The sequence below is a fragment of the Oncorhynchus gorbuscha genome, linkage group LG06, assembly GCF_021184085.1.
Source record: "Oncorhynchus gorbuscha isolate QuinsamMale2020 ecotype Even-year linkage group LG06, OgorEven_v1.0, whole genome shotgun sequence".
NCBI classification, from domain to species: Eukaryota; Metazoa; Chordata; class Actinopteri; order Salmoniformes; family Salmonidae; genus Oncorhynchus; species Oncorhynchus gorbuscha.
In genome coordinates, this window is record NC_060178.1 from 29,425,896 (window position 1) to 29,496,377 (window position 70,482).

A 70,482-nucleotide genomic window follows, 5' to 3' on the forward strand; every position below is an offset into this window, starting at 1 on the left:
TTGAGGGAGCTGCTCATCAGGTCTATGTTGATCAGCCTGAGGAGTTCAACAGAGTTGTGTAGACCATCTGTGATAATGTAGACTGAGAATGAGTGATTGTGTGTGTGTGACTAATTTAACAATGCTGCTTAATTTTATTTATATAATACAGCCTACTGTGTGAGTTTTGTTGGCAGAGGCTGATTAGCTCAGTGCCAACCACTATAGGCTTTAAAAAAAGTGTTCCTTTTCAAGAGGCTTGACATGTCATGACATGTCATGACTGACAATAAGGTACCATTATAGTATCTTGACTTAAGGGGTTGACTTATGACTGCCAATATCACGTGTTGTAATGAACTATTGAATAGGAAAATGGCCAAATAAATGTAGAAAGATGTGATTTGTACATTACAGTTTATGTATGTGCATGAGGGAGTGTGTTCATAATTGTGCATGATGTCAAACTGAACACTTACATCATTAAAATATAAACTCTTTCATAACATGTACTTGGGTAAACCTGTTGCTGTCACTACCAATTCTCTCTCTCTCTCTCTCTCTCTCTCTCTCTCTCTCTCTCTCTCTCTCTCTCTCTCTCTCTCACACACACATAATAATAAGGACAAAGTATTTAAGTGGAATTAATTTACTCACATAGTATAAAAATGTAAATAGCACACAAATACAATACACTATTAAAACAGTTACAGATTAAATGCTGTTTGTGAAAAAAATAAACGCGTGTAGCTGCCATTTCAGCGTTTCTGTCATAAACCTCTACCTTGGGTGCTTCATTTAGTTCAGAGCTAATTGTGTACTTAATATGGAGTTGATAAGTGCAAAATAACAGCACATCTGATGTTAATACAAAACCTGGATCTAAAAAGCATGGGATGGAGCAGATGTAACTTGACTTCCTAATACTGATTTGTTCATCCAGTTCAAGTGGAAAGACTTTTAGACATTCACACTACATGTAGTGCATTTTTACATTTTTTAATTTTACCTTTATTTAACTAGGCAAGTCAGTTAAGTACAAATTCTTATTTTCAATGACGGCCTAGAAACAGTGGGTTAACTGCCTTGTTCAGGGGCAGAACAACAGATTTGTACCTTTTCAGCTCGGGGATTCAATCTTGCAACCTTGCGGTTACTGGCCCAACGCTCTACCCACTAGGCGCCCTGCCGCATAAGCATGGACATGTGTTTGAAAGAACCGATCTCTTAAAATCCATAACAACGTTTAGAAGTTAATAATAACACCAAAGTATTAGATAATTGCACAGTGTAAGTAAACACAAAGCCCTTCTATTAAGTGATAAATAATAGCTGAGATAAATCTGATGGTGTCATAGATAATGCATAACGTTCTGTCAACAGAACATGCCACACATTCTGTATACAGTATTATTGTAAGGGCTGCAATCATTCGTTTAGCCACTTCAAGGCACATTATACAGGTCCAATCTGATATTGAGAGGGAGGAATGGAAAAATATGTGACAACATGACTATAGAAAATGTTTGTCTTGCATGGTGTATGGTTTTCCTGTCTCACAACCTGTACTTTCGAACATCATAATTGACTCAACAGCAACACCAGTGCTCTGGTAGGGGGAAGTGGAAGGGAGATGATTTCTTCTGACCTCCATAGTGATTATGCCTCAATAGCCAAGCAGACCAAGAGAGGTCTATGGTGTCTGAAGACTTATTTCTCCTTCACGTTGATGTCAGCAACACCATGGACCTGTGTGAGCTGTTTGCAGTCCAGTGAAGCCAACAGTTTCCTGGGTCCAGGCAGGGTGGGGACAAAGACCTCCGTCTGAACCACAGTGGAGCGACTGGCCACGTCACTGAGAGATATGATAGAGATACTCAGTACTGCGCTTGTTCATAACATGAAGGAAGATTGACTACATGCACCACAGATTGACAGAGAGTATAGTGTCATACAGAAATACAAAAAATTCCAATTTGAATTCAATTCCTTCAGGCTTCAGACAGTCTAGCTATACTGGAAATATAGGAGTACAGCTTGAAATGATTCAAAACAAATCCTACAGTATATTTGTTGAAACTACGTCCATTAATGTAAATGTAAATATATAGAATTCCAATTCAATTACATTCCAAATATTAAATGGTTTACAATGCCAATTAAATTCCAATTAAAAAAGTTAAACAGTATAATTCCAATTCAATTCCTATTCCACAATTTCAAGTTTTAATCAGTGTAAATTCTCCACTTCACGAGTGAATTCAAGAATTGAATTCAAATTTCAAATGACATTGGATTTGACCCCAACCCTGGTTACAGGATATTTATGTATGTCCATGTGATGAATGGAGTGACAAAGAGATAGGGCAAGCAGAATGTATGCGAACATAGTTTCTCACCCAACAGTGATCTGTCGAACACTCTGCAGGCCCAGCCCCTCTACACGGAACACCACTCCCTTCAGCGTGCATGGCAGAGGGTTGGTGAAGGAGATCTCAGCCGCCATCTTTTTCCCCACCACAGCCTCCCCTACTGGCTAGGAGGGAAAAGTATATGGAAACCTTATCATTACAGAACATCTCTGGATTATGTTGTCAACAGACAATTTTCAGATGGATATTTATGGAGATATTAATTCATTCTGTTTCTGCTTACCTTAATGATGAGGTCAGGGGTGCGGAGGCGGAAGCTGAACTGAGTTGCCAGAACCTGCTGTGTCTCATTGACCCTGCCCGACAGGGTCAGCATCAGAGCAGCCTGGTCCACAAGCTGGTCCTGGTAGTTCTGGTACTGAAGGATCCACTCCAGGTTCTTCACTGTTAGGAGAGGGAGGCAGGACTAGGGTGAGAAAAACCTGGACATGCAATGAATAACACTGTCTGACTGAACATCCCCGATATACGTAACAGAAGACATTTCCCAGTGGCTCACCTTCATTGGGTAGCAGCTCCACAGGAATTTGGTCCTTCTTGACAGTAGCCTTGACCACACCAGTGTAGTACATGACTGCCACCTGGCTGTGGAGGTTGATGGTGCGTGGTAGAGAACTAGCGTTGCGCATGACAATGGTCAGTTCTGCATCTCCCCCCATGCGTGGCCCCTCCCCATCCATGGTCACCTCTATGGATACATCCCGAGCGATGGGAGAGGAGTAGGCATCTGGTTTGGAGCCATAGCGACTTGCAGTCTCCACAGCGATGCGTTCCTCCTCTGTGCCTGGAAAGAATAACAATAAGAAAAAATAAAATAGATATTAACCTCTGGGTTCTTATACAGGAGTCTGCTTGTATAGGTATGGCAATGAAACTATGATGTACAATGCTACCCAGTGTTTGTTAATGTTTGCACTGCTATGTGAAGCTACCTTCTGGGTGCTTGTAAAGGTCTGTGATGTCATTGCGTTCATCGGAGCCGACAGCCTTGGTGCTGATACAGTGGCCCACTGCGTTTTTCTCACTGTGGATCTGGGTGAAGGTGCCATCCAGGTTCCTCTGCCAGTAGATCTTATCACTGTTCACCTACAGTACAGGTACAGCAGAGAGAGAGAGGTAGAGATGGTTGAGATGGAGGACATCTGAGACTAGGGGCAAGTGAGGTCATCACTGCATCTGAGAGAAAGGAAGGGAGAAGACACACTAGAGACCCACCTCGGCAAAGACGAATGGTGAGTCATGTTTCAGGAACACTTGTCCGTTACGGATGGCATTGATGGAGGCGGGGCCACAGCGGTATGTACCCTGACTGGTCTCCTGGGGGGTGGAGTCTACTACCTGCCAGCCGCCATAGCCGGGTGGCAAGTCTGGACGAGCCATCCAACAGTCGTTCCACACATGGAAGTTCCTAAAGCGGGAATGGGTTATAACTTAGATGTAATCTAGTAAATCTACATTGTATTTACATAAGTGGTGTGTGATGACATGACTAAGATGATGTAGTACTGAATGATACCATGAGTCAGAGAGTATGATTATATTCTACTCACCAGATGGAGTCAGAGTTGAGGTGATCTATAGACTCCAACTTCTCATCGAAATACACGTCTGTTGTCAAGGAGACATCTGTGTCGTGGGCGGAGTTGAAGTTGGACACACTACGGGAGGGAATGCCCAAACACCTCAAGACTGGAAGAGATTGGAGGGTGAGAGGTTAGGGGTTGTTGCATAGCAACATGGCAATCAAGTTTCCCTCAGATAAGTCATTTGATTTATCCAAAGACGTACAAACACACCTGTGGTGGTGACCCCAGAGAAGACCCAGCACTGGCCATATCTGACCGGTGCGCCTCCGTCCTTATGGTACTTATTCAGGATGTCCACACTGCCACTCCAGGATGTAGGGGAAGTCCCGCCCGCATAGTTCCCTGACCAGTTCCCCTCCAGGATCCCACAGTCATCTGGGGAGTTGATCTGGGATAAAGGAGAGTACGAGTTCACTTTGGATTCAGTTTAGAGTTGGAATAATGAGGTGCCAGTTTGGTTGGACATTGGTTGGACTTAGAGGGGAGGTTAGAGGTGATATTGTGAAGTTTTAAAATGTAGGCCCTGTGTTTGCGAGGAGGACTCACCATGGCTGAAATGACTCGTACCACGTTGACAGAGTCTCCCCAACCTGAGGGGGGGGTCGCACTCTTCTCCAAAGCATAAAGACAGGCATCCAGGATCCCCTTGTCAAACTGAGAAATAGAGAGGGAGAGATGGAAGGAGAGAGAGAGAAGCAGGGGCAATGATAGAAAGATGTTAGTTAGGTCTGTCCTACTCAGAACATTTTATCATCAACTGACTTACAATCTTCATGTTCCTTCACCTGTCCATAGTTCCACGTTCTTGAACCAATCTGGTTCTCTGTGCCGTAGTAGAGCCTTCCAACATCATTCAGGATATACTCGTTCTTCTCATCGCCATCTTCCATGTACACTGTGTCATCTGACGGAGAGTGAGAGAGAGGTTGTATCCAGTTGTTCAAAAGGAAAACAATTAAATTGTGTGATGTCATCAGCCTGAAATGAGGGTGAAAACTATGGAGAGTCTCTGAGCCTACACTGTTAGAAAATAAACAGTGCCATCTAGAATTTTTATTTTATTTTATTTCACCTTTATTTAACCAGGTAGGCTAGTTGAGAACAAGTTCTCATTTGCAACTGCGACCTGGCCAAGATAAAGTATAGCAGTGTGAACAGACAACACAGAGTTACACATGGAGTAAACAATTAACACGGTTATTCGGTTGTCCCCATAGGAGAACCCTTTGAAGAAACCTTTTTGGTTCCAGGTAGAACCCCTTTTAGGTCCATGTAGAATAATTTCGACAGAGGGTTCTACCCTTTTGGAACCCTTTTTTCTAAGAGTGAAGGGTTGGCTGAGGACAGGGACAAGCTCTCTTTGTATTAACTAATTGACTTCTTCCTTGTTTGTCTCCTTCTCCCTCTCTCTCTCCTTCTCCCTCTCTCTCTCCTTCTCCCTCTCTCTCTCTCTCTCACACACAAAGGCAAGCTGCCTAAATGACTACAGACCCGTAGCACTCACGTCCGTAGCCATTAAGTGCTTTGAAAGGTTGGTAATGGCTCACATCAACACCATTATCCCAGAAAGCCTAGACCCAATCCAATTTGCATACAGCCCAAACAGATCCACAGATGATGCCATCTCTATTGCACTCCACACTGCCCTTTCCCACCTGGACAAAAGGAACACTTATGTGAGAATGCTATTCATTGACTACAGCTCAGCGTTCAACACCATAGTACCCTCAAAGCTCATCACTAAGCTAAGGATCCTGGGACTAAACACCTCTCTCTGCAACTGGATCCTGTACTTCCTGACGGACCACCCCCAGGTGGTGAGGGTAGGTAGCAACCCATCTGCCACGCTGATCCTCAACACTGGAGCTCCCCAGGGGTGCGTGCTCAGTTCCCTCCTGTACTCCCTGTTCACCCATGACTGCATGGCCAGGCACGACTCCAACACCATCATTACGTTTGCAGACGAAACAACAGTGGTAGGCCTGATCACCGCCAACAACGAGACAGTCTATAGGGAGGAGGTCAGAGACCTGGCCGGGTGGTGCCAGAATAACAACCTATCCCTCAACGTAACCAAGACTAAGGAGATGATTGTGGACTACAGGAAAAGGAGGACCGAGCACGCCCCCATTCTCATCAACCGGGCTGTAGTGGAGCAGGTTGTGAGCTTCAAGTTCCTTGGTGTCCACATCACCAACAAACTAGAATGGTCCAAATACACCAAGACAGTCGTGAAGAGGACACGACAAAGCCTATTCCCCCTCAGGAAACTAAAAGGATTTTGCATGGGTCCTGAGATCCTCAAAAGGTTCTACAGCAGCACCATTGAGAGCATCCTGACTGGTTGCATTGCTGCCTGGTACGGAAATTGCTCTGTCTCTGACTGCAAGGCACTACAGAGGGTAGTGCGTACGGCCTAGTACATCACTGGGGCTCAGCTGCCTGCCATCCAGGACCTTTACACCAGGCGGTGTCAGAGGAAGGCCCTAAAAATGGTCAAAGACCCCAGCCACCCCAGTCATAGACGGTTCTCTCTATTACCACATAGCAAGCAAGCGGTACCGGAGTGCCAAGTTCAGGACAAAAAGGCTTCTCAACAGTTTTACCCCCAATCCATAAGACTCCTGAACAGGTAATCAAATGGCTACCCGGACTATTCGCATTGTGTGCCCCCCCAACACCCCAACCCCTATTTTACGCTGCTGCTACTCTCTGTTTATCATATATGCATAGTCACTTTAACTATACATTCATGTACATACTACCTCAATTGGGCCGACCAACCAGTGCTCCCGCACATTGGCTAACCTGGCTATCTGCACTGACCCACCACCCGCCAATGCCTCTTTTACGCTACTTCTACTCTCTGATGCATAGTCACTTTAACCATATCTACATGTACATACTACCTCAATCAGCCTGACTAACCGGTGTCTGTATGTAGCCTCACTACTTTTATAGCCTCGCTACTGTATATAGCCTGTCTTTTTACTGTTGTTTTATTTCTTTACTTACCTATTGTTCACCTAATACATTTTTTGCACTATTAGTTAGAGCCTGTAAGTAAGCATTTCACTGTATTGATTTGATCAATTCAATTCAATTCAATGGGCTTTATTGGCAGGGGAAACATATGCTAACATTGCCAAAGCAAGTGAGGTAGATTATATACAAAAGTGAAATAAACAATAAAAATGAACAGTAAACATTACACTCACCAAAGTTCCAAAAGAATATAGACATTACAAATGTCATATATATATATATATATATATATATATATATATATATATATATATATATATATATATATATAGTGTTGTAACGATGTACAAATGGTTAAAGTAGAAAAGGGAAAATAAATAAGCATAAATATGGGTTGTATTTACAATGGTGTTTGTTCTTCACTGGTTGACCTTTTCTTGTGGCAACAGGGTCACAAATCTTGCTGCTGTGATGGCACACTGTGGTATTTCACCCAGTAGATATGGGAGTTTATAAAAATCTGGTTTGTTTTCCAATTCTTTGTGGATCTGTGTAATCTGAGGGAAATATGTTTCTCTAATATGGTCATACATTGGGCAGGAGGTTAGGAGGTGCAGCTCAGTTTCCACCTCATTTTGTGGGCAGTGTGCACATTTTTGTATTTTTTTCTCCCTCCCTCCCTCCCTCCCTCCCTCCCTCCCTCCCCCTCCCCCTCCCTCCCTCCCTCCCTCCCTCCCTCCCTCCCTCCCTCCCTCCCTCCCTCCCTCCCTCCCTCCCTCCCTCCCTCCCTCCCTCTCTCTCTCTCTCTCTCTCTCTCTCTCTCTCTCTCTCTCTCTCTCTCTCTCTCTCTCTCTCTCTCTCTCTCTCTCTCTCTCTCTCTCTCTCTCTCTCTCTCTCTCACCTTTACACCAGGGGTTAAACAGCATGCAGATGTCATTCCCAGGGTCATGTGTAGATGTGGCCTCCCCCTTTGGGCTTTGCGTTGCCACGGTGAGCTGGTATCGGCCAATCACAGCTGTGGGCGGGGAGTTGATGGACAGCTTGAGCCTCTTGCCGTCCCGTTGCACAATCTTGGCCTCCCAACGGTCATCCTCCAGCTCCTCAACCAATGGGATGATGACATGGGTGCCCTTTGCCACTGTAGGCAAGGGTCCTATCCCAGACAGACACAAACAAATATTATTCAGTATCATAGAATTAAATATGTTGAAATTCTGTCGTGCAATTTCTCTTACTCCTATTTTAGCTGAATTTTTTATTTATTGCTGTCATGAAAAAAATAACATGAAGTTGGTTTGTTGGCAAAAACAGGTATTTCATTTGGTAATAAAACACACGTGTTGATTTATAATCTGTAGTTAGTTATTAATGGCATCAAGAAATTGCTTCCTAAAAGAGTTCTATGTCAGATTGGTGACTGCACCCAAGGTGTTAACAGGGTGTGTTTGAGAAAACAAGCAGAGCAACATTCTCTTCCTCAAACACACACACACACACACACACACATACACACACACACACACACACACACACACACACACACACACACACACACACACACACACACACACACACACACACACACACACACACACACACACACACACACACACACACACACACACACACACACACACACACACACACACACACACGCATCTACAATCCACCCGCAGTACACTCATTCTGCAGATCTATACAGCTGCTATATAGCTGCTTGTCTATTAATACACATCTCTCATTCAGTACACACTCATATTCAATTAATCTCTAAGATAAATATTACAATCTAGAAGCTGAAAGTGCATGGTGAAATTAGTTGATGGGTTGGTTGGCGAAGCTGTTTATGGTAGGAATGAATTATCAGTGGAAAGATGGGATTTTGCAGGACTGTGAGAGAGGCAGGCTCCTGTTAAACACTGGAGGCTTGCCACAAACCACATGCATAACTCCAGTTACCATGGTGATAATCACCAAAACATGGTGCAAGCACAGGGCCGTTCCAAGACACAAGCGCACACTGACACACAAGCTCATGCCAATAAAGAAAAACACACAACCAACTAGTTACTCTGTCAGTTCCCATGATTGGTTATAAAGGGCTTACTGTTATCATGTGCACTTGTTAGCCCTATGGCTTCCCATCAGGGGAACTAGGGAGGACATTTTTGTGTCATTGTAACCCTTCATGATTCAGCAGAATGTCTCACTGACCTGTCCTAAGCTCCAGGTGGAGTCTGTCCGTGTTGGAATTGTAAGGTCGCGAGAGGTCAAGCCACATCATGAAGATCTGACCCCTGCGGATGATGAGGCCATCACCGTAGTAACGGTCTGTGTGATGCTCCATGCGGTTCTGACCTTTATTTTTTTTCATCAGGTCAATGGACCGCACAATCAACAACAGCTCTGAGACAACAGGAAGAGAGGGAAGTTCATATTAAAGTCAACCATTCTGTCACAAATGTCACAATGTCTTGCGTAGTAACAATGAAATGCAATGCTCAATTCTTGAAATTAAATCTAAAAAGGGATTAAATTCATTTTTTGTCTTACAGATCAACACAACCTACTCCAATTTCTTTAAGTGAAAGAAAATGATCTAAAATGTTCCAAATGAATAATACATGTAAAAAAATATCAAGTTGTTATGATTGTATATGTTTTCACAGCCCAGAGTTAATACACTGAACAAAAATATAAATGCAACATGCAACTATTTAAAAGATTTTACTGAGTTACAATTCATATAAGGAATGCAGTCAATTGAAATAAATTCATTCGGCCATAACATGTGGATTTCACGACTGGGAATACAGATATGCATCTGACGGTCACAGATAGCTTTAAAAAATGTAGGGGCGTGGATCAGAAAACCAGTCAGTATCTGGTGGGGCCATTTGCCTCAGACAGTGTGGCACATCTCCTTCACATAGAGTTGATCAGGCTGTTGATTGTGGCCTGTGGAATGGTGTCCAACTCCTCTTCAATGGCTGTGCGAAGTTGCTGGGAACTTAGTGGGAACTTGAACACGCTGCTGTGCACGTCAATCCAGAACATCCCAAACATGCTCAATGGGTGACATGTCTGGTGACTCTACAGGTCATGGAAGAACTGAGACATTTTCAGCATCCAGGAATTGTGTACAGATCCTTGCGACATGGGGCCGTGCATTATCATGCTGAAACATGGGGTGATAGTGGAGGATGAATGGGATGACAATGACCTTTATGATCTGGTCATAGTATCTCTATGCATTCAAATTGCCATCGATAAACTGCAATTGTGTTCGTTGTCCGTAGCTTATTCCTGCCCATACCATAACCCCACTGGCACTTTGGGGCACTCTGTTCACAATGTTGACATCAGCAAACCGCTCGCCCACATGATGCCATACAGGCCGTCGGCCATCTGCCCGGTACAATTGAAACCGGAATAAATCCGTAAAGAACACACTTCACCAGCGTGCCACTGGCCATAGAAGGTGGCTGCAGTCAGGTCAAGACCCCGATGAGGACAACGAGCACGCAAATGAGCTTTCCTGAGACAGTTTCTGACAGTTTGTGCAGCAATTCTTCGGTTCTGCAAACCCACAGTTTCATCAGCTGTCCTGGTGGCTCATCTCAGACCATCCCGCAGGTGAAGAAGCCAGATTTGGACCACTCAGGGAAACTCAACAACTCTTGGAAAGTCATTCTGGTGGGTCGTTGGCATTAACATGTGAGTAATTGTACCCCTGAAAAATAAAACTCTATCCCAGGGTTAGGTTTTCAGTAGACTGTGGTTAGTTTTCCTCTAACTTTTTACCTGGGCTTATCTCCTTTCATATTTACTTTTGATCCTGAAAAACCTCCCAGTCCCTGCCGGTGACAAGCATACCCATAACATGATGGTGCCACCACAATACCTGAAAATACAGAGGTTTTTACTTTGTGTCGCGTTGTATTGAATTTGATCCAAACCTGAATTTTTTTATTTAGGCCAAAAGCAAATTTCTTTACCCTGTTGTCTTGCAGTATTACTTAATGGCCTTGTTGCAAATATAATAGAGTTTATTTTTTAACACAGGATTCCTTCTTTCACTTTGTCACACAGGCCAGTCATTTGAATCCTTACAGAAAAAAACCACACGATTTCACACATGGAAAATCACATGACCCCACATGAAATTTCATGTGAATTTCATTTTTGGAACAATTCACATGTGATTACATGTTTTCACATGTGTAGTTTCATGTTATCACATGTTGCTTTACATGTTGTCACATGCTATCATATTAACTAAGATCATAGATCACGTTTTCCATAAGGAGAGTGAATGCAATGTTGTTGATCTTCTGTATTTTTAATTAGTGTGGTGGCAGCATCATGTGATGGGCATGCTTATTAACTCTGGGGTGTGAAGACATACGCAATCAATACATCTTCATTTTTTATCACTTTCACTTTGAAAATGTGGAGTAGCTTGTGTCGATAGGTAGGAAGGAAATCCAATTGAAGATTTAATTTATAAGGCAGCAAAATGAAGACTGCAAGGGGTGTGTATAGACTTTCACTAGCGACTGTATGGTATTTTTAAAAGTGTAAATTACCTTCAAGGTTACTTCCATTAGTGACTGGCTTGTCTCCATTCCCCACAAGCTCGTCTGCATCATCGATCCCTGTGACAACCTTATCTGCGATGTCATCATCTTTGCTCAGTCTTTGACAGCAACAAGGACAGATCTTACGTAACCATTGTCGACACCCCCCTTCTTCTGTGTTCTTCTCTGGCTCCTCATCTTTCTCCCATCCCAGTGTGACTGATGGGAAGCGACCAACTGTAGACGTGTTTCTGACTGATGGTGTTTCCACAGGCATCCTGAGAATCAGAAGAAAACAGAGAGTGGCATGTATTGTTGTCACTTTGCCTTGTGCTTAGAACTCTATCCTCAATCCAGATCCATCCAATAACCTTTTGAACAATTGTCATTATAATTGGCCAATGTGCATCACAAATCAAATGTAGTCCTCTCGCCTAATGAGTGAATTAAAGCTATGGTATACTCATCACTTGTGATCGCATGAATATATTAATACCCCTCCTAACTCTCCTATTATGTGTCCAGTCTCTCCCATAAACTCCTCTTCTTCTTCCACTCTCTTTTATCCAACCCCTTTTTATTTCATTCCCCCCACCACACACACACGCACAATTGTCATACTTGAGTAAAAGTAAAGATACCTTAACAGAAAATTACTCAAGTAAAGTACATTATTTTCTATAGAAATGTAGTGAAGTAAAAGTAAAAGTTGTCAAAAATCTAAATAGTAAAGCACACTTACCCCAAAACACTGTAGTACTTTACAATAGTACTTTAAAGTATTTTTTATTTCTATACTTTACACCACTGTTAATAATTATTTTTAATCATCAGTTTTTATTTACTAACTATATTTTATCAATGTACCAATCAGGTTTCAGGAAGAAGCATAGCACAATTATAGCAGCCATGAAGGTTTTAAATGATAAAACTGAAGCCCTTGACAAAAGACAGCACTGTGTCTCACTTTTCTTGATCTCTCTAAGGCTTTTGATACAGTTGATCATGCTATACTAAGGCAGAGATTGTCAAGTGTAGGTCTTTCAGAGCATGCAGTTGCATGGTTTGCTAACTATCTGTCTGATAGAACTCTGTGCACTCAATTTGATGGGCTTATGTCTGATAAATTGTCTGTCTTTAATGGTGTGCCCCAAGGCTCTGTACTTGGTCATCTCTTATTCACTATTTATATAAATGATTTAGACAAAAATGTCCAAGATGCGCAAAATGCTGATGATACTGTTATTTACTGTTGTGCCCTGCTTTTTATACTATTCATACCTTGTGTCAATTGAAGCTTATCCTCAATACTGACAAAAACTAAACTAATGGTGTTTTCTAAAGCAAGAAATAGACCTCTGAACCTGTTACCTATTACTACCCGTCAGGGCAAAGAGATTGAGGTTGTAACGTCATATAAATATCTTGGAATTTTAATTGATGACGGCCTCTATTTTAAATCGCATATTCAACAACTTACAAAATATTGAAGCTGAAATTGGGATTTTATTTTAGGAATAAGGCCTGTTTTTCTTTTGAAGCCAGAAGGAGGCTAGTATCAGCTACATTTATGCGTTTACTAGACTATGGGGATATTTTATATATGAATGCTTCCGCTCAGTGTTTTATATCAATTGACACCCTTTACCATGGCACTTTGAGATGTATTTTAAACTGCAAAACCCTTACGCACCACTGTACTTTGTATACCAGGGTTGTCTGGCCTTCTCTAGTCACTCGTAGGCTCAGGCACTGGTATACTTTTATTTACAAAGCCATTTTGGGTTTACTATCTTTTTATTTGGGCATTTTTATTGTTCAGAAATGTGGTGGGTACACTCTTTTTTCGCTGGACTTTGTCCTGCTAACTGTTCCAAATGAATTTGAATTTGGTAAAAGGGCTTTTATGTACTCTGCGCCATCGTCTTGGAACGCCTTACAAAATACTTTTAAACTGGAAGATCTTGTCCCAATTAGTATTTTTAAATCACTGATGAATGATTTTGAGACTGATCCCCTGACCTGTCAATGTTTTTAATTTGCTGTTTTTGATTTTGTTATTCTCTTGTGAATTCTATGGTTTTTACTAGATTTACTTGTAGTTTTTCATGTTGTTTGTCTGTAGTTTTTGTAATGACTTGGTGCTGCCTATCTTGGCCAGGACGCTCTTGAAAAAGAGATTTGAAATCTCAATGAGCCCTTGTGTTTTGTGCTGTTTTTCACAAAACACAATTACACAGATGTCTCAAGTTTTGAGGGAGAGTGCAATTGGAATGCTGACTGCAGAAATGTCCACCAGAGCTGTTGCCAGAGAATTGTTGCCTTCAATGTTGTTTTAGAGAATTACGTCCAACCGGCCTCACAACCACAGACTACGTGTAACCTCGCCAGCCCAGGACCTTCACATCCGACTTCTTCACCTGCGGGATCGTCTGAAACCAGCCACCCGGACAGCTGATGAAACTGAGTATTTCTGTCTGTAATTAAGGCCTGGCTCCCCAGTGGGTCTTGCCCAGTCATGTGAAATTCTTAGATTAGGGATGAATTAATTCATTAAAATTGACTGATTTCCTTATATGAACTGTAACTCAGTAAAATCATTGAAATTGTTGCATGTTGCGTTTATATTTGTTGTTCAGTATATTATGACCACTCTATTAAAAGATGGGACTCTTATGAATACGATGGTGTCGGTTTTGCTCTAGGACGGCCACAAGCCTCAAGACTCAACTGAAGGTCCCAGTACCAGTTTTTTTTAAATATGGAAATACATATTGAGGTAGTTTAAAATAAGGGGATAAGTGAATCTGTTATTCAATGTGTTTCTATTGGCTAATAGCAGTAATGCCAAATAGTTTCACCCCCCCCCCCAAAAAATGTGATACCTTAATAAGGGGTCTTAAAAATCTAAATCAAATAGCTAAATGATCCTTGGTATGACCATTTTAAAACATTTCCATATCATAGCTTAGACCCCCCCTCTACTGGCTTAGACACGGCTTAGACTCTAGAGGTAAGTATCTTACTGTGATTGTTTTTACTTAAAGTGGTCAAAAATTAACACAAAAAAAAGAAGCTTATTTCAAAATAAAAGTTTCCAAAGCAAGAATTCTGCTAGGACTGTCTGGTAGAGAAAAACTTAAAACTAGCTGTTATTGTCAGTGAGGTTTTAAACTCTTGATTATTGATCTATTAACTAATGTCACCAGGCAGGCCAAAACTCCATCCCACCAAAACAGGCTGAAATTTCAGGTGGTCTTTTCAAACAGCTCTTACACTAAAGGGAAATATAATAATTTTCACAATTTCACAGTATTATTACAACCTCATAGTGTAGAAATACACATTTTAAAAAGCACAGGGCCTTTAAAGTCGCCCAACCACCTCATTACTTATGTACATGCCAATGAGGAGAATCAAAGAAGGGAGCGGAGAGATTGAGGCTAAATTATAGACAGAGAGAGAAAGGAATGTTTCTTCATCGTCAATGTTAAACCTAACACATGTGACCTCAGACTTAAGAACAACCATGGGAGGGAGAGAGGGTGTAAAAACATTCCACTGACTTTGAGTTCAAGATAGAAATTGCACAACTGCTGAGATATGTGAACAAGTGGAATAGTGGGATATGTGAACAGTCTAACTAAAATTGGAAATGCCTAAATAGTGCAAATATAACTGACACTTGCTGCCTACACATAAATATATGCACATACCGTACATTCACAAACACGATATGCATGCAATATACACACACACACACACACACACACACACACACACACACACACACACACACACACAAACACACACACACACACACACACACACACACACACACACACACACACACACACACACACACACACACACACACACACACACACACACACACACACACACACACACACACACACACACACACACACACACACACACACACACACACACACACACACACACACACACACACACACACACACACACACACACACACACACACACACACACACACATAAACCATCAGACACACGGACACGCACTCATATACAGGTAATTGCCAAAATAAAGGAAACACCAACATAAAGTCTCTTAATAGGTGTTGGGCCACCATGAGCCAGAACAGCTTCAATGTGCCTTGACATGTGTCTGGAACTCTATTGGAGGGATGCGACACCATTCTTCCATGAGACATTTCATCGTTTAGTTGGTGGTGGAAAACGCTGTCTCAGGCGCCACTCCAGAATCTCCCATAAGTGTTCAATTGGGTTGAGATCTGGTGACTTATGCGGCCATGGCATTTGGTTTACAGCATTTTCATGCTCATCCAACCACTCATGAAACATGTTTGCCAACATCTTAAACCAAGTCAGCTTTGAAATAATATGCTCTGCATCTTATCTGCCAGGGTTGAAAGTGCTACAAGTGAATGTGAGCATGTTTCAGTAGCCTGTGGGTTCGGCATGGCTAGACTTTGACTGATACATCATGTACACTGTGGAAGCCTGTTTCTGATACTACTGTGTTAGAGCAGTCTTCCATGACCTGAACACCTTGCCTAGTAGACTTGATTATGTACAGCAGTCACTGTTGATAGGGCTTGCCCTCAGGTTTGAATACAGCTAGTCTGTGGTGGATGTAGTGAAGTAGATGTATGTATTTATATTGTAGACGTATGTATTTAAATGAGATGAGGGTTGAAATAGTCATACTGTATGGGTCAAGTAATGTAGGCCGGTGAGGTGTATCCGTGTGAGTGAACTCATGTCTGTAAGTGCTTGAATGATTTCTTTCTTTGTTATTACTTTTCTGATATAATTACTGCAGAAACGGGCTTAACAAAGGAGGATGTAAATAGGGCAGGTCTCAAAATAACAGACCAATCCATTATAAAGACATGCAGGCACGAAATCATACAATAAGGACACACAAAATAATCTAGTTTATTACCACACCCTATTCTACATTTTTTCTTTGGTCCTTTTCCTTAGTCGCACCCTTTCTGTTCTGTGAACATCTGTCTGTCTATTATTTGAATTACAATGTTTTTCAATGTAGACAAATACATTTCTTATAACATTGCAGGTTTATTTGAACAGTTTAACTGTTTGACAGCAGTTACACTTTTACTGAATTATTGTTATTATTTTACCAGGTAAGTTGACTGAGAACACATTCTCATTTACAGCAACGACCTGGGGAATAGTTACAGGGGAAGGAAGAGGGATGAATGAGCTAATTGGAAGCTGGGGATGATTAGGTGGCCATGATGGTATGAGGGACCACCGAGCGCCAGGACACCGAAAGACAGCACCCTACACATGTCCCCAATCACTGCCCTGTTTCATTGGGATCTCCTTAGACCAGAGGAAAGACTGCCTTCTACAGGCCCTCCAACACCACTTCCAGCAGCATCTGGTCTCCCATCCAGGGACCGACCAGGACCGACCCTGCTTAGCTTCAGCCAGCAGTAAGATGCAGGGTCACTAATTGATTGGCCAAACAAATTAGTTCATTTGTTACTTTGTCAGCGGCCAATTGGCTAATCCTGCCGGTTCACACTGGGTTCTAAAAAAGTGTCCTAACTATCAACAGTAATGACGCCGCTGACGGAAGTGGAGTCACTGCTTAGTTCACGCAGCACTTCTTAATAAACTAAGGAATGTTTGGCGGGAAAGAGGGGCCAAGCACTGAGAGTTATGCCAATTTTCACCATCTATATGGGAAGTGTGAATTGATATATGAATTGCAGATATTATCACGTTCCATGTGCTCAGGTAGAAACCATAGTCTAGTTGATACATCAGGTATTCTTACGTGGGTGAGTCAACTTCTTTGAAGGACATTGTTTTATAGAATTGAATACATGTTATTGTGCTCCATTTCAGGTAAACTTTATTACAAGAAACAAAACATTTAATAATTTTGAGACTACAGGAAACAACGTCAGTCATGGCTTCTTTGGTTGGCAACAGCCTTGGGCTATCGTAGTCTTGACTGTAGAAAAACTGGAATCTCTGAAGTTTTTGGGGGGTATCTGTACTATTTACTACTACTCCTTTACTATTTATATTTTTTGACAACTTCACCACATTCCTAAATAAAATAATGCCGTTTTTACTCCATACATTTCCCCTGACATCCAAAAGCACTCGTTAGATTTTGAATGCTTGGCAGGACAGGAAAATAGTCAAATTCATGCAATTATCAAGAAAACATCCCTGGTCATCCCTACTGCCTCCAATCAGGCGGACTCACAAATGCTTTGTTTGTAAATTACTGTATGTCTGAGTTTTGGAGAGTGCCATCAGTAAATGTACAAAAAACAAGAAAATTGTGCCATTTGATTTGCTTAAAATAAGGTCCTTCTGTAGCTCAGTTGGTAGAGCATGGCGCTTGTAACGCCAGGGTAGTAGGTTCGATCCCCGGGACCACCCATACGTAGAATGTATGCACACATGACTGTAAGTCGCTTTGGATAAAAGCGTCTGCTAAATGGCATATATTATTATTTGAAATTATTTATACTTTTGCTTTGATACTTAAGTAAATTTAAAACCAAATACTTTTATACTTTTTTTAAATGTGCAAAAATTCCTAAAAACTTGTTTCCACTTTGTCATTATGGGGTAATGTGTGTAGATTGTGGAGGAATTGTTATTTATTTAATCCATTTTAGAATAAGGCTGTAACGTAACAAAATGTGGAAAAGGTCAAGGGGTCTGAATACTTTTCAAAGGCACTGTATGCATCTTATTATATTTCAAAATTTAATTCTTATTCGCTAGTCTATACTTGTAATTTTGTAGGCCATATGTACTGCACCAGAATTGTAGGTTCTCCACCAGCTTTATCATGGCATCAGGCTCAGGTAGCATCAGGCTTGAATATTTGATCAAAACTCCAATCAAATCCAAACATAGGCCTATTTATATGCTTTATATGCTTTTGAATGACACTTCCAGGGTTAGCCTGGAGAAAAGTGATTTATTCTCAGGATGGAACATTTGTAAATCAACTGGAAAATATTATTCAATTAATTACATCAATTAATGAATCAACATGTCAATTATAGGCATTTGTAGATATTCACTTACTTTGTAATCTATGTGATGAGTTCTCCGATGGGTTAAAGTGTTTGTTGAATCACCTGGCAGCCCTTGTCTGACTGAACAGTCAGATAAGCAGGTTCAAAATACTATTGCCCTGGTAGCGGTGCGCGTCTTCTTCTCTTCACAGATTATGCGGTCTTCCCGCTGTGAACTACTGTTAGTATATCGTCTTTGAGAGACCTTTTAAACTAAAGATTGTGAGGCAGTAGACACACCCTCCTCCCCACCTCATAAGGGGAGGAAAAGTCATGTATCTTTACACACAGGGGATCCGTCATGAGACTGCTCACATGAATGCAGTAGTTGAACCAGTCAGGCTTCCATGCAGAAACTCCACCACTGTGCTGTCTAAACAAGTCAAGAAAAAGGATTCTAAACCTACAGTACGTACACACACACACACACACACACACACACACACACACACACACACACACACACACACACACACACACACACACACACACACACACACACACACACACACACACACACACACACACACACACACACACACACCTAAGCAAACATATGAGACATCTACTTGTGATGTCACTCTCACTCTCATGTGAGCCCCTTTAAGTGCCATTTCCCATATATCTTGTGACTTCAGAGGGGAAAGTTGCCTCAAACAAACCCCTCCAAACACAGAGCAGTCATTAGGACATGATCTGTAACTACAGTGCAATCTAAAAATATGTAAACACAACGCCTGTCATACGGTATCCACATTTGCTGTATTATACTGTATATGGTAAAACAGTTAGCTCTGCAATCTGAGAGAATTCATGGTGACAAAAACATATCTGAGATTCTCATGTGATGTAAAATCAAATCCACATGGGTCTCTTTAAACAGAAACACAGCCCCTATCACAGGACAGTGCAATATCTTATAACTTGATGCTTCACATTCTCGTAACATTCATTTCACCATTATTTTGTATAAATGTCAGTGAAATTCATTTCTGTTTGTCAACAGTGAGGGTAAGAAGTAGACTATTTATCATTAATAAGTAGATTTAGTAGAAAGGTTCTTAGGAACCAGGCTCACGGTACCATGGGTCAGGAAACGGAAACATGTCATTGCAAGAATTTCCTAACGAGCCAGAACGAATACAGCATGTTGGCAGAATTCAAACCTACATAGAATAATGCCACCACTTTCTTTTTCCACTTAACTTTAACTGCTGTGGATTGTATACGTATATTTACACAAATTGTTCACTTACACACAAAAACGTACAATAATGTCAGCTAAAAGTCTTCCCAGACATATGGAGAGAACATGGACTGGTTCATACACACATATGGGAGTAGTTACACACACACACACACACACACACACACACACATACTGAGGTATTGGTAAGGGTTGCCATATTGCCATGGGCAAGTGATCTAAGCAGTTGCGGAAGTTGAGCCTGTTCTTTGGTTGCCCCATTGGGCAGGTGATTTTGTTTTTACTGATAACAAACAAAATGCAAAGAATTCCAGTAATCTGGTCCTTCTTGTTCCTCCCCTGTGTTTAGGTGAAAAAAAGCTACTTTACATTTTTGGGCATGTGATCATCATCTTTGGCCAACACAAAAATACTCCTGACTTGCCCAATGAGCAAATGCCTTTCAGACCTTAAAGCTGAGATCCCCAAAAGGTGAAACAGTGCCACTGTGGCCGCCCCAGGCACATCTGTTCTTGTTTTTGGAAAGGAGGAGATAAACATCCAGCAACATAATAAAAAGATATCGTAGTACATGCTCTTCTGTTTTATCGCACGTGCAGTGATGTCCAAGGGGAATAAAACAGTGTTAGTTGTTTTAACTGGAGTCTTTGTTTTTGTATTATACAATAGGTGGGACTAATCCTGAATGCTGATTGGTTATTAAAACCTACACTAACTAGAATCCATGGACAGATGGCAGCATTCGCGCAAAACTGAAAGCGAGAACCATCACATTTAACCATGGCAAGGTGACTGGGAATATGGCAGAATACAAACAGAGTAGTCATTCCCTCTGCAAGGCAATCAAACAGGCAAAACGTCAGTATAGCGACAAAGTGGAGTCGCAATTCAACTGCTCAGACAGGAGACGTATGTGGCAGGGTTCACAGACAATCACGAATTACAAAAGGACAGCCAGCCACGTCATAGACGTCTTGCTTCTAGACAAGCTAAACACCTTCTTTGCCCGCTTTGAGCATAACACAGTGCCACCGACGCAGCACGCTACCAAGGACTGTGGGCTCTCTTTCTCCATGGCCGACGTAGGTAAGACATTTAAACGTGTTAACCCTCGCAAGGCTGCCGGCCCAGACGGCATCCCTAGCCGCGTCCTCAGAGCATGCGCAGACCAGCTGGATGGTGTTTTTACAGACATATTCAATCTCTCCTTATCCCAGTCTGCTGTCTCCACTTGCTTCAAGATGGCCACTATTGTTCCTGTACCCAAGAATGCAAAGGTAACTGAACTAAATTACTATCGCCCCGTAGCACTCACTTCTGTCATCATGAAGTGCTTTGAGAGACTAGTCAAGGATCATATCACCTCCACCCTACCTGTCATCCTCCAATTTCTATGTTTGGGATTGAGTATGATTCCCAGTTAGAGGCAGCTGATTATCATTGTGTCTAATTGGGTATCATACTTAAGGTGTCCCTGTTCCCACCTGTTTTTGTGGGATATTGCTTGTGTATGTGCTTGTAGCACCACTGAGGTTACGTTTCGTCGCTTGGTTATTTGTTATTTTTTTAAAGTTTCACTGCAAATAAAGATGTGGAACTCGACACACGCTGTGCCTTGGTCCCGTCCTTATCACGAACATGACACACTCACCCACTCCACACTGAATAGCAGGCTAGTGATTGCTTTGCAATTTTTGCAGGTAGACACGGATTCCTTCCAAACCACTCATTGTTGAATTTGTGATTTCCAACTTGTTGTGTAATGTTCATGTCCAATGGCCGATGAGCACCGATACGTTTTATCTATAATTTCTCTTCATTATTTCTCTTCATATGAGAAGGGTTGAAAAGGATCTGTCAGTAGATTGTCGACTTGATTCATTATGATGATTGCTAGCTTGCTAGCTAAGATTTTGAAAGAATGACATGATCAGTCCAATCAAAGCTATGCTAGCTATAACGTGATTCGAGGTAATTGTATCTGTGGCCAATGACATCGAGCCTTCTTGGATGGGCACTTCTAATGTAACTCTATGGCAGCAACCAAGGGGCTTGAATTTTCGAGCTCTCCCCGTAGATTTTGAGTTGACGTAGTGTCCCCATGAGTAACAGAACACTGAGCCAATTACGCTCCATATTCTCCGCTGGCTGCCCCACCACAGAAAGCAATGCAATGAGCTTTTTGGAGCTGCTTTACTCAAGAAAGCCCATGTTTGTATGCGGCTTTATTAACTACATTTATAACATTTTTTACATTGTTTGCAAACTGATATGTGACACGTATTAATGCCAAAATAACATGCTCTGCCCCACCTGCCCTGAATGACAGATCGCCACTGGTTCTTACACATTACTTACAAACTGTCTCTCATATTGCGCAATCCCAATAACTGTCACACCTTGATCTGGTTCACCTGTCCTTGTGTCTCCACACCCTCCAGGTGTCGCTTATTATCCTCTGTGTTGATATCCCTTTGTTTCCTGTCTCTCTGTGGCAGTTCGAGTTAGTATGTCTTGACTTTTGGAGTGCTGAGGACAACAAGCAAGCTCAGTGGATGTATTGGTTCTGACAGATCACTTCACCAAGTTAGCTCACACCTTTCCATACTCAAATCAAACGGCAAAGTAAGTTGCTAGAAAGATATGCGATAACGTATTTTGTGTTTATGGGTTTGCTGAGCAGATCCACATAGATCAAGGGGCCAATTTGGAGAGTGAGCTAATCGCAGAACTTCTCAAGCTCTCTGGTGTCGCCAAGTCATACATAACTGCTCACCATCCCATGGAGAATGGGGGAACGGAAAGGTTCAATCAAACTCTGGGAAATATGCTTCGCTCAAAGCTAAAGAGAAATTGCCGCAGCACACACAAACTCTAACGTTTGCCTACAATGCTACTGTACACGAAACCACTGGCTATGCTCCATTCCAGCTCATGTATGGTCGCGTTCTGAGACTCCCTGTTGGTGTAATGTTCAAGCAAGTTTTGAGGGATCCTGTGGTTGTTGACTTTAGTAGCTATGTCAAAACACTGATGTCCCATCTCCATGAAGCAGCGAGCATCGCTCAACGGCATACAGTTAAAGAACAACAGAAACAGGCCAAACATTATGACAGAAAAGTCAGAGGCACTCACCTGAACAACGGAGACAGGGTGCTTCTCGCTAACAAAGGGGAAAAATAAAACTTGCCGAAAAGTGGGAAGCTAAGGTGTACACAGTCATTGACAGAAACCTACATACACACATATATAAGCTGGTGGACGATAAAGGAAACACCAAGGTGGTACATCGGAAGCTTCTTCTAGACATCAGCTTTCTGCCAGTAGAAACGCCCAAGGATGATTCATGTGAATCTCAATCGGATGGAGCTGTAGATCCCGAGTGTGAGGGTCAGTAAATGGACCTTTCAGAATTTGATGAAGAGGCCCAGATGTTTGTCTGCCTCTGTCGACATACCTGGAGAAGAGCTCGGGTAACACTTCTCAAGACCAACTCCAGGTATCGTCAACAAGCAGGCCGCTGTCGGACTCCAGCTCCCCGCTACTGCATTGGACAGAGGGTATATGGCTGTCCACACAGGACCTGCCCCTTCTGGTAGAGTCCCGCAAACTGTCCCCCCATTTCATTGGTCCTTTTCTCATCTCTAGAGTCCTTAGTTCCACTGCTGTCTGTCTCTTGTTGCCTCGTACCTTTGGTATTCACCCTACATTCCATGTGTCTAGGATTAAGCCCATGTCTAACAGTCCTTTGTCTTCTGTCCCCAGACTACCAGTCTGCCTATCCCCTTGTACTGTTTTGGACTCGGATCTGATTTCTGACCCCTGCCTGGCCTGACCTCGAGACTGCCTATCGTCTGGTATTGTTTGGACTCTGACTTGTTCGCCTGTGTCATGTTTTGTCATTTATTATCATGTCTTGTCCCTGTGCTTCCCATTCTATTCGTTTCCCTCTGCTGGTCTTATTAGGTTCTTTCCCTCTTTCTATCCCTCTCTCTCCCCCTCCCTCTCTCACTCTCTCGCTCTCTCTTCTCTCTATCGTTCCGTTCCTGCTCCCAGCTGTTCCTATTCCCCTAATCATCATTTAGTCTTCCCACACCTGTTCCCGATCCTTTTCCCTGATTAGAGTCCCTATTTCTCTCCTTGTTTCCCGTACCTGCCCTGTCGGATCCTCATCTATAATTCACCGTGCTGTGTCTATGTTTTGCCCTGTCGTGTCGTGTTTCCCTCAGATGCTGCGTGGTGAGCAGGTGTCTGAGTCTGCTAGGTTCAAGTGCCTTCCCGAGGCAACCTGCAGTTCTCGATCAAGTCTCCAGTCTGTTCTCGTCTTTACGTGTAGTATTATGCTTTTTGTTTTGTAAAGTTTATTCTGGATTAAATACTCTGTTTTCGCCAAGTCGCTTTTGGGTCCTCATTCACCAGCATGACAGAAGGATCCGACCGAGGAATGGACCCAGCGACTACAGACGCTCGTAACACTGCCGTCGAGATCCAAGGAGCCATGCTCGGCAGACACGAGCAGGAATTGTCTGCTGCTCGCCATGCCGTGGAGAACCTGGCCGCTCAGGTTTCCGACCTCTCTGGACAGTTCCAGAGTCTTCGTCTCGTGCCACCTGTTACTTCCTGGCCTGCCGAGCCTCCAGAACCTAGGGTTAATAACCCACCTTGCTACTCCGGGCAGCCCACTGAGTGCCGCTCCTTTCTCACCCAGTGTGAGATTGTGTTCTCTCTCCAACCCAACACATACACTAGAGAGAGAGATCGGGTTGCTTACGTCATTTCACTCCTTACTGGCCGGGCCCGAGAGTGGGGCACAGCTATCTGGGAGGCAAGGGCTGATTGTTCTAACAATTACCAGAACTTTAAAGAGGAGATGATTCGGGTTTTTGACCGTTCAGTTTTTGGTGGGGAGGCTTCTAGGGTCCTGGCTTCCCTATGCCAAGGTGATCGATCCATAACGGATTACTCTATAGAGTTTCGTACTCTTGCTGCCTCTAGTGACTGGAACGAGCCGGCGCTGCTCGCTCGTTTTCTGGAGGGACTCCACACAGTGGTCAAAGATGAGATTCTCTCTCGGGAGGTTCCTTCCAGTGTGGACTCTTTGATTGCTCTCGCCATCCGCATAGAACGACGGGTAGATCTTCGTCACCAGGCTCGTGGAAGAGAGCTCGCATCAACGGTGTTTCCCTGCTCCGCATCGCAACCATCTCCCTCCTCTGGCTCTGAGACTGAGCCCATGCAGCTGGGAGGGATTCGCATCTCGACTAAGGAGAGGGAACGGAGGATCACCAACCGCCTGTGCCTCTATTGCGGATTTGATGGACATTTTGTTAATTCATGTCCAGTAAGAGGCCAGAGCCCATCAGTAAGCGGAGGGCTACTGGTGAGCGCTACTACTCAGGTCTCTTCATCTAGATCCTGTACTACTATGTCGGTCCATCTACGCTGGACCGGTTCGGGTGCTACATGCAGTGCCTTGATTGACTCTGGGGCTGAGGGTTGTTTCATGGACGAAGCATGGGTTCGGAAACATAACATTCCTTTCAGACAGTTAGACAAGCCTACGCCCATGTTTGCCTTAGATGGTAGTCATCTTCCCAGTATCAGATTTGAGACACTACCTTTAACTCTCACAGTATCTGGTAACCACAGTGAGACTATTTCCTTTTTGATTTTTCGTTCACCTTTCACACCTGTTGTTTTGGGTCATCCCTGGCTAGTATGTCATAATCCTTCTATTAATTGGTCTTGTAATTCTATCCTATCCTGGAACGTATCTTGTCATGTGAAGTGCTTAATGTCTGCCATTCCTCCCATTTCTTCTGTCCCCACTTCTCAGGAGGAACCTGGCGATTTGACAGGAGTGCCGGAGGAATATCATGATCTGCGCACGGTCTTCAGTCGGTCCCGAGCCAACTCCCTTCCTCCTCACCGGTCGTATGATTGTAGTATTGATCTCCTTCCGGGGACCACTCCTCCTCGGGGTAGACTATACTCTCTGTCGGCTCCCGAACGTAAGGCTCTCGAGGATTATTTATCTGTGTCTCTTGACGCCGGTACCATAGTGCCTTCTTCCTCTCCGGCCGGGGCGGGGTTCTTTTTGTTAAGAAGAAGGAAGGTACTCTGCGCCCCTGCGTGGATTATCGAGGGCTGAATGACATAACGGTTAAGAATCGTTATCCGCTTCCCCTTATGTCATCAGCCTTCGAGATTCTGCAGGGAGCCAGGTGCTTTACTAAGTTGGACCTTCGTAACGCTTACCATCTCGTGCGCATCAGAGAGGGGGACGAGTGTAAAACGGCGTTTAACACTCCGTTAGGGCATTTTGAGTACCGGGTTCTGCCGTTTGGTCTCGCCAATGCGCCAGCTGTTTTTCAGGCATTAGTTAATGATGTTCTGAGAGACATGCTGAACATCTTTGTTTTTGTCTATCTTGACGATATCCTGATTTTTTCACCGTCACTCGAGATTCATGTTCAGCACGTTCGACGTGTTCTACAGCGCCTTTTAGAGAATTGTCTCTACGTAAAGGCTGAGAAGTGCTCTTTTCATGTCTCCTCCGTTACTTTTCTCGGTTCCGTTATTTCCGCTGAAGGCATTCAGATGGATTCCGCTAAGGTCCAAGCTGTCAGTGATTGGCCCGTTCCAAGGTCACGTGTCGAGTTGCAGCGCTTTTTAGGTTTTGCTAATTTCTATCGGCGTTTCATTCGTAATTTCGGTCAAGTTGCTGCCCCTCTCACAGCTCTTACTTCTGTCAAGACGTGTTTTAAGTGGTCCGGTTCCGCCCAGGGAGCTTTTGATCTTCTAAAAGAACGTTTTACGTCCGCTCCTATCCTCGTTACTCCTGACGTCACTAGACAATTCATTGTCGAGGTTGACGCTTCAGAGGTAGGCGTGGGAGCCATTCTATCCCAGCGCTTCCAGTCTGACGATAAGGTTCATCCTTGCGCTTATTTTTCTCATCGCCTGTCGCCATCTGAGCGCAACTATGATGTGGGTAACCGTGAACTGCTCGCCATCCGCTTAGCCCTAGGCGAATGGCGACAGTGGTTGGAGGGGGCGACCGTTCCTTTTGTCGTTTGGACAGACCATAAGAACCTTGAGTACATCCGTTCTGCCAAACGACTTAATGCCCGTCAAGCTCGTTGGGCGTTGTTTTTCGCTCGTTTCGAGTTTGTGATTTCTTACCGTCCGGGTAGCAAGAACACCAAGCCTGATGCCTTATCCCGTCTGTTTAGTTCTTCTGTGGCTTCTACTGATCCCGAGGGGATTCTTCCTTATGGGCGTGTTGTCGGGTTGACAGTCTGGGGAATTGAAAGACAGGTTAAGCAAGCACTCACGCACACTGCGTCGCCGCGCGCTTGTCCTAGTAACCTCCTTTTCGTTCCTGTTTCCACTCGTCTGGCTGTTCTTCAGTGGGCTCACTCTGCCAAGTTAGCTGGTCATCCCGGTGTTCGAGGCACTCTTGCGTCTATTCGCCAGCGCTTTTGGTGGCCGACTCAGGAGCGTGACACGCGCCGTTTCGTGGCTGCTTGTTCGGACTGCGCGCAGACTAAGTCGGGTAACTCTCCTCCTGCCGGTCGTCTCAGACCGCTCCCCATTCCTTCTCGACCATGGTCTCACATCGCCCTAGACTTCATTACCGGTCTGCCTTTGTCTGCGGGGAAGACTGTGAGAGCCGCCAATAAACGCAGGATTAAGAGTCCTAGGTATTGTTGCGGCCAGAGAGTGTGGCTTTCCACTCGCAACCTTCCTCTTACGACAGCTTCTCGTAAGTTGACTCCGCGGTTCATTGGTCCGTTCCGTGTCTCCCAGGTCGTCAATCCTGTCGCTGTGCGACTGCTTCTTCCGCGACATCTTCGTCGCGTCCATCCTGTCTTCCATGTCTCCTGTGTTAAGCCCTTTCTTCGCACCCCCGTTCGTCTTCCCTCCCCCCCCTCCCGTCCTTGTCGAGAGCGCACCTATTTACAAGGTACATAAGATCATGGACATGCGTTCTCGGGGACGGGGTCACCAATACTTAGTGGATTGGGAGGGTTACGGTCCTGAGGAGAGGAGTTGGGTTCCGTCTCGGGACGTGCTGGACCGTTCACTCATTGATGATTTCCTCCGTTGCCGCCAGGATTCCTCCTCGAGTGCGCCAGGAGGCGCTCGGTGAGTGGGGGGGGTACTGTCATGTTTTGTCATTTATTATCATGTCTTGTCCCTGTGCTTCCCATTCTATTTGTTTCCCTCTGCTGGTCTTATTAGGTTCTTTCCCTCTTTCTATCCCTCTCTCTCCCCCTCCCTCTCTCACTCTCTCGCTCTCTCTTCTCTCTATCGTTCCGTTCCTGCTCCCAGCTGTTCCTATTCCCCTAATCATCATTTAGTCTTCCCACACCTGTTCCCGATCCTTTTCCCTGATTAGAGTCCCTATTTCTCTCCTTGTTTCCCGTACCTGCCCTGTCGGATCCTCATCTATAATTCACCGTGCTGTGTCTATGTTTTGCCCTGTCGTGTCGTGTTTCCCTCAGATGCTGCGTGGTGAGCAGGTGTCTGAGTCTGCTAGGTTCAAGTGCCTTCCCGAGGCAACCTGCAGTTCTCGATCAAGTCTCCAGTCTGTTCTCGTCTTTACGTGTAGTATTATGCTTTTTGTTTTGTAAAGTTTATTCTGGATTAAATACTCTGTTTTCGCCAAGTCGCTTTTGGGTCCTCATTCACCAGCATGACAGCCTGTCCCCGACCTGCCTTTGCCTACTCCCTTTGTTATAATAAATATCGGAACTCTACGATCTACCTCCTGTGTCTGCATTAATTTTTTATTTTATTTTTTACCCTGTTTTCTCCCCAAATAAGGTCCCTTGGCTCATCTCCACAACTCCTCAATGAATCGGGGGAAACACTGTTCGACTGACGACCGGAATCAGCTTGCTGGCGCCCGGCCCAAGGAGTCGCTAGAGCACGATGAGCCACCCAGGACCCCTTACATTAGTTAATAATTTAATGGCCATCATATTAAACATGACATAATACAGAACATTGATAAGAACAGCTCAAGGACAGAGCTGTTCTGGTGGCCCAATGTCTCCCCAATACAGTGGGGAGAACAAGTATTTGATACACTGCCGATTTTGCAGGTTTTCCTACTTAAAAAGCATGTAGAGGTCTGTATTTTTTTTATCATAGGTACACTTCAACCGTGAGAGGCAGAATCAAAAACAAAAATCCAGAAAATAACATTGTATGATGTTTAAGTAATTAATTTGCATTTTATTGCATGAAGTATTTGACCACCTTCCAACCAGTAAGAATTCCAGCTCTCACAGACCTGTTAGTTTTTCTTTAAGAAGCCCTCCTGTTCTCCACTCATTACCTGTATTAGCTGCACCTGTTTTAACTCGTTACTTGTATAAAAGACACCTGTCCACACACTCAATCATACAGACTCCAACCTCTCCACAATGGCCAAGACCAGAGAGCTGTGTAAGGACATCAGGGATAAAATTGTAGCCCTGCACAATGATGGGATGGGCTACAGGACAATAGGCAAACAGCTTGGTGAGAAGGCAACAACTGTTGGCGCAATTATTAGAAAATGGAAGAAGTTCAAGATGACGGTCAATCACACTCAGTCTGGGGCTCCATGCAAAATCTCACCTCGTGGGGCATCAATGATCATGAGGAAGGTGAGAGATCAGCCCAGAACTACACAGCAGGACCTGGTCAATGACCTGAAGAAAGCTGGGACCACAGTCTCAAAGAAAACCATTAGTAACACACTACGTCATCATGGATTAAAATGCTGCAGTGCACGCAAGGTCCCCGTGCTCAAGCCAGCGCATGTCAAGGCCCGTCTGAAGTTTTCCAATGACCATCTGGATGATCCAGAGGAGAAATGGGAGAAGGTCATGTGGTCTGATGAGACAAAAATAAAGCTTTTTGGTCTAAACTCCACTCGCCGTGTTTGGAGGAAGAAGAAGGATGAGTACAACCCCAAGAACACCATCCCAACCGTGAAGCATGGACGTGGAAACATCATTCTTTGGGGATGCTTTTTGCAAAGGGGACAGGTCGACTGCACCGTATTGAGGGGAGATGGATGGGGCCATGTATTGCGAGATCTTGGCCAACATCCTCTTTCCCTCAGTAAGAGCATTGAAGATGGGTCGTGGCTGGGTCTTCCAGCATGACAATGACCCGAAACACACAGCCAGGGCAACTAAGGTGTGGCTCCGTAAGAAGCATCTCAAGGTCCTGGAGTGGCCTAGCCAGTCTCCAGACCTGAACCCAATAGAAAATCTTTGGAGGGAGCTGAAAGTCCGCATTGCCCAGCGACATCCCCGAAACCTGAAGGATCTGGAGAAGATCTGTATGGAGGAGTGGGCCAAAATCCCTGCTGCAGTGTGTGCAAACCTGATCAAGAACTACAGGAAATGTATGATCTCTGTAATTGCAAACAAAGGTTCCTGTACCAAATATTAAGTTCTACTTTTCTGATGTATCAAATACTTATGTCATGCAATAAAATGCAAATGAATTACTTAAAAATCATACAATGTGATTTTCTGGATTTTTGTTTTAGATTTCGTCTCTCACAGTTGAAGTGTACCTGTGATAAAAAATTACAGACCTCTACATGCTTTGTAAGTAGGAAAACCTGCAAAATCGGCAGTGTATCAAATACTTGTTCTCCCCACTGTACAATAATGAGGCAATAATGCCTCTGTATAATAATGTACATTTTCTTGAATTTGTTCTGGATTTGGGGACTGTGAAAAGACCCCTGGTGGCATGTCAGTTGGGGTAAGTGTGTGTCAGAGCTGTGTGTAAGTTGACCATGCAAACAATTTGGGATTTTCAACACATTCATGTTTCTTATAAAAATAAGTGATGCAGCCAGTCTCTCCTCAACTCTTACCCAAGAGCATGCTGTTAGGTATGCGTAACTGGCTGTAAGGGAGTCAGTCGCAGGAGAGCAGACGTTGGGTAGCCAAAGGAGCCTTTTATTTCAGTGAACAAAACACACGGCACTAAGAACGCTAAACACAATATGGGTTGACATAACCCAGCGCAAACCAGTCTAGCGTGCACATACACGAAACAACAAACAATTTCACACACAGACATGGGGGGGAACAGAGGTTTATATACACGTCTAATATTGAGGGAATTGAAACCAGGTGTGTAGGAAAACAAGACAAATGGAAAAATGAAAGGTGGATCGGCGATGGCGATGGCTAGAAAGCGGGTGACGTCGACCGCCGAACGCCGCCCGAACAAGGAGAGGAACCGACTTCGGCGGAAGTCGTGACACATGCATAGTATTTATATCAGCCCTCTGATTACAATGAAGAGTAAGACGTGCCACTCTGTTCTGGGCCAGCTGCAGCTTAACTATGTCTTTCCTTGCAGCACTGGACACACGATTTCAGCCTGCAGAACGTGCTTTTTGGAGTGCTTTTTGGAGTGTGATGTCAAGAATGCAGAGCATCTCTTTATTAAGGACAGACCTCTCCCTGTCTTTACAACCATTGAATCTATATGTTATCTATATGACCATGACAGTTTACTATCTAAGGTAACACCTCAACATGTTCATCAGCCACACCATTCATTACCAGATTCAGCTGAGGTCTTGTTCTTGATTTGTACCAAATACAATGGTACAGGACCAGTTTATTACTGGCCACCCATTTCAAAACAGACTGCAACTCTTTATCAATTTCTTTCAACCAATCATCAGTCATTTGTGTCAGTGCAGTACATGTTGGGTACCCTTCTCTATAAGCACGCTGAAAGTCTATTGTTAATTTCTTTATGGAGAAATAGCACTGTATTTGGTCAAACACAATTTTTTCCAGAAGTTTGCTAAGAGCTGGCAACAAGCTTATACTGTAGGTCTGCTGTTAGAACCAGTAAAGGCCACTTTACCACTCTTGGGTAATAGCAGAATTAATTTGGCTTCCCTCCAGGCCTGAGGACAAAGACTTTCCTTTAGGCTCAGATTAAATACATAATAGATAGGAGTGGCTGGAGTCAGCTACCATCCTCAGAAGCTTTCCATCTTGTCAATGTCAGGAGGTTTGTCATTATTGATCGATAACAATAATGTCTCCACCTCTCCCTCACTAACTTCACAGAATTCAAATTTGCAATGCTTTTCTTTCAATATTTGTTTTTTTATGCATGAATACGATGGCTTGGTCGTTGTTAGCATTTCCTGATGAAGTTTGCCCACTTTGCCAATGAAGTAATCATAAAAAGAATTGGCAACATCAAATGGTTTTGTGATGAATAAGCCGTCTGATTCAATGAGAGATGGAATTGAATTTGGATATATAATGTCCTTGTATTGCTACTGCTGTATCATCAAATTAATTATCTAAGTGAGTTTCAGAAAGGGCGAATATATGAATGTTATCTGATGTTAGCAAGTTATTGATTTCATGAACCTTATTTCTAAGGCTACATATATTAATATGGGCTATTTTTCAGCCCTTTCCTGGGTAGCTTATCAGAGAAATAATATGGAAAAGAGCAAACAAAGCAAGAGAAAATAATACATATTCTGCAGTCTATTAATCAATTTGTGTGTGTGTGTGTGTGTGTGTGTGTGTGTGTGTGTGTGTGTGTGTGTGTGTGTGTGCGTGTGCGTGTGCGTGTGCGTGTGCGTGTGCGTGTGCGTGTGCGTGTGCGTGTGTGTGTGTGTGTGTGTGCGTGTGTGCGTGTGTGTGTGTGTGTGTGTGTGTGTGTGTGTTGCAGGGTTGAAGCTACAAACCCATAGGCTTGGATGTCTCATCCCCTCCAGGCTTCTGTGAGGGAGGGTGAACAGTGAGCCTGTCATAGCGGATGTAATCAATGTCCCCACGCACACTGGCAGCTTTCTTCTGGCGCACAGCTTCAGGATAGTCCTTGTTGAGGAAGATATACGTTCCTCTCAAGTTCTTGGCTCTCAACAGCTACTTTGTCCTTGAACCTCAGGAACTTGACCACTATCGGCCTGGGCCTGTCGCCTGGGCCGGTTTTACAGTCCTGTGGGCGCGCTCCAACTGAATCTTCCTGTGGTCCATCTTCAATTTCTCAGAGATCATTTCCCTCACTTTGTCCACAGACTCCATTCATGTCTCATGTGGAGAATCTACAATTCCGTCCACAACCATGTTGTTCCGCCTTTGTCCCTCGAGTCTGATTTATCAGTCATTGTTATCATGGATTCACACACATAACTGATGTCCTCTCTCAATGACTTACTCATCCAGCTGACACTGGGAGAACTGCAAACTCTTCTCCAGGACCTGGACCTCTATGGTCAGGTCTTCCATTCTTTTAGTAGTTGAATCCCCCAGTAATTTGGACTAAACAGTTGAAGCTATTTTCTTGTTGTAGCAACTAACTATTTTTGTTCGTTTAAAAGATCCTTCACGTGTGATAGACACCACTGTCCTTGACGGTACTCCTGCCAGCTTTGGTCTTTGTCATGGTAGCTAGCAACGTATCTTACGCTGTTACTCTTCGCAGTTCCAGACAGGGCAGGTCACAGGGAAGGTTGAAAACAACACACAGCAGGGATCTAGACAGCCACAAACCCGGAGACAATCCGCGGTCCCAGCCACAATGGCCAACCGCGTCGCGGGCTGCGTTCTAGCCTTCAAGAAAACCCTAAAAGTGATGCCAACTGCGTTGCGGGATCCAAACTAAAAAGTTAGCTAGCTCCTTAGAACTTTCCAATACACTTTCAAAACAACAAACTTTTTCAAAACAACAAAACCAAGCTGTGATCACTTGACATGGATGCTATCAAACTGTTAATAATTCATATATCCTGCTGTAAATTATCACAATTATGTTCCTTGTTACATTCCAACTATGGTCTGACATTCATGCCTCTATGCCAATTAATATCCACCTGCATCTCTTTTGGATTGATGATAACATTTTCCATTTTACTAACGTTACAGCAATGTGATCAGTTTTATTAGCAAGCACTAGGAACAAACAGGAAAGGAGGGACAAAAAAGGTGTGGAGTGACAAAACAGGAAAGGAGTGAAAGGAAAGGAGTGACAAAACAGCTAATTAACACATCCTCTGTGTGTTGTTTCTTTTTAGTTTCTTTTGTAAAAAAAAAGGGTTAAACCATACATTCCTTTGTGAGTCTCAAACTGCACCTAATATTTCATAATCAAACGTGAAACTTTGATTGTGAAATAACTAAACCACTGTCCAATCCTTTTCTTGGAACCACCCTGTACACAAACAACGTCATAGCAAGACAGGTGACAACACCTGCTTGTGTAGCAGGCGGAGGACAGCGATGACGCAAGTGCACAGATTTGAATTAGTGGGATCCTTTCACGCCAAATCAAACATGTGAATAAAATGCAGTGGTGTAAAGTACCTAAGTAAAAATACTTGAAAGTACTACTTAAGTAGTTTTTTGGGGTATCAGTACTTTACTTTACTATTTACATTTTTTACAACTTTTACTTCACTTACATTCCTAAAGAATATTATTCACTTTTATTCCATACATTTTCCCTGATACCCAAAAGTACTCGTTACATTTTGAATGCTTAGCAGGACAGGAAAATGGTCTAATTCACACATATATCAAGAGAACATCCCTGGTCTTCCCTACTGCCTCTGATCTGGCAGACTGGCTAAACACAATCTTCGTTCATAAATGATGTCTGAGTGTTGGGGTGTGCCCCTGGCTATCCGTAAATAAAACAACAAAATGGTACCGTCTGGCTTTCTTAATTTAATATAAGGAATTTGAAATTATTTATTCTTTTACTTTTGATACTTACGTATATTTAAAACAAAATACTTTTAGACTTTAACTTAAGTAGGAATTTACTGGGTGATTCACTTTTACTTGAGTCATTTTCTATTAAGGTATCTTTACTTTAACTCAAGTGTGACGATTGGGTACTTTTTCCACCACTGATACAATGTACAGAATTGTGTTAATCCATTCATATTATTCTACTCTGGCGCCAGACAGACACACCCACCAAGCTAATTTATAACAAGGCAAAAGTAAAGATGTCTTCACCCACAAATGATGCAACCCTTGGGCCAATTGAGATATCAATTTTTTCTAACAAATTTCAGTGAATTACTGTAGCCCCTGCCTTGGGCCGATCAGTTTAACTTTGTAAACACCGGAACACTATGGCAAGACGCATCATTCACCCAAGTTTCATCAAAATCGGGCCAGTGCTGTCAGATATCGCATGTGACTAACGTACGAACAAACGGAGACAGATCCACAGTCCCCAACCAGATTCCGCCATGGGGGACAAGTAATGTGTGGTTACAGTTGAGCCACCCAACAGAAGGAAAATCTGAGTCCTGACTGAACCTCTCTCACAACACCACAGAAACACACAGGAGACTCTCTGGGAGGCAGTGACACCGCATGTGCTGTTTTATTGGTGGAATAGTCATTTACAGTTGTTTAACAGTATAGATTAATTTCATAAACGTTTTTGCACAACTGTTTCAAAAACACAACCACAGATAAGTATTGTGCAATATTCTTCTGATCAATGTCCTACTGCAACCACCATACAGATGCTGTTTCAGTGCTTACTAAAAGCCACATTCTCACCATGCTCACTCATACACAGTAATATTACCCTCTATCAGTGAATCGGCATGCAGTTTGGTGTCTTGAACTGTATGAGAGATAGAGCGTGCACACACACGCACAAACTGTACATACACATAAACACACACGTTTGTGAGAATGTCTTAGTGAAGTCTCTGATAGAAGGTCCAATGTTATCAGGCATTAAAATTAGTGGAGGGTCGCTGTGAATCAATATCACCACATAAGAGGAATACATATTGGAAAGGAGACAAAACACTTAAACACCCCTCTGCTTCTCACATATATGCATGGACACACACAGACAAACACTGCTGATGGTAGTACGCCGGGAATATGGGGAAGTTGCCCCTAGACACTAATCTAATGTCAGTTTTTCCATTTCCCCCCTAGAATGGTTATGGTTTGGGGGGGATAAGCTGATCCTAAATCTGTGACTAAGGGAAACTTAGAATGAGCCCTGCTGTTTGTCCAATCAGATCAGGAGGTCAGTGACTGAGGGCAGTAGCTCAGTCAACTCAGATTGAATGTTGGCAATCTGGGTGACAGGGTTGCCACGGAGATCAAGGCAGGTCAGCTTTGGGCAGGAAGTCAGGAGTTGAAGGTCAGAGAGTTTGGATATTTCTGAATATTACAGTCAAAGAAAATGACAACATCTCTAACTGTATTATAAAACATTCATGTATTACCACATTGAAACTGATCAAAAGAGAAAGGCAAGGATACGGTTGTTCTTCAAGGACACTTCTTGCAACTTGGGGAGATAGTACAGTCCATCCAAATTCTCAATAGCGTTGTCATCAGCCTCCAATACCTGGGAAATGGAAGGCCATATTGTTAGACAAACATCAAAATATCAAGTACAAAAACTAGAGTACAGCACATGAATAAATATCAATTTGATCATAACATAAACATTTTTTTTAAGGTACTATACCTCGAGGCACTGCAGCATAGCAAACTGAGGAGGCAGTCTAAGCAGCTGATTGCATGATAGATTGATATGAGTGACCAATAGCAGCTGGTCCAGGTGACATAACATGGTCAGGTTCTGTAGAGGTGAGGGTGAAAGACATTAGGTGGACTTACAGCCACAAAGAAGAGAATGGGGGAGTCAAACTCTGGATGGACAAGGATAGACAGATACAGACAGGAACAGACAGCACTAACCTTGTCAGAGAGACTGAAGACCCGGACCTCAGCGTACTCCATCTTGAGAATGGTGTTCTCGATCATGAACTTACTGCACAGGTCACCGTAATAAGCAGAGCGCATGGAGTCCACCTCCTGTGTGAGAAAGACAGAGCAGTGATAGAAAACACATCTATTATGTATTAGTGTACACGACTATGTAATAGCCCTGTAAAGCACTAACTTTAAGAGTCTGGAAGTGAGAAAGGGTCTCTCGCTCGTAACCTAGGGGATCTAGCGCCCTCATGAGCAGAACGATGGTCAGCAAGCACCCTGAGAAAGTGAGAAATTACAATTGTCATACATTTTGTGACGTTTCCAATAGTGATAGATAAATAATAAACCCTAACATACACACTACACTCAAAGTGTGTACTTACACTTGTTCTGGGGCTCCAGCTCCAGAAGTTGGTTGCAGGACTGTAGTTCAGACTGCAACACAGAGGTCTTTTCCACAGACAGCTCACTCCTACCAGAGACAAAAAAGATGCTGAGGTATTTTTTTCCCATTCAGTAAACAGAAAGTCTGATATACCAACCAGAGAGCCTTCTAAAGCTCTGCTATTCACACACACACACACACACACACACACACACACACACACACACACACACACACACACACACACACACACACACACACACACACACACACACACACACACACACACACACACACACACACACACACACACACACACACACACACACAGTACCTGAAGAGCTCCTGGTCAGTGGCAGAATCCCTGCACCAACTCTCAGACCGACCTGTGAAAGATGGAGGCAATACTATGAGGTGAGGCTAGAGGGCAGCAGAGAGCAAGGACTGAAGTCGAAAACATTATATACCCATCGCAGACATGTTAACACAAAAAAAGACAAGAGCATGTACTCAGTCACACAGAAGGTGCATTAGCACATAAACATTATTTCACCTGTGTACAGAGCACAGTCTCTGTGAGTGTGTTTCTCGGTCCAGTGCACGGTCAGGTTGTGTTCATTAATGATGTCACTGATAGTGCCAGGAGGTAGCGCACAGATCTGACACCATGTTAAGGTCCACAATCAAATAGAGTAAGTGTGGATGCTTGTGTTTGTTAAAGTGATCGAATGTATAACATTATATGTTGCAAATATTGAGCATTGCCCATCTCGAAGACAGATCATTGTATATCTCGATGACAGATCATTGTATGGTAATGTGTAAAAAATAAATAATAATAAATAAATAATAATAATTCTAGTTTTATTGTCACATTCACCGGATAGGGGCAGTGACATTTTTTATTTTACAGGTGTCTGGGGAGCAAATTAGGGTTAAGTGCCTTGGTCAAGGGCACAAGACAGACTTTTCACCTTATCAGCTCGGGTATTCGAATGAGCCACCGTTTGGTTACTGGCTCAACGCTCTGCAGAGATAAAGTAATTCTCTATGTCTGTAAAGGTTCATTGGTTTCTTTCTCTACCTGCGTTTCAGTAACAGATATGGAGAGCTCTTATCAAAAAGAGACGTGTTAAGAATGATGAAACCTACTGTAGACTACAGCGCAGGGCTGAGAAAGGAATGAAAAAGAAACAGTGAGCACTGAGCAGCACAAAGGAAAAGTGCATTACCACATGCCTAGAACAGAGTAATGTCTTTAGCCTCTTAGAGATGTTAAACGTCTCCCTTATGGGGTTCTGGACTGGTTCCGTCTGACATCTGTGTACAAAGCACTTGTGAACGTTGTAGGGTGTCCCGTACCATATAGGGCCAAAAAGCCCCATCTGTCTGCTCTCCGTTTCCACCCTCTCAGCGGAGCATACCCCACATTTGCATAGGGAGTGATGTGTCACATTTGCATAGGGAGTGATGTGTCACATTTGCATAGGGAGTGATGTGTCACATTTGCATAGGGAGTGATGTGTCACATTTGCATAGGGAGTGATGTGTCACATTTGCATAGGGAGTGATGTGTCACATTTGCATAGGGAGTGATGCGTCACATTTGCATAGGGAGTGATGCGTCACATTTGCATAGGGAGTGATGAGTCACATTTTCTGGCCTATTCAGACAAATAAATGTTCTCTTCCTCTGAGCAAGTGAGACAGCACATGAACGGTGACAGTCTAGCAAGTGCAGCCGTTGTGGTTTCATCTCACTGTGATATTCTCAGCTGCATTTAAGAGCTCACAACATGAAAAAACACAAAATAATTTCATAGAATTGTAGCAAAACCACTTTCTCTTGCTCAAAGACAGACTAAATCACTTTGTGCTTAAAGCTGAAGTTGTAACGGTTCTGCACACATTTGAATGGTGTCTACACTGCTCAGTGGACTTTTAGAAAAATTGTGTGATCAGTTAAATGAAATTGTGCCAATATTGTACTGTTACTAAGTAACAGTACAATATCATATTATTATCATATTATTTATTTATCATATTTATTTAGTTAATAGAAATGTGATTGTAATATAATTTGATTGTTACTATATTTAGTAAGCATTTCAGTCATTTCAAACCCTACTGGTCCACTTTTGTTGAATAGGACAAAAATCATATGATTTGTACTATGTACTTGAGCCCTCAAAAGTGACTACATAATTATGGTTGGGTATGCCTTTAGGCAGAAATCAACATTTTGCCCTATCATTCACATTTGACCCATGACCTTGAAGGAAAGGATACCCAGACAGGGCTGTGTCTGAAGTGAGGATGGACACTCCTCCATTCCACACGCTGGGGCTGACCATCCAACACCAGCATCAGACCACTAGATGAAGCCTGCAAGGAGAGTCGGGGAGGAATGGAGTTTAACTGGAGAAGGAGCAGAGGACATACAGGTTACAGTAAGGTGTCTACTTTGAGGGAGTACTCACATTGACAGGTCTGGAGAAGGCCACAGCCACTCTCTCCTCCTCACGGCTGACAAACACACAGCTTATCATCTCCTCTCGCTCCGCTGAGAAAGGCAGAGAAACAGAGCTCACAGCTGGAAGATAATAAAGACAATTTACATAGAAAATACAAAATGATACACGCACCTCTGCCTAGCAACCACCTGTAGTAGAACCAGGCACTCTGGTCATTGGGGTCAGTGAAGAAGGCATTCTGTACGAGCTCATACTCTAAAAATAAAAACCAAAGGGTTTAGTAATGTATGATGATAACACAGACAACCAGCACGCATCAACTCATTATTCTGCCTTCCATCCAACCCATGGTATTCCTAGTGACAGTGCCCTCTGTCTGCCCGTTTAAAGTATTACACTGACAATATATCTATATATGTTTGTAACTCTGCCTGGCCATGGTGTTGTCCATACCTTTGAGCAGCTGTTCCTCACAGACGCGATGAGAGTGTGTCTGAGGGGAGGGTGGAGGGGAGGAGTGAGAGTGCTGGTGACAGGGCGAGGGAGGATCGGGGGACTCAGGGTGGAGTAGGGGAAGGAGGGTGCTCCGGTAGTGCCAGCTGGAGTAATTGGAGAAGTTGGAGCCGATGAGACGGTCAGTGAACTGCAGCTCCTGGTCCACAGGCACACCAGACATCTTCACCACCATCCGGCGATAGTCCCAGCAGTGAACTGAGAAAGGTGAGGGGGGGAAATTGAATATGAGAAATATATATATATATATATGAATGGAGAGACCAGGATGTCAAAATATATTTTGATCCTCTGCCACATTCATTTCTCTTGTCCTTATCAAGCTCCGTCTCATCCGCCTCTCCACCCATCCTCCTTCAAAGCCGTAGACCCTCCCCAACTCCTCTCCTCCCTCACATCATCCTCCTACCCTCTGACTCACAGTTGCGGTCATCCAGACTGAGGCAGCGGTCACACAGGCCCAGTTCTCTGGCCCAGTCAGGTCTGGGCAGGTGGGCTGAAACCCAGCCTCGGTGGTGCCAGCTGCCGTACGACTTGGGATTCACCTTCAAACACGACTCCAGAAACAACAACTCAGCCTCATACATCTTCTGCACGTCATCCTCCTCACTGATACAGAGAAAAGGATAAGACATGTATGAGTTTGATGCACTTAAATAATGAACAAGTATTGGTACTTTCAGATAACAATAGCTACAAGACACTCAGCTGTGCCACCATGGGCAAAAATGCATTATAAGAGATGTAGTGTCCTCACCGTACAGTCTCCAGGTGCAACAGGATCTCTCTCCTGTAGTTCCAGAGAGTGGCAAAATCAGGATTGGAGGATAGCAGCTGCTGGGTCAACTGAAGGGCCTCATCATCCAGCACACCCTCCATCCTCTAAAACCAGCAAGAGAAGAGGAAAAGGGAAGTGATGAAATGTGATCTTCAAATGTGATCAATGTGATCTGTCATTCCATCCAAGCAACTGCATAATCAGGCAATAGCCAAACCGTAACCATAGTTAAACGATAACAAAAAAAATATATATATATAAAAAATAAAAAATAAATTACCCCGTTTTCTCCCCAATTTCGTTTTTTTAGTAGCTACTATCTAGTCTCATCGCTACAACTCCCGTACGGGCTCGGGAGAGACGAAGGTTGAAAGTCACGCGTCCTCCGATGCACAACCAAACCGCACTGCTTCTTAACACAGCGCGCACCCAACCCGGAAGCCAGCTGCACCAAGGTGTCGGAGGAAACACTGTGCACCTGGCAACCGTGGTTAGCGTGCACTGCGCCCGTCTCGCCACAGGAGTCGCTGGTGTGCGATGAGACAAGCCCTCCCTAACCCGGACGACTCTAGGCCAATTGTGCGTCGCCCCATGGACCTCCCGGTCGCGACAGAGCCTGGGCAGGAACCCAGAGTCTCTGGTGGCACAGCTGGCGCTGCAGTACAGCGCCCTTAACCACTGCGCCACTCGGGAGGCCCTTATCTTCCGATTTTGACTGAATGCGTCTATGTCCAACAGACCTTAGTAAAGATAGCATCTCGTCCTGCCACATAAATCTTGAGTTTCTTCTCTCTCTCCTTTCTCTTCTCTTCTTCCTGCTGGGCGGTGGACTTCAGCTTTACCCGTCCATGCTGTGAGAAAGACAGACAGGAAGACACTTAACACATTGCATTGATATCCAGTAATGATTCAAAGATGACAATAACTAAATCCAAATTAAACAGTGTGAAAGCAGAAAAATAATCACTCTTCACTCACCATCCTGTCAGTTCAGGGAATAGGCTGTGCAAATCTAAAACCAAAGAGCAGATTGAGATGGCGAATCAAGAATTAAGTATGTGAACCATGGAACCGTCAGGCACCTGCACGTACACACTCAAATCAATTGTGGCCTGCATCTGCGGGAACACCTCTTTATACTACCTTTGGTCCATTTTTAAGCTAGGACAGACGGGAGGTGGGGGCGCACCAGTGCAGTAGGTACCATAACGTTGGATGCCAACCGCCGATAAAAACTACAGATGAGGCGACGGCGACAACTGTAGACATTGTCCTTCGCCCCTGCCTGCTGAGGACGGGTTGTTTTCCCGCAGTTCTGTTAACAACAGCGAGGGCAGGTGTTCGGCAGGCGGGAGCGAAGGACACTAACGTTATGCGCTAGCTACTTAGAAGTGGGGATGTTGATGTCGTAGTTTCAATGAGCAAGGCAGAGGCAAAAATCATGATAGGGACAGTGGTGCAGAGATGACAGGAGCAGTGGAATAGAGTGACTAAGGGCAGGCATTTATTTCAAGTACAGAGGACGGCAGGAAGGTACAGAAGAGGAGACGTTCAATGGATTGCTCGGGGGGGGGGGGTCATGCAGATACAGGAATTCCCACATGCAGGAACGCCCCGAATTGCGGGCCGTAATCACACACACTTGCCCAAAACCGCACCAACCTTCTGATGGCAGCAAAACACCGAGTGAGGGGAATACTGAGTTGTGTCAAGTCGGCTACAGCATAATAATAATCAGTTTGCTGAATACATGAAGATCGACTCGCCAGTCGAAAGTATTTGTAAACACACATGATTAGCGCTTCGATTTGGCAATCGCCCATCAACAAAACAGGACCCCAAGCTGTCGGACGCACTGTTGACTATACCCGCGTATTCACATGTAGATTCGATAGAAACACATTTACTAACATAAATTCCAACATAATAACACCACATATACTCACTCCAAAAGTCTACTGCTGTTGTAGCAATGTGTGGATTCGTTTACTTTGGTTTTCAGACGAAATATTGATGTGTGCCTGTGTCACCCAGTGGCAGTGAGGCGAACAACTACAATTTGAACTTCCGGCCCGTGGAAATCGACGTCACGACCAATGGAGTTTATGATATGTATGGCTCCCTCTTGTGGATGGACATACACGTTTCAGTTTCAAGTTTTACTTGTCACAAGTACAGTGAAATGTTTAACTTGCAAGCTCTACCCAACAGTGCAAGATTCAATATAAAATAGTATAACTAATACAAAATGTAGAACATGAGAAATAAGAAATAAAAGAGGAAGCTATATACAGGGTCAGTGCCAGTACCAAATGGAATACTGTGAGACAAGCATTTATATAAAAGACCACTCCGTAAGCCACGCCCCAGTGGGCAGAGCTAGGCATGTTGCACTTGGACACGTTTTAATATAAAAAGCCTCTACTTTTACAATGCGTCTTCCACATGGCAGGATTAGACAGATGGGTAAACAGATCAGATTTACTAAAAGGTCCCAGCCCATATGGGGGTGGAGGGGAACAAGGCAGTTGATGTACTGGCTAAACAAGCATATAGAAGTGGGGATGTTGATGTCGTAGTTTCAATGGGCAAGACAGAGGCAAAAAGCCTGATCTGGACAGTGATGGTGCAGAGATGGCAGGAGCAGTGGAATAGAGTGACCAAGGGCAGGCATTTATTTCTAGTAAAGAGTAAGTGGGGAAGGGGAGGACAGAAGAGAGGAGGCTATTTTTACAATAATAAGGGTGGGACACAGCCAGTTGAATAAGACCTTACATATGATAGGAAATCATCCAACAGGAAAGTGTGAGTATTGCCAGGAAACAGAGAAGTCGCTCTGGATAAGAGCGTCTGCTAAATGACTTAAATGTAAATGTAAATTGTGGAGCATGTATTGCTACAGTGTGGGCTGTTTCAGAAGGAAAGATAAAGACTGAGATCTAGTATGAGGGAGAAGGGGATACAGGAAAGTAGTTTGAATAGTATTTTGAGTAGAACGTCATTGGATATAGTCTCATATTTTGTTATCTTTTTTAAGAGTAACGGGAGCTGGCAGGTAGGATTTCGTTTCTCGCCGTCTCTGGCCCACACTCCAGTACAGTAGGTGGCGGTAATGCACCATAACGTTGGATGCAAACGCCGATAAACCCCACTGAAGAAGAAGAATGGGTCTTCCAGGGCAGAAGAGTTGAATTGTGTACGTTGTTCGCATGAGGTTCCTTGATTGGTGAAGCGCGTAGAGTGTATCCATAGTTTGGGAAATGGAAAATGGCGGAGAGTAGTGCGGACGAAATTGAGGAAAAGTTGGTAAAGCAACAGCTGTGCTGGAATGCGAACAAAGTGTCAGTTCTGATGGCATGGAGCGGGAGGATGAGGGTCAAGGACCGGAATGGCCGGTAGTGGAAAGACATAGGAAGAAGAGAGATCATGATACAGAAAGCAGTGGAGCGTCTAGTAAAGAAAGCATAAAGAGGACCGATGTAGGAAGCAATAGTAGGGATGTGTTGGAGTGGAAAAGGGTGATAGTGTTTGATGAGACCAAAGGGTCTCACATACACACTATCAGACTTACTAATGCCATAGAGAAGATGTATTGCTCTATTGTGGTGTTGCCCAGCCAGTCTCCCCAGGTTAACAGCACCATGGCGTGACTCCAAACCTTTTCTCCCAGGTACATGAGCCAGGTATCTGTCTTATTCGCCATTCAGTGAATGAGGAGAATACAGGAATCACAATAAGGAGCATATGGGGTCCAGGGCAGCATAGGGCCACACTCCGTACTGAGTCCTCAGAATCTGCCCAGGATGGTGATCCCTGCTATGCTCCTCCCAACACAGTTCGCACCTAGACGCACAGCCCTCACCTCCACATCATGTTTACCTCCTCCTATAAGGCAGACAAAAAGATGGACAGACAAAGGGGAGAGATGACAGTATTTGTTTATGGAGCATTGAATTTCACTAATTGATTAACGCCCACCACCCAGAAAACATTCATCCCATAGATTCCAAACCTAATCCCAATATATACTCACCACCCACAGTTGCTCTGTTCATCTTCATTAGCCTCAGTATCCCTCAGTTCTTCACATCCTATCTCTTCTGCAGCAACTGTACAATCATATCATTGTGAATTTGATAACAACCACTCTGTGCTACCATCCTCTCTATATTTTGTAACAGTCAGTGACCCGAGTCACATTCTCCCTGTTTCTGTTGTCTATGATATGGTATCTGTTCTCGCAGTTTTCTACAAGCCTTTGAAGGATGCCTCCCTCACTTGAAATGTGCTGCTCTAATGTCATGTCCACAAGCCAATTCCCTCTGGTAAAGAGCACCATGGCGTGTCTCCATACCCTCTGCTCAAGGAGGTGGTTCAGGTGTTCCTCCACTGTGTCTGCATGCAGTATGTGCAAGGGAAGCACAAGGAGGAAGGCATGTGGGACACAGTGATAGAGGAATTCTAAATTCCTTTATGGTTTATTGCCAAAACCAATTCAATTCGCAACTCATTTCTAATTCATGATAAGTTGTAAGTTTATCATTTGCATGAATTAGCAAGAGACCAGCCTTAAAAACAAGTTCAGCATTTATTCTTGATGAGTACTGACCCAAAATACAAAGAACATTACATTTTAAAGAGATATCATAAAATGACGTCATCAGTTTCACACTCCCTCCCATCCTTACAATAGCGTAGTATACTCAGGCCTGGAGATTTTCTTCTCCCCTCATAAAACAGACATTCCAATCTGTCTAAAATATATACTTTTTCTCCCCTAATGGAACATAACCCAAACATTCTTATCTTGTCTGAAAAGCTATAACATCTCTCGCCCTTAAACCCTCCCAAGAGGCACAGACAATTAATTCGTTCTGCTTACATTTTCAGTAACAGCTTAACCAAAAACGCATACTTTTCGTATCATAACATAATAGTATTAGAATAAATGGTTCTAATCAATAATGTATACATAATTAATCATTTCAACTGTAATTTCCTCTAACACACAGCAAGAGCAATTTCCTGCTTGTCCTGTGCTGAAGTCACCGCAAACAAGTGATTCCACCACCAGCCAGGTGTGTCTACCACTGTGGCCTGTCTGCCAGCAACAGCTGTCTGTCAGTTTACACACTGGGCTGTCCTCTTCGTTGTGTCAAACTCCTCCGCACCCAGGATTGTGTTTCCTGCCAAGTTTTTGCCAGAATGCCCTTCCCCAACAGCACAAGTTGAAGGTCTGTCTGTGTGATGGGGGAGAGAGAAATAAAGAAGGTTAATACAGATGCAGTCATGGTTATTCACCATTGTCTAATTATTACTATGCCTAATTTACGTATATTATACTTTATATACTGTACCTGTAAAGTAGGATACCAGATTCCTATGGTGTAAATTCTATGTTTAATAGAAGATGAGGTGAATAATTTTCCTAAATACGCAAAAATACATTTGTCTTGTCTGTAGGCCAGGGTTATATCTCATTATTAAATATTGATTTGATTGCAGTCGGGACCCGTCCATTAGGGCATTAGGGGTGGTACTCCACTTGTGATTGGTTAAAAAACATTACTTTTTCTGGTGAAAAATTAATAATATATAATTGGATTATATTTAAATTGTCCATAAAAGCGTGGTTAATTTGTGTACATTTTACTCTTCCAAATATATTTTATCATATGACTTTCACAGCACAAAGTAAATTACTGTCCTGGGGGAGAAGCCCCTGACTGCGGTCTTCAAAACTGTTATGCATGCTGGAACATAAAAAGCTGTTGAATTCTAATTTGACTTTACTTTCACATACACTGTGTTGACAGAAACATTGCTCAGATCTTGTCCCCTGGACCTTGGAGGACTTTTGGTGTGGATGATGATTAGGTTAGATATTATTATTATTATATTCCATCAAATGATTCCCCTGAACTGTACCATTTGATTGTCATTCCTTTATTGAAAATGGTACCTTGTTCACACCATGCTGAAGGCCTGATGCATGGCAATATATAATAGTTGTGATGACCTTTTGAGTAGTTATAGATATCACTGAAAACCCCTTTAGTAATAGTGGCTTTTGTTTGCATGGTGGTATTGTGAAAGTGGGTTGTAATTTGACCTGGATCACTCAATGAGGCACTACTCTCACTACTTTTTCTTCAAGGAAGCAGATGTTCTTCTAAGGGACACCCTAGAGCAGGGGTGTCAAACATACGGCCGGCGGGCCGGAACCGGCCCCCAAGGAGGTTCGATCAGGCCCGCAGGATAATTTGAAAGTGGAAAAAATGCATAAAAGACATGGAATTAATATTTTTAATTCGCTGCAATTCATGTATTATCCGCTAAGGGGCGCACTCTTTCCATCAGAGTAGAACACAAGCCGCATCACTGAGACAGACTGAAAACAGCAGACGGTATCAATGCGCCATCTGCTGCTTGTTACGACGTTGTTAATACCTTGGTCTCTACCTCTCCGCTACACCTTCATTAGCCAAAATGTCGTTATCCAAACGGAGAAAAGTAGATAAGGAGTGTAGAATTTTCAAAGAAAAATGGACCACGTCCTATTTATTTACAGAGATGCACGGAAAACCTTTGTGCTTGGTGTGTTTGCAACAAGTTTCGGTATTGAAGGAATATAATATTCGACTCCACTACGAGACTCATCACAGCGAAAAATATGACGGCTTGCAAGGACAACTGAGAAGAGATAAGATTAACGAATTGCTGGCGGGTCTGAGGAAACAGCAGTCAACTTTCATCCAGAGCCGAGAAGTCAGTGAAGCAGCGGTAAAAGCCAGCTACCTAATTGCTAGCGAAATAGCATTAGCATCGAAGCCGTATTCCGACGGTGACTTTGTTAAACAATGCATGATGAAGGCGGCTGAACTTGTATGTCCCGAGAAGCGACAAGCTTTTGCCAATATTAGCCTGACGAGGAATACATGGTCGGAAAGAAAGCAGGTGTCGCGACAAAGTTCAAAGACAAAGTACAAGCCCTTAATGGAGGAGATCGTTTCTGGACATTTCACTGTATTTTGCACCAGGAGGCATTGTGTTGCAAGTCGCTGAAAATGGACCACGTCATGGAGGTGGTTGTTCGCACTGTAAATTTCATCCGGTCCAGAGGTCTGAACCATCGTCAGTTTGACAAACTTCTCAGCGACAGCAACATTACCCACAGCCTGCCATACCACACTGAAGTGAGATGGTTAAGCCGAGGCGCTGTGCTGAGGCATTTCTTTGATCTACGAGAGGAAATCGGACAGTTCATGGAGAAAAAAGGAAAACCGGTGTTGGAATTACAATCTCAGGAATGGCTACGGGACCTTGCATTCTTGGTTGATATTACTGAACACTTGAACAATCTGAACAAAATGTTGCAAGGCTGCAAAAAAGTTGTCACACAGTTTTCTGACAACATACATGCATTTAAGTTGAAGCTGACTTTGTGGGAGATGCAACTGGCAAATGGCAACCCTGCTCATTTCCCTGTCTGAGAGATGTGTGTGTGACCAGACCTGATGCGGACATGAAACGGTACAAAGACAAAATTGCAGGACTACTGCGGGAGTTTGAGAAACGTTTTCAGGTATTTGGTGAACTTGAGACAGAATTTTCAGTTTTTCGCTCACCTTTCACAGTTAAAGCTTCTGATCTGCCGGTCGAAATTCAGCTAGAGATAATTGATTTGCAGTGTGATGCAGATTTGAAGGGCAAATTTGCCTCTGTAGGTCTGGACAGATTTTATCAGTATCTACTACCAGGGTACCCCAAATTAACAGCCCTGGCTGCTAAAATTTTGTGCATGTTTGGGACAACCTACCTTTGTGACCAAATTTTCTCAGTGATGAATATCAATAAAACAAAAATGCGTTCAAGGCTCACAAACAAGCACTTAAATGACATTCTGAAAGTGACAGCTAGTCAGGACATGACACCTGGTGTTGATGCACTTGTACAGGCCAAAAGATGCCAAGTTTCAGGTACAAATACAAGTCCAGACTAGACTAACACCTTTAAAATGCTGCCTTAGATACTGTTTGCATTGAAAGAATACAGCTCTGTGAAGATGAATCCTTACTGTGGTGATTTAAAAAATGTGCACTTTAATGTTAGTCAGCAGCTTCAAAACAAAAGTTGTGTGATGGAATTCTACTGTTCATACAACTCCATAAATTTTCAGTATGTATTGTATGTGTATGTATGTTTCATGTATGAAGTTTACAGATTTACAGGACAGGCAACACTTTCTTCATTACACATTTAAAATCACTCTCCTTAGTTTGTAAGGTGTACGCAGGGATTACATTTAGATTTTATATGCGTATGTGTAAGTGGTTTAAAAATTCCTTTCTTTAAAAGTCTCATTTAATCTTAAAGTGCATTACTATATTTTTCAGTACCAATTAAAGTTTTGTGCCTTTGTACAATCAGTGGGATCAGTTGCAATGCATATTTGTGAATGATAAAAGTAAATTGCACATTTGTCTAAGGAAATATGAGGTGTTTCATGAAATGTTTTGTAAAAGGATAGTTCATTAAATTTCAATATTTTCCTAATGTTCTTGTGCTTCTTTACACCAAAACAAAGGAAAGACATGATATTTTGGTTATTTATAGCAGAGTATGGTATAATTTTAATGGTCCGGCCCACTTGACATCTCCCTAGGCCGTATGTGGCCCACGATGCGAAATGAGTTTGACACCCCTGCCCTAGAGGCAGCAAGGTGGAGCGAACTCCAAACATTTACAGGCACCATTTCCCTCCCTAGTGTAATTGGGATGGACGGGGAAGACCGCATTACAACCCTTAAAGAACAACGGTTGTATAATGGCCTGGATGAAGAGGAAATATTCCCCTAAAGGAACCATTCATGTTCTCGTTCCAGTTACAGAGACATTATGAGATGTTCTATGTGGAGGCAGTTGACAACAAGAAAATGACTTTCTGCCTCTTCTGAGGAGCAGGAGTGAAGCCATTTTTGAGGAATGGTCAAACCTTGTTTTTGTCTGCTGTGTTAATTGTTTCAATTGTTAATTATGGTGTTTAGTAAAGATGACTTAGCAGTCACCCGAGTCTCTGATCTCTTCACTGGAGCTGGTATAACTTAATGTACAAAGCACATTCAGCTTGTCAGTATGTCTATATGGTATAGTTTTTCTCCATTCTCATGAGGAAAGTAAATAGTATTATAAATCAGGATAGGTATTAACTGAATATATATATATATATATATATATATATATATATATATATATATATATATGCTTAATGAAATAATATAATTACAAAGTTATAACATTTATCAACACAATTTTAACACTACATGACATAACAAGTCTGTTCACTGCAACAATATCAGTAGCTTGTCTGCAAAAAGTGTGACAACTCATGTATTGGTACCACTTTATATAATATTTCTTACGATCTTCAAAAATGAAATACGTTTGTATTCAACATGTGTGTTTGTATTCAGTGTGTGACTGTCAAAGCTCAGATGTACCAAAAAAATGGTGGGCGGAGTCAACCATTTGACCCCGCCCACTGCATTCAGGGGTACTTGGCTCTATCAGGTAGGCTACTCAACAGATGGCGCTAAAGATCAAGTTGTGTTAGGGTTGCGTCAATTCGAATCTGGTATCAGGATAAATATGACATTGAGTCACCGATTGTATACTAGTAGTTCCTGCTTCTGAGCCGGCCTGTCAGAGTAGAGACTAGGCGTGGTTTAGACTCACCCAGCCTATCGTTGATTGTTGGCGCAGAGCTGGTCCCGGCCCCCGGGGCACTTCAGCGGTCAGTCATTGTAGTTGTGTAGAATATTCAGTTATCAGGCATCTGGCTCCTTTTATCTAACAAAATACCGTTTGTTCTCGCAACACTACTTTCTGAATGTGCCCCCACAACTCATTGCACAGGTCCTGTCTTCATGTTATTCTGTATTTTTCCATCATGAGAAAGGCCCATGGTCCTGAAACTGTTAACAATGTCTCAAGTCAACTATGTTGCATAACACATACTGCATACCCACACAAGCCAACAGCAGATAATATTCCATCATATATGATATGGTAACGGGCTATAGTGTATAACACAGAACCTCACAATCCCCCTTTTTACACCCCTATGGGGTGTAACCACACCATCTGATATACTAGGTTGCTGATGAACCCAGGAACTTTAAACCTTTATTTTGTGAATATATGAAGTGATGCACGTTCCTTTGTTGATTAACATATATATAAACTGGAGGTTTTGATTTCCCCTTTTGACACCCATAAGGGTGTCAATTGTCCACATTATCCTTTATTTCAGCGGTCCCAACATAGTAATATGTTAATAGCATTTCATGAAAATAATAAAAAGTTTTTAAATTAATTTTTTACAGAAAAACAGGACAAATCAACAAATTATATATGCTTTTTGACTCCCCTTTTGACACCCACAAGGGTGTCACTTGTCAAAAATAGGATAAAACTTAACTGTTTATTGACATGTTAGATATAGGATAAAACTTTTGTCATGGAAAACAGAGTAAAGCAAAGCAAAGCATTATTATAAACCATCTGGTCCTCTCAGCTACTCCTATCCTGTACCAGTTGGGCTCCTTGCCACCCAGGGACTCTAAACCTTCACATAAGAGAGGACAAGTTATATCGTACACGTTATGCATTTAAGAAGTTATCATTCCACGACCTCACCCACAGCAAACCAGGGGTCATCCTCAGTCAGCCCCATCTTTCTCCGGAAGTTAGATTCCGTATCTGCATCTCCTTCAGGAGCATCAAGCAAGGCCATCATACCTGAAGTCTGTACCACATCTGTAACAGACTTCTTCAAACAAGGTATGATGCAAGCAGAACAACACATCAATAACAAAAACACAAGAATTAGGGTCAGAAATCCAGTAACCACCAGTGATGCATACTCACCAAGCCACACCCCCATCCAAGATATCCAGCCAGACTCCTCCACCCCAGCCACGCCCTTCATTTCTGCCGAAAGCTCGTCCAACCCAACCAATGCTTTTGATATACTCCCATCAGGACTGGTATTATTAGGTATAAATGTACAACATTGTTCACCAAACATTTTGCAAACCCCTCCCTGACTGGCCAGGATCATATCTATTCTGCCTGGTGGTCCTGGTAGTAGCCTCCAATTGCTCAGCCATACCAGTAAGGGCAGAGCGGGTATAGTTAACAAAACGTTGTTGATTATAGTGTATATATAATTTATCCATGAGGTCTGTTTGGCATCCACAATAGCGGAGCCAAGAATTGGTAGTAGATGCCATAAACCATCATTCCTGTTTAGGGCCTAGAATTCCTAAGGAACACCTACTGGCACACCTAGTAGGTTGAAATGTATATTATCTGTTTCCTCAGACCAAGGTGTATCACGCTTATATCTGGAGTACGGGTGAACATCATTAGGTGCTTTTCTAGTAGATCCCAGGAGCTGATTAGCTGTAACTTCAATAATGGTTAGGGGTATTATCAGACTGGCTAAAGCACACATACCCTGCTAATAAAGCAGGCCTATGCTTTATTGGTGCGCAAGAGACCTGGGTTTGGACCCTGTGTGTTGGTTACACTAGTCCAAAATCAATTTACAGAGAGCCCAACGTGGCTAGAATGTACAGCATTGGGGTGTAGTGTTGCTCTCCTAGTTCACACTTCCAAGAACTAAAGTGCATACACTTAGACAATTTGAATAGAAATTGAAAAGAAAACATGTTGGGAAAATAAAAACTGCCACTTTCAATTTCACTCTGCCCATGGCATGAAAGTCATGCGTCCTGTGAAACACAACCCAACCAGGCCACACTGCTTCTTAACACAGTGCGCATCCAACCCGGAAGCCAGCTGCACCAATGTGTTGGAGGAAACACCGTGCACCTGGAAACCTTGGTTAGCGTGTACTGCGCTCGGCCCCCCACAGGAGTCGCTGGTGCTAACCTTATCACAGGGACTTTGAAGCACTACAACTGCATGCTGATCTTGGAATGAACTGACGATAGCAAAGATTCCATCTTTGATGACGGCACATAAATGGAATAGGTACTAGCTAGCTTGATAGTTAATGTTTGCTTTAGTTTGCACGCTAGCTCTGCAAATTCAGCTAGTGTGTGAACCCTGCCAACATAAAAAAAAACATTGATATGGCGCGATTGACTGGATTAACCTCACGTCAGTTACATACATTGAGTCCCTTTCGGACAGTATGTCATGTTTTGTCTTAGATTGTCTTGTCATTTTGCTTTTCCCTCTGTTCGTTTTCCCCCTGCTGGTCTTTTTAGGTTCGTTCCCCTTTTTCTCTCTCTCTTCCTCTCTCTCTTCTCTCTATCGTTCCGCTCCTGCTCCCAGCTGTTCCTATTCCCCTAATCAATCATTTAGTCTTCCCACACCTGTTCCCCATCTTTTTCCCTGATTAGAGTCCCTATTTCTCCCCTTGTTTTCCGTTTCTGCCCTGTCGGATCCTTGTCTATTGTTCACCGTGCTGTGTCTGTGTATCGCCCTGTCGTGTCGTGTTTCCCTCAGATGCTGCGTGGTGAGCAGGTGTCTGAGTCTGCTACGTTCAAGTGCCTTCCCGAGGCAACCTGCAGTTCTTGATCGAGTCTCCAGTCTGTTCTCGTCATTACGAGTGGAATTATGCCTTATGATTGTAGATTTACTTTACTGGATTAAAGACTCTGTTTTCGCCAAGTCGCTTTTGGGTCCTCATTCACCTGCATAACAGAAGGATCCGACCAAAGAATGGACCCAGCGACTACAGACGCTCGTAACACTGCCGTCGAGATCCAAGGAGCCATGCTCGGCAGACACGAGCAGGAATTGTCTGCTGCTCGCCATGCCGTGGAGAACCTGGCCGCTCAGGTTTCCGACCTCTCTGGACAGTTCCAGAGTCTTCGTCTCGTGCCACCTGTTACTTCCTGGCCTGCCGAGCCTCCGGAACCTAGGGTTAATAACCCACCTTGCTACTCCGGGCAGCCCACGGAGTGCCGCTCCTTTCTCACCCAGTGTGATATTGTGTTCTCTCTCCAACCCAACACATACTCTAGCGAGAGAGCTCGGGTTGCTTACGTCATTTCACTCCTTACTGGCCGGGCTCGAGAGTGGGGCACAGCTATCTGGGAGGCAAGGGCTGATTGTTCAAACAATTACCAGAACTTTAAAGAGGAGATGATTCGGGTTTTTGACCGTTCAGTTTTTGGTAGGGAGGCTTCTAGGGCCCTGGCTTCCCTATGCCAAGGTGATCGATCCATAACGGATTACTCTATAGAGTTTCGCACTCTTGCTGCCTCTAGTGACTGGAACGAGCTGGCGCTGCTCGCTCGTTTTCTGGAGGGACTCCACGCAGTGGTCAAAGATGAGATTCTCTCTCGGGAGGTTCCTTCCAGTGTGGACTCTTTGATTGCTCTCGCCATCCGCATAGAACGACGGGTAGATCTTCGTCACCAAGCTCGTGGAAGAGAGCTCGCGTCAACGGTGTTTCCCTGCTCCGCATCGCAACCATCTCCCTCCTCTGGCTCAGAGACTGAGCCCATGCAGCTGGGAGGTATTCGCATCTCGACTAAGGAGAGGGAACGGAGGATCACCAACCGCCTGTGCCTCTATTGCGGATTTGATGGACATTTTGTCAATTCATGTCCAGTAAAGGCCAGAGCTCATCAGTAAGCGGAGGGCTACTGGTGAGCGCTACTACTCAGGTCTCTTCATCTAGATCCTGTACTACTATGTCGGTCCATCTACGCTGGACCGGTTCGGGTGCTACATGCAGTGCCTTGATTGACTCTGGGGCTGAGGGTTGTTTCATGGACGAAGCATGGGCTCGGAAACATGACATTCCTTTCAGACAGTTAGATAAGCCTACGCCCATGTTTGCCTTAGATGGTAGTCATCTTCCCAGTATCAGATTTGAGACACTACCTTTAACTCTCACAGTATCTGGTAACCACAGTGAGACTATTTCTTTTTTGATTTTTCGTTCACCTTTTACACCTGTTGTTTTGGGTCATCCCTGGCTAGTATGTCATAATCCTTCTATTAATTGGTCTAGTAATTCTATCCTATCCTAGAACGTTTCTTGTCATGTGAAGTGTTTAATGTCTGCCATCCCTCCCATTTCTTCTGTCCCCACTTCTCAGGAGGAACCTGGCGATTTGACAGGAGTGCCGGAGGAATATCATGATCTGCGCACGGTCTTCAGTCGGTCCCGAGCCAACTCCCTTCCTCCTCACCGGTCGTATGATTGTAGTATTGATCTCCTTCCGGGGACCACTCCTCCTCGGGGTAGACTATACTCTCTGTCGGCTCCCGAACGTAAGGCTCTCGAGGATTATTTATCTGTGTCTCTTGACGCCGGTACCATAGTGCCTTCTTCCTCTCCGGCCGGGGCGGGGTTCTTTTTGTTAAGAAAAGGACGGTACTCTGCGCCCCTGCGTGGATTATCGAGGGCTGAATGACATAACGGTTAAGAATCGTTATCCGCTTCCCCTTATGTCATCAGCCTTCGAGATTCTGCAGGGAGCCAGGTGCTTTACTAAGTTGGACCTTCGTAACGCTTACCATCTCGTGCGCATCAGAGAGGGGGACGAGTGGAAAACGGCGTTTAACACTCCGTTAGGGCATTTTGAGTACCGGGTTCTGCCGTTTGGTCTCGCCAATGCGCCAGCTGTTTTTCAGGCATTAGTTAATGATGTTCTGAGAGACATGCTGAACATCTTTGTTTTTGTCTATCTTGACGATATCCTGATTTTTTCACCGTCACTCGAGATTAATGTTCAGCATGTTCGACGTGTTCTACAGCGCCTTTTAGAGAATTGTCTCTACATGAAGGCTGAGAAGTGCTCTTTTCATGTCTCCTCCGTTACTTTTCTCGGTTCCGTTATTTCCGCTGAAGGCATTCAGATGGATTCCGCTAAGGTCCAAGCTGTCAGTGATTGGCCCGTTCCAAGGTCACGTGTCGAGTTGCAGCGCTTTTTAGGTTTCGCTCATTTCTATCGGCGTTTCATTCGTAATTTCGGTCAAGTTGCTGCCCCTCTCACAGCTCTTACTTCTGTCAAGACGTGTTTTAAGTGGTCCGGTTCCGCCCAGGGAGCTTTTGATCTTCTAAGAGAACGTTTTACGTCCGCTCCTATCCTCGTTACTCCTGACGTCACTAGACAATTCATTGTCGAGGTTGACGCTTCAGAGGTAGGCGTGGGAGCCATTCTATCCCAGCGCTTCCAGTCTGACGATAAGGTTCATCCTTGCGCTTATTTTTCTCATCGCCTGTCGCCATCTGAACGCAACTATGATGTGGGTAACCGCGAACTGCTCGCCATCCGCTTAGCCCTAGGCGAATGGCGACAGTGGTTGGAGGGGGCGACCGTTCCTTTGTCGTTTGGACAGACCATAAGAACCTTGAGTACATCCGTTCTGCCAAACGACTTAATGCCCGTCAAGCTCGTTGGGCGTTGTTTTTCGCTCGTTTCGAGTTTGTGATTTCTTACCGTCCGGGTAGCAAAAACACCAAGCCTGATGCCTTATCCCGTCTGTTTAGTTCTTCTGTGGCTTCTACTGATCCCGAGGGGATTCTTCCTTATGGGCGTGTTGTCGGGTTGACAGTCTGGGGAATTGAAAGACAGGTTAAGCAAGCACTCACGCACACTGCGTCGCCGCGCGCTTGTCCTAGTAACCTCCTTTTCGTTCCTGTTTCCACTCGTCTGGCTGTTCTTCAGTGGGCTCACTCTGCCAAGTTAGCTGGTCATCCCGGTGTTCGAGGCACTCTTGCGTCTATTCGCCAGCGCTTTTGGTGGCCGACTCAGGAGCGTGACACGCGCCGTTTCGTGGCTGCTTGTTCGGACTGCGCGCAGACTAAGTCGGGTAACTCTCCTCCTGCCGGTCGTCTCAGACCGCTCCCCATTCCTTCTCGACCATGGTCTCACATCGCCCTAGACTTCATTACCGGTCTGCCTTTGTCTGCGGGGAAGACTGTGATTCTTACGGTTGTCGATAGGTTCTCTAAGGCGGCACATTTCATTCCCCTCGCTAAACTTCCTTCCGCTAAGGAGACGGCACAAATCATCATCGAGAATGTGTTCAGAATTCATGGCCTCCCGTTAGACGCCGTTTCAGACAGAGGCCCGCAATTCACGTCACAGTTTTGGAGGGAGTTCTGTCGTTTGATTGGTGCGTCCGTCAGTCTCTCTTCCGGGTTTCATCCCCAGTCTAACGGTCAAGCAGACAGGGCCAATCAGACGATTGGTCGCATACTACGCAGCCTTTCTTTCAGAAACCCTGCGTCTTGGGCAGAACAGCTCCCTGGGCAGAATACGCTCACAACTCGCTTCCTTCGTCTGCTACCGGGTTATCTCCGTTTCAGAGTAGTCTGGGTTACCAGCCTCCTCTGTTCTCATCCCAGCTTGCCGAGTCCAGCGTTCCCTCCGCTCAAGCGTTTGTCCAACGTTGTGAGCGCACCTGGAGGAGGGTGAGGTCTGCACTTTGCCGTTACAGGGCACAGACTGTGAGAGCCGCCAATAAACGTAGGATTAAGAGTCCAAGGTATTGTTGCGGCCAGAGAGTGTGGCTTTCCACTCGCAACCTTCCTCTTACGACAGCTTCTCGTAAGTTGACTCCGCGGTTCATTGGTCCGTTCCGTGTCTCCCAGGTCGTCAATCCTGTCGCTGTGCGACTGCTTCTTCCGCGACATCTTCGTCGCGTCCATCCTGTCTTCCATGTCTCCTGTGTCAAGCCCTTTCTTCGCACCCCGTTCGTCTTCCCTCCCCCTCCCGTCCTTGTCGAGCGCACCTATTTACAAGGTACGTAGGATCATGGACATGCGTTCTCGGGGACGGGGTCACCAATACTTAGTGGATTGGGAGGGTTACGGTCCTGAGGAGAGGAGTTGGGTTCCGTCTCGGGACGTGCTGGACCGTTCACTTATTGATGATTTCCTCCGTTGCCGCCAGGATTCCTCCTCGAGTGCGCCAGGAGGCGCTCGGTGAGTGGGGGGGTACTGTCATGTTTTGTCTTAGATTGTCTTGTCATTTTGCTTTTCCCTCTGTTCGTTTTCCCCCTGCTGGTCTTTTTAGGTTCGTTCCCCTTTTTCTCTCTCTCTTCCTCTCTCTCTTCTCTCTATCGTTCCGCTCCTGCTCCCAGCTGTTCCTATTCCCCTAATCAATCATTTAGTCTTCCCACACCTGTTCCCCATCTTTTTCCCTGATTAGAGTCCCTATTTCTCCCCTTGTTTTCCGTTTCTGCCCTGTCGGATCCTTGTCTATTGTTCACCGTGCTGTGTCTGTGTATCGCCCTGTCGTGTCGTGTTTCCCTCAGATGCTGCGTGGTGAGCAGGTGTCTGAGTCTGCTACGTTCAAGTGCCTTCCCGAGGCAACCTGCAGTTCTTGATCGAGTCTCCAGTCTGTTCTCGTCATTACGAGTGGAATTATGCCTTATGATTGTAGATTTACTTTACTGGATTAAAGACTCTGTTTTTGCCAAGTCGCTTTTGGGTCCTCATTCACCTGCATAACACAGTAGATACGAACCCTCTATGTTTAACAGATGTTATTGTGGGTGTAGCGAAATGCTTGCGCTTCTAGTTCCCACAGTGCAGCAATATCTAACAAGTAATATAAAACAATTTCACACCATATAACCAGTACACAAAAATCTAAGTAAGGAGTGTAATTAAGAATATTTTAATATATGGACAAGCAATGTCCTCAGGCCTCAGGCCTCAGGTAGCCGAAACCTGGTGCATTCCTGTATTAAATTTTTAAGATACAATGAAATACTAAAATGTACTTATGTGTACGGAGACTCTGCATGACACCGGGCCTGTGGCCTGACCCACACCAGCAGGCATCCATCTGGTTCATCCTACAACAATGGTTGGAACTGCCTGAACGTATCCTGGTGCCTCATTCCTCTCAGGGAGCAAGCAATCAAGTGCAGTTGTCAGCCCGACCCATCAGCAGCTATGCAGGGCTCTTCCCTGTGGCTGAGTTGGGGGTTGTGTGTTGGGCCAGTAGGAACCTGGCCAAGCGTGTCTGACAGTCCCCTGCTGCAATCCTCTTCAGTGCGCCATGGTGGTTTGCACCATCCTTTCAGCCTGTCCATTTGAGGATGGGTGGTATGGTGCTGTCACATGTCGGTCAGCTGTTATCAGCGTCTGTAAAAGTTGTTAGTGGGAGTTGAGAGCCCCCTCTAAGAAAATAGCTGCATGCAGATTCCCCGAAGTCCAAATAACGCAACACCAGCTGAGACGGAAAAAAACGGTTATCAGCGTCTATAAAGTTGACAGCGGGAGTAGTCCAGTTGAATTGAGTTTTTATTTCATTTAAACGATTTATGCTTATTTAAAATCTGAAAATGATATACAGTGTATTCGGAAACTATTCAGACCCCTTGACTTTTCCCAAATTTTTGTCAGGACCCGGTTACGAACCCGGGTCTCCGGAGTGAGAAACAGTAACTAAACCAACTGAGCCACGAATAGTCAGCAGAACCCAGAAGATGAGGCAGACACAGCAGTACTTGAGACAGTGTATTTAATGAAGTAAAAAGTGAAGTTCTTCAGGAAAACATGTAACTCCACAACCTCAAAAGGAATTCCACAAGAACAAAGGCAATCCTCCAAGACAAAAAGGCAAATCCACAAGGTGGAAGGCACAGCACAAAAAGCCTCAAAAGATACTCAAAAATAAACAAACAAGAACAAAAAAACAGAACTCCACAAGAGAGTCCACCGGGATCAACAAGAGCTCACAGAGTACTAGGGCTGGGTGCTAACATACAAACACAGAGCAAAGAACTGAGTAAAACAAAGGGTTTAAATACAATCAGGGGAAACGAGGCACAGGTGCAAATAATAATGGGGATCAAGGGAAAACAAAAGGTCAAAAGGCACAATGGGGGCATCTAGTGACCAAAAACCGGAACAACCCTGGCCAAATCCTGACAATTTTGTTACGTTACAGCCTTATTCTAAAAATGTATTATTTTTTTTAAATCACCATCAAACTACACACAATACCCCATAATGACAAAGGAAAAACAGGTTAAGAATTTTTTGAAAATGTATTGAAAATAAAAAATATCACATTTACGTATTCAGACCCTTCACTCAGTACTTTGTTGAAGAAAATTTGGCAGTGATTACAGCCTTGAGTCTTCTTCGGGAATGACTCCTGTGTTTTCATGACTGTGTGCTTAGGGTCTATGCCCTGTTGGAAGGTGAACCTGCTCCAGAGCAGGTTTTCATCAAGGATCTCTGTACTTTGCTCCATTTATCTTTCCCTCGATCCTGACTAGTCTCCCAGTAACTGCCGCTGAAAAACATCCCCAGAGCATGATGCTGCCACCATTATGCTTCACCGTATGGATGGTGCCGGGTTTCCTTCAGACGTGACACTTGACATTCAGGCCAAAGAGTTCAATATTGGTTTCATCAGACCAGAGAATCTTGTTTCTCATGGTCTGAAAGTTCTTTAGGTGCCTTTTGGAAAATACCAAGCGAGCTGTCATGTCTCTTCCGTGACTTCCGTCTGGCCACTCTACCATAAAGGCCTGATTGGTGGAGTGCTGCAGAGATGGTTGTCCTTCTGGAAGGTTCTCTCATCTCCACAGAGGAACTCTGGAGCTCTGTCAGAGTGACCATCAGCGGCCAGCTCTAGGAAGAGTCTTGGTGGTTCAAAACTTATTCCATTTAGGAATGATGGAGCCCACTGTGTTTTTGGGGACCTTCTATGCTGCAGAAATGTTTTAGTAGCCTTCCCCAGAACTGTGTCTCGACACAACCCTGTCTCGGTGCTCCAAGAACAATTCCTTCAACCTCATGGCTTGGTTTTTCTCTGACATGCACTGTCAACTGTGGGACCTTATACAGACAGGTGTGTGCCTTTCCAAATCATGTCCAATCAATTTAATTTACCCCAGGTGGACCAATCAAGTTGTAGAAACATCTCAAGGATGATCAATGGAAACAGGGTGCACCTGAGCTCAATTTCAAGTCTCATAGCAAAGGGTCTGAATACTTATGCAAATTAGGGTATTTATGTTTTTTATATTTAATACATTTGTAAAAACCTGTTTTCGCTTTGTCATTATGGGGTAATGTGTGTAGATTGATGAGGAAAACATTTTAAGACTGTAACATAACAAAATGTGGAAAAGGTCAAGGGGTCTGGATACTTTCTGATTTCAACTGTATAGATTGATTGAATGTTATTTTGTAAGGCAGGTGATCACGTGTGTTCAAGCCCAGTAGGGGGGAAGGGACAGTGGAGGAAGCGACACAGGTTACAAACATTTATTTAGAACATAAGGAGAATAATAATTATATTATGATTATGCTACTACCTTTAAGTGACATATATGGTTACTGATGATATGTCAGTAAGATGCTGAAGATGTCCAAAAGAAAAGAAGAATACCTTTCCTTGTAATAAAGACTACATTTTTATAGATGCATCCAGCTGCAGTCCCGCAGCATGGCATGTCACTAAAACGGTGATGTCATCAAAAAACTGGCCTCTTGTTAAAGGGTCAATTTGGAGTTGTTACATCCATTTTCCGATTTATAAAGTCATGATATTGTAGTGAATGGCGGGCCAGGGAATAGAACCCAGGTTGTTGGCTTGGAAGACAAACACAATTTCACTGATCTTAGGACCAGAAAGCATTTTTGTCTGCAGTTTTCGGTTTGGCTATTTGTTTCAAGTGTATGTGGTGGTTCTAGTTTGTATGGCGCCCTGGGCGAACCCTCCCTTCAGCGCCCGCACCCGGGGGCGGGTTTAAGATGCCGCCTTGGGCGGCTGCCCATGTCGCCCGTACCTAAATCCGCTACTGACTTGTATTAGTCTCTAAATAAATCTCTTTGTCACAATTTTTCATCACTCCCATGTCTTACGCGACTAGTATTTTTGAAAGTGTAGGATAATAATTCAGCCATAGTTTATGTTCATTGCTTTCCAACATTTTACTCCCTCCTTCATGTTTAATATAACACACATACATGAATTATTCCTTTTGGTTAACTATCCTGACATGAAGTTTGTTCTATAGAAAGTATTTGACTCTGATGTGTGCCACAGAAAGTATTTGACTCTTGGGGGAGAATTCTGACAGGGGGAGAATTCTGGCAAGGGGAGATTTGGAAGGCGCCTCAGCGTCAGGACAGGCAAGGGTCAAAACCAGGAGGGCGAGAATAAGAGAGACTGGAAAAGCAGGAGCTGAGAACAAAAATACTGGTTGACTTGAAAAACAAGACGAACTGGCAACAGACAAACAGAGAACACAGGTATAAATATACAGGGGATAATGGGGAAGATGGGTGACACCTGGAGGGGGGTGGAGGCAATCACAAAGACAGGTGAAACAGATCAGGGTGTGACAGGATTTCCTCAAAACATTTTCAACCCCCGTTCTCAAGTACGTTAGCTAGCCACGGTAGTCAGCTAGCTAGCTGGCTAACTTTTATCTACGTTTTTACTTCTGACACCAATGTAATGACCTGACTAGATCATAAAGGAACAATTGTCCAGACAGAGGATTGAGCCAAATCAATTAAAGATACCCGTATAAAACAACTGTGACCTATTCTTGTGAAGACCAGATGTAAGAGAGAGAACATTAGCTAAACGGTCTTAACTTGCAATGCTCCATCCCCCTGCCAAATCCTCCCCACCACTACATCAACCACCAGGATCCCCGGCATCAGAACAGTCCAGGCATTCCCGTGATTGACAGATAGCAGGTTGATTGGTATGTCGGAACCAGCGAACACTGAGTACTGGTAAGTACAACACAACCAACGAACAGCGTAACACATAACCCACAGCTGTCTGTGCGGGTCACTACTATATTTAGGATGTGAACACTCAGTGTGTTTGACCTGACGAAGATCCGTTTTGGATCAAAACGTTGTCAATAAGGCGGTGAATTGGGAGCTTTAACAGTGTGCGGGCCTTCTTGTTCTATACTAGTATTCCTTATTAGCCCAGCATCTATGTTTTTAAGGATGTGCGTATGATCACAAACCTTTCTAATGAATACAAACGTATCATCATGAGCATAGCCTCGTTTCTTCTAGTCTTTTATTGTTCACTCAGTTAAGCCTGTACTCGAATGAACTATACATAGTGTTCTGCTTTTTGCACTCTTGAACTGAGTGTTGATTCCCTATCATGCCGCTGTGTACTTTGTATCCATTCAAAATAATGCAAAGGTGAATGTCTTCTGGTTGATTTGAAAGCAGTGACCTGTCATTAGTTATGCTCAGTCAGGTATAGGTACCATACAAAGGCAGATAGTGTTGACTGTATAATATTAAGAGAGCAGATAAAGTACAGCTATTTGTGTTGTAAATTATATTGCACTGTAAATTATTCATCAGTTGTTAATTATTAGTTATAGTGGGGCAACAAAGACAACGAAACATTGTAGATTCAGTAGTAGTGGCGGTGGTCTACGGAGCATGTACTGTAAGATCCATTTTTTATTTTTGTGTGTGTGCTTCTCTGTAATTTGAGAACCAAGCGGTTAGAAAGCAGAGAGAGAGAGAGAGAGAGAATGAGAATGAATGATGAAGACTGTCCTCATAGATTTGCAAAAGTTCAAACCAATGTTAGCCCTATTCCCCTCTTTCCAGGAAACTCCTACTTGTTATATAATACAAAGCTAGCCTTTCCTACTATACATCAACAACCATATTTTGGCTCCCTCCTCCTCCAGCTCAGCACGAAGACCCAGGATTCACATTGATGTGTTCCATCTGACTCCCAGTCAGACATGGGTTCATGGAGCGATTTCAGTGCCAACAAAACATTTATTTGAATTCAATCACTTTGAATTAAAACACTGAATTTGAATTCAATATTTTTGAATTTGTAATGCACAAATGTAATAATTGAATTCACAAATGTAACTTAAATTTCATGATTTTAAACTGAATCAAATTAATATTGCATTCAGTTTTGAAATTACATTTAAATGTAGTTCAATATTGAAATTCAATATGTATATATTCAGTTTCAGTATGGTAAATATTGCGATTTGAGATTACAACGCTTTGTGGCAAACAGAAGGTGAAGGATTTGTGCCATTTAATGAGAGTGCAACCGAGGTGGTTCGGTGATCCATGAATTTCATGAGCAACCGTGTCTGAGACCTGAAGACAGGTGTTAGTTTGACTGATGGGGTTCTAACCCAGGTCTCCTGTGCGTCAGACAGAAAATGTAACTTTTCAAGTTGCTCATAATAATTGCATTTACATTTAAGTCATTTAGCAGACGCTCTTATCCAGAGCGACTTACATGCATACATTTCACGTATGAGTGGTGCAGGGAATCAAACCCACTTTCCTGGTGTTGCAAGCATAATGCTCTACCAACTGAGCTACAGAGGACCACACAGACTACTCATTACGCAAGCGCGGTCACTGAACTACCTGTGTTACACATCACCCCCATTTGACCTCCTTGAAGAGACCCATTTAGCTTAGCAGGCTAACACAGTCATAACCCAGTCAGTCACATGTTACCCTAACAATGACTACCCTTTCCGGAGACTCGAAACTAACATATCTAATACAAACTAACACATGTCAAACTAGATTACCAAACCATGCTCTCTTGATAAGTAAACTTGCTGGATCTTGAAAACTTGTGGCCAAAACCAGTCTGCAAGTCATTTTTCGGGGCCCCCCAAAGTTTTGAGTGTAGTTTTTAGTCCAAAAAATTATTATAATTCAGCTAGTTGCCTACCCCTGGTGTAATCGATGGGAATCTGTGAAACTCACTCCTCAGCCTTAAGTGTTGCCCCTTGCACAATTGAAAAAAGCCTTTTTCAATAGCACGATGGGTTGGATTGCTTCAAGAAGGAGGTCACATGTTTGCGAGGCAGAGGTTCTGAGTTTGAGTCTTGATATTAGTTGAATCAGGAGGAAGCGTTACTTGTGTTGGTGTTTGCATACTGGAGAGGGAGTGCAAAACAACGACGCTGGACAGAGTGGAATCAGGTGTAGCAAAAAGGCAGTTTATTTAAAGTCAGAGATATCTTGTCCTGCAGTTAAGCGTGCACGGACCTAAACAATATGACTCCGCGAGGAGTCAGCTAAATTAGGCTGCCTAGACAGAGTTTTGCAGCAGAATGTATACACAGAAAAAAGTAGGTGGAGTCTCGTCGTGTTGGTCTTCTGACTGGTCCTGAAGAGTTGGAGGCGGGCCTGCTCTAGCCAGAGCAGGAGCCCCATTGGTGCACAGCAGAGTCCTCTGCTCTTGGCACCCGACCAGTAGAGGGGGGGTGGAGTGTGAGTAGGCGTGCTCATGAGATGTCTGTGTGTCAAGGAAGCGTGAGATAAGGGGAACTGGCAGTGTCTGCTTTAGGCTCAGGTGTTTCCTGTTTTTGCAGGAGTGCATGTAGGGTTCAATGTCAGTGAGATAGTTTGGCACTCTAAGCTCGTTAGTGTTGCAGGATGTTCTTTGGTTTGCAGGGGAGTATATTTTGAGTGATGGCAGCCATGTGTCCTTCCCTTGAGCTGTTTTGTTCGAGGATAATTATGTTATTGCACATAGGCTCTAGACTTGACTGAGGACACTGGGCCCAGAGTTATCTGAGGACCTCCGGTTTAACCAGAGCTTTGGCCAGCTAGTAATGCTTAATATTACAAATATTTATATAACACTTGCAGCTGTGGTCTCGTTTACAATGGTGCTGCTGAAGTTGGATCTAAAATCCTAGAGCCATATTCATATGAAGAAAATAAATTGTAATTGCCACATTGCATTCAAAAACCATTCGTACCACTAGCTTCTATTTACCAGACAGCATTTGATTCTATCTGTTCTCCGCTAGCTTTCCTGGCTGGCAAAGTACCCGGGTGTTGTTTTTAGGTTTTTCATCCGAATTTAAATAACGACATTTGAAAACGGAATCTAAATGCATCTGAGAAGTTAAATGCAGAAAATGAATGCAATGTTTACCATATCAAAACTAATATATCAATATTGAATTTGAAAATGGAGTTACATTTTTTTATATTTTTTTTTTTACTGAATACAATATTAATTTGATTCCGTTTCAAATCATGAAATTGAAGTTTGATTTGTAAATTCAATGAAAATATCTTAATATAAATTCAAAATGATGGAATTCATATACAATTTCTGTTGGCAATGAAATTGCTCCATACATTTGAACCTAATGACAATAAGGGGGGTGAAGAGGCAATCATGTGATGCATGAGTCATTTATTTAATAATTAACCAAAATATACAGCTGTCTAGCTTTCCTTTCTATAAAGAAAAGAGCGCTTGACTCTGGGGACATTTATAATAATAATAATAATAATAATATATGCCATTTAGCAGACGCTTTTATCCAAAGCGACTTACAGTCATGTGTGCATACATTCTACGTATGGGTGGTCCCGGGGATCGAACCCACTACCCTGGTGTTACAAGTGCCATGCTCTACCAACTGAGCTACAGAAGGACAGACAGAGGTGGGAGGTTGGGTAAGCCACTTACTACTGCAGATTTACTAAATGTTTTCCAGTCCAATTATAGATTATCTCAATATATGTACTGTACACATACAGTGTTTCCCTGCTTTTTACACCCTTGAACGGGGTATTGATTTCCCTGTCATATTATATATTAACCTAAATATATACTGACAAAAGCACACATAACACTATAGTAGAGGTCGTGGAGGAACCTGCAACTGTGAGAAGGTCAGTTCTGGAAAAGGAAATTCTACTCCAAAATGAATAAAAATAAAATGGTCCATATTATAAAGGCAGGTGTGCTATTTAGCAATAAGCCTTATCACCTGATCAAATCACATTTTATTTGTCAGGTGTAGACCTTACAGTGAAATGCTTACTCACAAGCCCTTAACCAACAATGCAATTTTAAGAAAAATAAGTGTGAAGAAAGTATTTACTAAATAAACTGAAGTATAAAAGAAGGAAAAAAAGAAGAAGAAAAATAACAACTAATTAAAGAGCAACAATAAAATAACAGTAACGAGGTTACATACAGGGAGGGGGTAACGGTACAGAGTCAATGTGTGGGGGGGGGCACAGGTTAGTCGAGGTATTTGAGACTATGCATATATAATAAACAGAGTAGCAGCAGTGTAAAAATGGGTGGGTCAATTGCAAATAGTCCGGGTAGCCATTTGGTTAGCTGTTCGAGAATATTATACATTTACATTTACATTTAAGTCATTTAGCAGACGCTCTTATCCAGAGTGACTTACAAATTGGTGCATTCACCTTATGACATCCAGTGGAACAACCACTTTACAATAGTGCATCTAAATATTTTAAGGGGGGGTGAGAAGGATTACTTTATCCTATCCTAGGTATTCCTTAAAGAGGTGGGGTTTCAGGTGTCTCCGGAAGGTGGTGATTGACTCCGCTGTCCTGGCGTCGTGAGAGAGTTTGTTCCACCATTGGGGAGCCAGAGCAGCGAACAGTTTTGACTGGGCTGAGCGGGAACTGTACTTCCTCAGTGGTAGGGAGGCGAGCAGGCCAGAGGTGGATGAACGCAGTGCCCTTATTTGGGTGTAGGGCCTGATCAGAGCCTGGAGGTACTGAGGTGCCGTTCCCCTCACAGCTCCGTAGGCAAGCACCATGGTCTTGTAGCGGATGCGAGCTTCAACTGGAAGCCAGTGGAGAGAGCGGAGGAGCGGGGTGACGTGAGAGAACTTGGGAAGGTTGAACACTAGACGGGCTGCGGCGTTCTGGATGAGTTGTAGGGGTTTAATGGCACAGGCAGGGAGCCCAGCCAACAGCGAGTTGCAATAATCCAGACGGGAGATGACAAGTGCCTGGATTAGGACCTGCGCCGCTTCCTGTGTGAGGCAGGGTCGTACTCTGCGGATGTTGTAGAGCATGAACCTACAGGAACGGGCTACCGCCTTGATGTTAGTTGAGAACGACAGGGTGTTGTCCAGGATCACGCCAAGGTTCTTAGCGCTCTGGGAGGAGGACACAATGGAGTTGTCAACCGTGATGGCGAGATCATGGAACGGGCAGTCCTTCCCCGGGAGGAAGAGCAGCTCCGTCTTGCCGAAGTTCAGCTTGAGGTGGTGATCCGTCATCCACACTGATATGTCTGCCAGACATGCAGAGATGCGATTCGCCACCTGATCATCAGAAGGGGGAAAGGAGAAGATTAATTGTGTGTCGTCTGCATAGCAATGATGTGGCTTGGTGGTAGAAGCACTTAAGAAGCCTTTTGGACCTAGACTTGGCACTCCATTACCACTTGGTGTGCGATAGCAGAGAGAACAGTATGACTAGGGTGGCTAGAGTCATTGCCAATTTTTAGGGCCTTCCTCTGACACTGCCTGGTATAGAGGTCCTAAATGGCAGGAAGCTTGGCCCCAGTGATGTACTGGGCCGTACGCACTACCCTCTGTAGTGCCTTGTGGTCGGAGGCCGAGCAGTTGTCATACCAGGCGGTGATGCAACCAGTCTTGATGTTCTTGATGGTGCGGCTGTATAACTTTTTGAGGATCTGAGGACCCATGCCAAATCTTTTCAGTCTCCCGAGGGGGAATAGGTGTTGTCGTGCCCTCTTCACGACTATCATGGTGTGTTTGGATCATGATAGTTAGTTGGTGATTAGGAGACCAAGGAACGAGAAGCTCTCAACCTGCTCCACTATAACCCCGTCGATGAGAATGGGGGCGTGCTCGGCCCTCCTTTTCCTGTAGTCCATGATCATCTCCTTTGTCTTGATCATGTTGAGGGAGAGGTTATAATCCTGGCACCACACCGCCAGGTCTCTGACCTCCTCCGTATAGGCTGTCAGCAGACACTTTTATTCAGAGCAACTTACAGTCAATGCATTCAACCAAGGTACAGTTGAAGTCGGAAGTTTACATACACCTTAGCCAAATACATTAAACTCATGTTTTCACCGTTCCTGACATCCTAGTAAAAAGTCTGTCTTAGGTCAGTTAGGATCACCAATTCGTTTTAAGAATGTGAAATGTCAGAATAATAGTAGAGGGAATAATTTATTTCAGCTTTTATTTATTTCATCACATTCCCAGTGGGTCAGAAGTTTACATACACTCAATTAGTATTTGGTAGCATTGCCTTTAAATTGTTTAACTTGGGTCAAACGTTTCGGGTAGCCTTCCACAAGCGTCCCATAATAAGTTGGTTGAATTTTGGCCCATTCCTCCTGACGGAGCCGGTGTAACTGAGTCAGGTTTGTAGGCCTCCTTGCTCCCACACGCTTTTTCAGTTCTGACCACAAATTTTCTACGGGATTGAGGACAGGGCTTTGTCATGGCCACTCCAATACCTTGACTTTGTTGTACTTACGCCATTTTGCCACAACGTTGGAAGTATGCTTGGCGTCATTGTTCATTTGGAAGACCCATTTACGACCAAGCTTTAACTTCCTGACTGATGTCTTGAGATGTTGCTTCAATATATCCCCTTAATTTCCCTCACTCATGATGCCAGTCCCTCCTGCAGCAAAGCACCCCCACATCATAATGCTGCCACCCCTGTGCTTCAAGGTTGGGATGGTGTTCTTCAGCTTGCAAGCTTTTTTCTCCTTTTTGTTTCATCAGACCAGAGGACATTTCTCCATAAAGTACAATCTTTGTCCCCATGTGCAGTTGCAAACCGTAGTCTGGCTTTTTTGTGGCGGTTTTGGAGCAGTGGCTTCTTCCTTGCTGAGCGACCTTTCAGGTTATGTCGATATAGGACTCGTTTTACTGTGGATATAGATACTTTTGTACCTATTTCCTCCGGCATCTTCACAAGGTCCTTTGCTGTTGTTCTGGGATTGATTTGCACTGTTCGCCCCAAAGTATGTTCATCTCTAGGAGACAGAACGGTATTGTAAGGGTTTTCCTCCTCCTCTTCGTCTGAGGAGGAGAAGCGAGAAGGATCGGAGGACCAATGCGCAGCGTGGTAAATGTCCATGGTTGTTTATTTAAGAAAACGTAAACTGAACACTATGAATACAAAAACAATAAACGTGAAACGACTGAAAACCGAAACAGTACCGTGTGGTGAAAAACACAGATACGGAAACAAACACCCACAAACAAACAGTGAAACCCAGGCTACCTAAGTATGATTCTCAATCAGAGACAACTAACGACACCTGCCTCTGATTGAGAACCATACTAGGCCGAAACATAGAAATCCCAAAATCATAGAAAAACAAACATAGACTGCCCACCCCAACTCACACCCTGACCATACTAAATAACGACAAAACAAAGGAAATAAAGGTCAGAACGTGACAAGTATGACGACTGCGTGGTCCCATTGTGTTTATACTTGCGTACTATTGTTTCTACAGATGAACGGGGTACCTTCAGGCGTTTGGAAATTGCTCCCAAGGATGAACCAGACTTGTGGAGGTCTACAATTGTTTTCTGAGGTCTTGGCTGATTTCTTTTGATTTTCCCATGATGTCAAGCAAAGAGACACTGAAGGTATGCCTTGAAATACATCCACAGGTACACCTCCAATTGACTCAAATTATGTCAAATAGTCTATCAGAAGCTTCTAAAGCCATGACATAATTTCCTGGAATTTTCCAAGCTGTTTAAAGGCACAGTCAACTTAGTGTATGTAAACATCTGACCCACTAGAATTGTGACACAGTGAATTATAAGTGAAATAATCTGTCTGTAAACAATTGTTGGAAGAATTACTTGTGTCATGCAC

At 43.7% G+C, this 70,482-nt stretch overlaps 2 protein-coding genes across 2 annotated transcripts; both read right to left on the minus strand.

The window, feature by feature from the left end:
- Positions 1–612: 612 nt before the first annotated feature.
- On the minus strand, positions 613–18,859 carry LOC124037081 (protein-glutamine gamma-glutamyltransferase K-like). The gene is made up of 14 exons (XM_046351720.1): positions 18,660–18,859; positions 11,572–11,840; positions 9,197–9,388; positions 7,884–8,135; positions 4,783–4,901; positions 4,544–4,651; positions 4,208–4,385; positions 3,962–4,100; positions 3,627–3,819; positions 3,344–3,497; positions 2,911–3,195; positions 2,635–2,795; positions 2,379–2,515; positions 613–1,834 (listed from the first exon to the last, which is right to left on the minus strand). Exons 2-14 carry the CDS (start codon positions 11,837–11,839, stop codon positions 1,690–1,692), a joined length of 2,331 nt encoding a protein of 776 aa, XP_046207676.1. The 5' UTR covers position 11,840; positions 18,660–18,859; the 3' UTR covers positions 613–1,689.
- Positions 18,860–35,235: 16,376 nt separating this feature from the next.
- rabggta (Rab geranylgeranyltransferase subunit alpha) lies at positions 35,236–42,858 on the minus strand. The gene is made up of 17 exons (XM_046351722.1): positions 42,731–42,858; positions 41,763–41,796; positions 41,525–41,635; positions 40,764–40,888; positions 40,428–40,615; positions 39,947–40,204; positions 39,665–39,748; positions 39,500–39,582; positions 39,309–39,404; positions 37,573–37,678; positions 37,354–37,405; positions 37,018–37,106; positions 36,822–36,910; positions 36,617–36,733; positions 36,384–36,497; positions 36,173–36,260; positions 35,236–36,070 (listed from the first exon to the last, which is right to left on the minus strand). Exons 2-17 carry the CDS (start codon positions 41,763–41,765, stop codon positions 35,922–35,924), a joined length of 1,752 nt encoding a protein of 583 aa, XP_046207678.1. The 5' UTR covers positions 41,766–41,796; positions 42,731–42,858; the 3' UTR covers positions 35,236–35,921.
- Between the last annotated feature and the right edge of the window lie 27,624 nt (positions 42,859–70,482).

What these genes read in the sequence shown, in the direction of transcription:
- LOC124037081 (XM_046351720.1), bottom strand. Translation starts at nt 11,839, where the DNA reads ATGCCTGTGGAAACACCATCAGTCAGAAACACGTCTACAGTTGGTCGC. An exon ending in CTCAACTCTGACTCCATCTG is followed by an intron (nt 3,820 to 3,961) that starts GTGAGTAGAATA and finishes TTCCCGCTTTAG; the next exon opens with GAACTTCCATGTGTGGAACG. An exon ending in GTTCGACAGATCACTGTTGG is followed by an intron (nt 1,835 to 2,378) that starts GTGAGAAACTAT and finishes CATATCTCTCAG; the next exon opens with TGACGTGGCCAGTCGCTCCA.
- rabggta (XM_046351722.1), bottom strand. An exon ending in TTGCACCTGGAGACTGTACG is followed by an intron (nt 40,616 to 40,763) that starts GTGAGGACACTA and finishes TCTCTGTATCAG; the next exon opens with TGAGGAGGATGACGTGCAGA. An exon ending in TGAGGAACAGCTGCTCAAAG is followed by an intron (nt 39,749 to 39,946) that starts GTATGGACAACA and finishes TTTTATTTTTAG; the next exon opens with AGTATGAGCTCGTACAGAAT.